Raw genomic sequence first — 72,089 nt, 5'->3', positions numbered from 1 at the left:
AAAACAAAGCAACAAGCCCCAAACACTCAACTCTTGAGAGCTCTGAGGGCAGATGTCTGTGAACAAGGTGTGACCTGAGGGCCTGGTTCCTGCAGAGAGAGGAAGGGGACATTACGGGTGGGGGGTGGAAGTGGTGTGGTGGGGGATCTGGTCTGGGTCCCTCCATTGGGTTTGGAGATGGCTGCCTTCTCTGTTTTTCCACACTGACTTCCTTCTGTGGGCTTCCCAATTTTCCTTTTGTGGGGGTCACCAATTACATTAGTGTGCTCAGCCTGTCGTAACAAAATACCAGCGACGGCATGGCCTAGGTAACAGCCACTTCTTTTCCTACGGTTCTGGAGGCCGAGGAACCCCAGATCAAGGTGGGAAAGTCTCTTCTTGCTTGCAGAGGACCACCTTCTCCCTGTGCCTTCACATGGGAAAGGGAGGATGTCCTGGAATCTCTGGGAGGGTACCAGCACTAGCCATATCAGATTAGGGTTCACAGGCCCTGCTTCCAACTACGATCCCTTTGAGGGCTGAGATTCAAGATGAGAAATATTCAGGGAAATAATTCAGTCCTCGGTTTCAGTCATTCTGGGTGAGGGCACACCCTGATGATTCCACTTTAACTTGACTCTCTTAGTAAAAAAGTGTCTCTGTAGACGGATACATTCTGAGGTATTGGGGGAGTTACAATGTTAAGAGAAAAATTTGGTGAGATACAAAGTCAGTTTGTAATACCCAGTTTCTGGAGACTTACTGAATCCCAGTAGAAAAGAGACTAGGGACACATGTGTTTCCCTTCTTTGGTCCTGCTTGGTTTTCTGGGGATGGGACAGGCAGCGTCTCCTCAGGAGCTCCCCGGGCTGAGCCTTGGCATCCAAAGCTCTTACAGCTCCACTCACTGTCCCCAGAGTCACTATCAGCTGCCATCACTCTCGTGGTCAGTTTTCAATGCCACCACTGCCCAGGCACACAGCCCTCAGAGGGCAAATGCAGAGCAGCGTGGTTGCCCTTCCAGGAATCCTCTGAGATATCAGTACAGAGGCAGCCTGAGAAAGTTCCTGGGAAAGGAACGACTTTTAGGAAGATTCGGGCCTGGAGCCTCCTCAGGGATCAGGGGAGAGAGGGAGGGAGGAGGAGCAGGAGGAGGCAGGGGTGAGAATTAACCCAGCTATCCCTGTTCTCAGCTCGCCATCGCTGCCGTGGAGGTAACCTCTCTTCACATCTTTCTGTCCTAATAGGATTATTCCCCCAAACATCTTAAGCAAGAGAAAGACTGTTTCCTTCTTAATCTTTATTTAGAGTACACAAAGACGGGAACTTTCCTTTCTGGGTTAAGTAGCCTTTACATCTTCTTTGTGCCCATTATTTCCTTGTAGAAACGCTCTGGGTTCCTGTCTTCACCCAGAGCCCCACACACTGTACATACCGTGACTCTGAGCCATGGAAGTGGGGAGGAGGAGGGGGTCGTGGTGTAGGGATAACCTGTTCTTTCATCCTTCCTGCTGGTCTATCATCGGCCGCTCTGTCTCCTGGTATTGTCTCAGGATTCCCTAGGCTTCCTCCCAGTCTCCCATTCCCTGGCTATCCTCACCTATCTTTCAGCATCTTTGTGGAAGGGTTAGGAATCAGAGGAGCTCACTTGTCCTGTGAGCTCAGTGGTGGAAATGGTGGGGGCAAAAGAGAAGCTATGGACCAAGCCTCTGTCATGTGACTTCTGCTCTGGCTACAGGGGCCCTGCTGATGCATAGGCAGAAAGGCCGCATGAGGCTTCACTATCTTCATTTTAAAGCAGAGACTGAGAACTGGAAGGGTCTTTTCAGAACACGGAACTCATCTCCCTACTAGATGTCCCAGTACTGTTCAGAGGCCTGCTGTTATAGTTCAGGAGCAGGACAGTGCTCTCCCGTCTCTGTTAGTTTTTACAGCTTAGCATGCTGGGATATCTCTGAGTAGGGGGTGGGTCTCCCTGGATTAGTTGGGGCCCTCCAGGGAGCCAGAATCAACAGAATATGAAACCTACATATTTTACATATTATATACACAGATGTATATATGACATGTATAATAGCATGAGGAGCTGGCTGGAATGACTCCGAAGGCCAACAAGTCCCACACTGAAGACCGTGGATAGCTGGGAGTATGAGTTCCAGTCCAAAAGCTTGAGAGCCAGGATGAGTTGCTGTTGTGATTTTCAGCTATGAAAAAAAAAAACTGGACGAAGTGTCAGGCAGAGAGATTCTCGGTTCCTTGGGAAACAGCTTCGTTTTTCTGCTGAGTTTGCTCTGCTACACGCTCCCCTGACTGGACAAGGGCCCTCTCACACTGGGAATGTGATCTGCTTTGCTCCAGCTACCAGTTCAAACACGGTTATCCCGATACACGCTGACACCTCTTAGAATAATGTTTGACCAAATAATGTTTGACCAAATACACGGCACTCCCTGGCCCACTCCAGTGCACAGTTAAAATAACCACCCCACTTCCTTTCGGCCATTTCTCATTGGACTGGCCCTCCTTATTTGGTGTTACAGGAGTGGGTTCAGTCCCTTTGTGAACCCAGAGTGTTCAGCGGTCCAGCCATTTATTCCTCAAAAGGGTCCATGACACCCAGCTGGGAGACACTGTTCTTACTGTCTGCCTTCTCCCGTAGTGAAGCTGTCAGCCCCTCTTGCCTCAGCTGGCCATATGGGATGTCTGCCTGCCCAGCTTTCCATGCCACTTGTGTGGCCTGGCTGGATGTGTTTGAGCTGCTCTGGCAAGATATATCAGAGTCAGTTTCTGGCTCTCAGGACAGCGATCCTCCCTTCTCTGTCCTATTCTTCTTGTTCAATCCCAGAGAAGTAGCAGTCGGGGCCCATAGGAACCTGGGACTGACCTGTGAGGAAAGCTCCTCGCTGTCTGTTTCTGCTCCTGGTAGTGTCTTCAGAGATGGAGGTGAAGTGGGTTTCCACTTAGATGCCCAAGGCTCTGTGTGCATCCTGTCCTTTCGGCCACCATAACTCCAGCACAGCTCACCAGTCTCAGCTCTATATAACCACAAAGATGCTGACACCTAAGCGTAGCCTCCTTCACCAACTAGTAATATAGTTCTCAGCTACAGGAGCAAGGACTTGACTCCAGCTCGGGTGTACCCCAGGCTGTGCTAGCTGTGATGTATGGGGTGGAGAGGCTATGTATGGATAAGGGGAAAATAATTTCACCATTAACAGTGTCACCCTTCTCACGTGTACCAAGAGCTCAGCTGGTGGTCACCCTAGGAAGTCACTCTAGGTTGGACACTACTGTGACATCTCCAGGACACAGTTAATGAGGTGGCTGCAGTAGATGACTCCTAAATGCCACATTTGACAGTGCTGGGATCTTTGGAGTGACAACCTTTCAGTAGACAGGAGGATCCCCAGAATGGGTGACTATAAAACTCCTTTCTATTTGCTGCCTGGAGAAATGAGAGGCCCAGGGTCCCTGAGTACCTCACAGTGCCCAACTCCTTCCCCAATGCTGGCCCTTGCTGGGGGGGGGGGCGGGCAGGGTGTGTAGGTACAGCCTTTGCAAAGGGCATGGCAGAAGTGAGGCCGCTTCCTGTTTGTCTGGGCCCCTGCCAGCGCGTTCTGCCGAGACTGGGGAGGGAAGAGCAAACAAGAGGATTTTCAGATGGTCTTTGCAGGCCTTCCACTTTGTTTTCCCTTGGAGGGAGAGGCAGCCACGATTCTAAATCTTGGCCTGGAGGAGCTGGGCAAGAGAAATTGGAGGGGAGGATGGCTTATGTGAGATGAGGAGACTGAAGCCCCGCTAAGCTGATCTGGCGAGCGCTTGATCTGAGCCCTGCTCAGACAAGCTTCAGCTTCTCTGGAGAGAATGCAGCTGACCTTTCTGGAGGCTGTTGCTTCTCTTACAATGGACTTTTCAAAGGAACTGTCATCAGTGTGGTGTGCCGGGAGAGGACCACCCGACACTCTCTGAGTACCTACAGAGACAGGGCCCTTCCTACCTACCTTCCCAGGGCCCCCATTTCACCTCCATGCAGGCTTTCCTAACAGTCTGCCTCCACCCAGGTGGGTAACGGGAACTTCCACCCAACATTCCAGAGGCTCCCGAGACACCCAGACCATGGCACCTGTCATCCGATCCCACTTGGCCGGAACACTCCACACTCTTGCTGGGGATGTGGCTGGCTGCTCAGTATTAGTCATTCCACTTCCTCAGCTGGACAGTAAGCTGCTGCCAGCAGGGACCAGATCATCTCCATCTTTTATATCCCACGTACTCACTCCCAGCAGGGTGAGCATATGGCGAGCCTTAATCACCACATCATGGAACTAGGGAAGGAAGAAAGGAAATGGAGAGGAAATGAGATCTGCCCTCACTTTTTTCTCTACTAGACAGTGGGTCCCCACCCGGGGTAGAACAGCCAGTGGGTGCTGGGGGGGCATGGGTAGCTCCGTGGGTACAGTGTGTGCAAGCATGAGGACCTGAGTTTAGATCCTCGGCATCACGTGGAAGGTGAGCATGGAAGGTGTACCTCTAAGTCAGTGCTTGGGGGGGGATAGAGACAGGCAGACTCTTGGGGCTTACTGGCCAGCCAGTCTAGCTGAAATAGAAGCTCCAGGTTCAAAGAGACCCTGTCTCAAAAAATAAGATGGGGAGTGATTGAGAAAGACATTCAACATCAACCCCTGGCCTCCAAATGCATACACATGGACAGACAGACAGACACACACACACACACACACACACTGATCAGTTGTTCTTGACAGAGGTGAGCAGCACCTTGGCATGGAAAACAGCTCTGGGCTTTGCCTTCTGTGCCTAGGTGCCTACTCCGGGATTCTTTAAAGAGCCCAGCATAGTTCTTTATCTGAGTTTAGGGGAGCTGGGCAGGTCTCGGATTTAGTTATGGAGATTCCAACCGTAGCCATGTCGCTGTGATGAGTAATTTCCCCCGAGAAGTTTCTTTATCTGCAGTCTCAGTGTGCAGCTTCTACGATGGGCAGTTGGCAGACGAGGAACCCGAAGTTCAGAAAGGTTAAATGATGTGAAAAGCAGGATTTGAATCCATATCCCCCCCGGTCTGCAAGCTCAGAGCCTCTTTTCTGCTAAAACGCATCAGGCTGTTTTTGTTTGTTTGTTTGTTTTGTTATTGTTGTTAAAGGTAAGTTAGAGCCAATGGCTGTGGGGCAAGGGAAAGTGGGAGGGGTGTGGAGTGAGGATGTGCTGGTGGAGGTTTTGGACTCTGATATGGCAACACACGCTAAAATCTCATTTGTTTCCCAGGCTGCTTGTGGAGCTTCATCCTTGTCCTGTGTCTTTTATAGTGAGATTCTCTTAGCCAGGGACTGTTTCTTTGCCTGGGAACTGCATAACGATAAGGACTTCCAGGAGTGCCCTGAGCAGGGGTGGGAGAAATCTAGAAACCAGGAAGAGCAAGGGAAGATTGGGCTTTGAGACAGTCACCGAATGATCATTCTGCAAACTTCATTGAGCAGTTCACATGTTCTAGGAGCTGTGCTGAACTCCACTGGGTTGAAAAAATAGGGGGTTCTGATCCCCAAGATCTTGTAGATTGTTGGGGAAGGCAAGATTCCCAATGGATGGGAGTTCCTCATGCAGAAAGATAGGCAGAGGAGGGGGAGGGATGCTGGAGATGATTGGGCAGAGGCACATACCTGGGTTCCTCCCTGGAATCCTCTACCCCGGCATCCCCCCCCCCCCCCCAGGCCTGGCTCTGAGTTTAAGTCAAATAGCTTTGGTCCCCAGTTGCCTCCTGCCTGCCACGTTCCAACTCAATCATTCTTTGAAATTTGGAACTGGAGCTAAAACGCCTTTGCCCTGTAACGGGATTTGCACAGTCTCCACAGCAGCGCCCGCGTCGCTCATCACCTGCTGTTGTAATCTGTACCACTAAGCCTGCAGCTAGAGGCGGAAAAGCTTAACTCGTTTTTCCTGGCACGGGAGCCATATTTCAGGAGGAGAGCTAATCCACAGCCCATCTCCACACACGGAGGCTCTCAGAGGAGGTACCCATGGCAGAGAGGGCAATGGCTCCTTCCTTCCTTCCCAGAGGAGCTCTGAAGATCATGCTCCTCTTACACAGACAGACTGCAGGAATTGTGGTGTCTGGGTCTGAGGGTTAAACTGCTCTGGGGACCTTCTCAAGAGTGTTGGTGGCAGAGACAAGATGGCTAATCTTCCTGGTGATTTCCATACCTAGGCTGAATGGGCCTCCATATCTTCTGCACTGGAAGAGTTGACTCTGTCTAAAGTATTAGACAAGTGTTTTTTGAGCAAGTGTGTGTATATGTGTGGTGTATACCTACCCAGGGATGTTGATTAAACACCTAGAACATTTTCTAAAACCCGAACAACTGCTCATGTTTTGTTGTCTTCTAACATTGTCTTAACTCTTTGTGCTTTGGAAGAATAGAGCCCAGAGTGAGCAGGAGTTTACTGGATGCTTACTGGAGCTCAGGTCTGTTTGAGGCACTGTACTTAAGAGCATGAGGTGGGAGTGGGGGTCCAAACACGTGGGCACTAAGTGGAAAAGCAATCTAAAAGCAGGAATAAAAGTTGCAAATTCCTTAGAGACAGAGGCCAGGCATGTGTGTGCATCCATGCACCCATTCAGTGATTCGTTCAGAATATATTTACTAAGCCTAACGCATGATAGATGCTTTTTATAGTGCTCTTTATCGATGCTGACAGACACTGGAGCTGTCCTTGTACAAGTGGAAGGCACTGGAAGGACTGGGCAGTGAATGGAATTTGGCTTGACCCAAGCATTGCGTTTCTGAGAGGTTGACTGTCTGACGTGCAGTAGGTTGTGAGGAGGTAGGTTCTTCATCTCTGGGAAAGTTTGAGTAGAGGCTTTGTAGGCAGACCTCTCAGAGGCAGAAGAGAGTGTAACATGTCCTACAAACGTCCATTTATCCCTCCCCCCTTTTCCAGTGCACCCTAGTATCCTTCAAGTACCAGCACCCATTTCTTCCTGCCGCAGAACCTTCTCTGTTCACTTCCTGATGACCAGCTGGAAGTCCCGAGGTATGGATGGCAGCCTTCACAGTTGTCTGAAGGGAGCCAGTATGCAAATGTCCCAGTCCCCTCCTCCTTGTTATTGCCTTCCAGAGTTGCCAACAGCGTGAAGCTCTATTTCTCACAGTGGAAATCTCCTCAGTGATCAGCTTCCTTGGTTGTCTTCCTCTCTGCCTTTTTCCTCACCTCCCTCCTGGTACTTCTTGGTTTTACTTCTAGAATGATGACCTAGCACTTGGTCCCTGGCCTCTGCATCTCCTTTTTGAATAACCTGAAGGAAGACAAGGATATCTTACCCTGTGTGGAAGCTGAGACCTCCAAGGGTCCCCTCCTTCCATTTCTACTTGGATAAAGAAACAGTGTCACATTGAGACCAGAACTTCCCTCCTCTGCTGGGGAGCAGAGTGTGGGGCATTTGTCACTCATCTGACATAAGATGCTCAGCTTGTCTTCCTGCCAGGTCAGGAGGTCCCCTGAAAGCATTTGGTGGCAGCTACTTTAGGGATGCATGCCCTAACTTCCATTCCACCAGAGCTCAGGCTTGGGGGACCAGGATGCCTCGTAGACACTTGTGGATTGGCTCTCCTTGATCTTTGGACCTCTCAGTCCGTGCTAGCTCTGGGCAGGGCTGAGCCCTCACATCTACCATTCCCAAGGACCTCTGTTTCACACAGTTGATGAGCCAAAGGTTGGGCGGGCCTAGTCTGAAGGTCTTTTCTGTGTCATCTGGCTAGAAGGCATCGAACTAAACAAGCAACTGGGCCAGGCTAATTGCCTGCCACTCTACAAGGCTAGGACACTGACTTGAGCAGTGTCTACCATACCTCCACAGACAGAGTATGCCGAAACAACACTTCGTTATGGAGGCAGGGAAGGAGGACAGAGACAGCTTTTTCAGTAGGTGTGGTAGACACTGCAATGGCCACCAGGTCCTCATCAGTGAAGAACTTGCTGGCCTGATGCTGGGAAAGCAGTCTGCACTTAGAACCTTTAGGGGACAATTCAGTGGCAGAGAGTCTCCTACCCAACCAAGGCTGAGAACCTTTTGGGATTGCTCACACTCAGTAACAGATTGATACATGAGTTGATACATGCCATCTGGCTAGATTTGGGATGGCTCTAACAGTCTTTTCATAAGGGGCTAGAAAGATGGCTCAGTGGTTACGAGCACTGGCTGCTCTTGCAGAGGATCCAGCTTTTGTAATACTCCTTAGTAAGTACCCTCTTGATAAAATTCAGTTCAGAGGTTGCTCTCAGTGACCCTACCTTGGGACAATGGGACATTGTCTTTGCTGACTCAGTTGAACCTCTGAATCAGTCTGCTAAACCTAAAATTATCCATTTCTAATTTGTACCTTCCAGAAAGTCCTTGGTACCTTAGAGAGTGAAATGGGGTTAGGCCCAGCTCTTTTTCCAATGGTCTCAATAAATTGACTGTGTGTGTGTGCACACGCGCGCACGCGCACATGTTACAGGGATTAGAATACTAGGTAGGCCCTGCAGGTCACACACACATGCCACCACATCCTGGAGTGCACTGATGCCCCTGGTCACCGCATGCAGGCAGCCGCCATATGCAGGCAGACGTCCTTCAGAAGATGTAGCAGTTACAGGCCCCTGAGCAGCAGCGTCTTTCTGTCCCAGGCTCATTCTTACAGCTGGGACTATGATGGGAGCTTGCTTTATTAGATCCCATTATAAATGGATGATTTGCCATCTCTGAAGATAAATGGGAAGCTTAATGCAGAGGTACCCTGTCTGGGGAAACTGGAGAGTTATGGATGTTAGCTTTGTAGCTTTGTGAAAGCACTTTCTTAGGGAAACTGAAATGACCAAGATGAGATTGAATTAGTATGTACTGGTATGAGCTTTTTCTCCCCCTATCCATCTTGATTTTTTTTTTTTTTTTATAAAAAAAGGAATAGATTTGCCTCCTGTGTGAACAGTTTCATAAAATGCAAAGCTGAATTTGGGCTTGGTAATTAGCAGGGTTGCCTCCTGGTGCTAAGGAGGCAGCTGCCCAGTTCAAGTCATCTGTGGAGGGGGTGAAGGAAGCGCCCTCTGCTGGCTTCCCTCCTGGTGGGGTCTGCTTGCTCCCACTCACTGGGCTCCCACTCCCGCCAAGTGCTTCCTTTACAGGGTGATTAGCACCACTTTCCATTCCAGCTGCAGACTCCTGGATTCTGCTTCTCTGAGTCACTCTACCATGCACCCTCTTTATTACCCTGTCCCACTCTGAATTTCTGACTCAGGTTCCCAATTAAGAGGTAAGCTTCTTGCCAGTAGGCAAATCCATCCATTAAAGACTAAATACTTGAGGTGTAAAGATAAGGATGTGGAGACTCCTGTCCTTCAAGAGACGGATCTAATGGAGGAAACACAGATGTAGATAATGCCCAAACCAGTGCTCCATGACGGAGCTATCTGAGATGACAGAGATGTCCCATGTTTGTGGTATATATTGTGGTCCCTCCAGAATAAGAAGGGATGGGTGTCTTAGGATCCTGAGAAATGGCTTCTGAGATTTGAGCCTTGGTGTCATATTTTGTAGAATCACAATGTGCTTCTAGAATCTCTCTAGAATCTAGAACCTCTCTAGAACCAAAAGATCTGCTGGCCTAGTCCCACTTCCTCCTGACATAGAGGAAGGAAGAAAGATCATGGCATGTCCAGGCTCATGGTAAGGGAGAGACAGAATCGGGACTCTAACTCTTCCTTCCTGACTTTTTGACTCCAGCAGACTGTTACAAGCGGTGAGGGAGGGAACAGAAGACTTCTCTTGAAGCCTCCCATTTATGCCATCACAGACTCAAGACCAGGTTTGAGGTCTCATATGTATTTGAAGTTTACAGGGTGAATGTAGAGGGATGCTTATGGGTGATATTACTCAACTACCTAGGACCAGCATACGCCACCATGGTCAGTGTCTGTGCCAAGTGTCTTCATCACCAAATAATTCTAGGAGCAAGGCACAGAGACAGAATGATATGTTCCCCAGTTTACCTGGGACGCCAGATAGTGGGAGCACTGAGAATTCCTGTCCCTCCGAGACTTTACTAGGCATAGGAGTTATCTTCTTGGGTGGTCCTCATGAAACAGTGATTTCCAGCAGGGCTTCTGGATTAATCTTTGAGTCCAAGAACTTTGTAGAGATGGAGAATAAAAAGGGATAGCTTGCCATGAATGGACTTAGCCTCTCCTCTGCTCCACAAATATTTATGAGCACAGATAGCATCTAAAGAAAGCTGTGCATGCATGGCTGGGAGCTGGGAGGCCTGGAAGCAGTTGGCACCAGGTGAATTCATTAGAAATTTAAAGCACAGACTATATAGTTTTCTCTAATATATAAATATAATTCTAAGCACAGAGCCTACCCCAGGTCCCAGAGCACTCTCTGGGGATGCTGAGCTTTGCAAATGGAAGGTTCTTGATCATCTTGGCTTCCTAATGTGTTAAGGTGTGCAATGAGTCCTGTAGTGAGTACCCATCATGACCCTGGCAGAGCCTGGGACTCACCTGGAGAAAGCTCCAGGGTTTTCTCCACTTCAGGTTTTCTCATGTTGGTGAGAGCCTTCTAGCCTTTTATGGAGCCACATAAAACACTCTAAATACCAGTATATTTAAACCTGTGTGTGGTTTCTTTGGATGGCGTCGGTGGCAGCGCGGGGGAGAGGGGGTTGAGAAGTTTTTACTCACCTAAGAAGTTCACCTTCTTTTAAAATTTATACATTTAAATTTATTTTTTATTATTTGCATGTGTGCATTTGTGTAATGTGAGTGTGGGGGCACGTGCATGCCGCAGCATGTGTATGAAGATCAGGACGACTTTGTAGAGTCTGTTCTCTTCTTCCCCCTTTCTGTGACTTCCGGGGCCTGAACTCAGGTCATCAGGCTGGTGTGGCAAGTGCTTTTACCTGCTGAGACATCTCACTGGCCCAAGTGTGTGTCCTCTTAGTGCTGTCTTTAAGGTCTCCTCCTGGCTGTGGCAGGCGCTAAGCTGGAGGAACATTCAGGATGATTTCTGTCCTCTTCCTTCCTCTCCCCATTTGACTGAGGAGAGGCCAAGAGATCTGAAGTCCAGTAAGGACTCATTCAATGTCACACAACTGTGGAGAGGCCAAGAGATCCCAAGTCAGGTAGGGACTCACTCAATGTCACACAACTGTGGAGAGGCCAAGAGATCCCAAGTCAGGTAGGGACTCACTTGATATCACACAGCTAGTCAGCAACAGGGTTGAATTGAGATGTCTAAATCATCTGATCATTTGCTCAGAAGGTTTTTAGTAAATTCTTAGTGGGTATCTAGGAACCATGATAGCCAAAGGGACAACGGAGGACAAGAAGACCCAGTCCCCATCCCCAGCGCCTGCCTTGGAGTGGGAAAGAATAAACAAACAGTCCTACCTATCCTTTCCTACATGTCATGAAGGAAATGGCAGGGGAACCATGTATAAAGTTTGGGTCACAGAATGGCTGGAGAACCAGGGATAGAACTAGGGACCGAGTGTCCCAGGCCAAGGAAACAGCTTTCACAAAAGCCCTGGGGAAACGACGTTTGTTGTCAAGGGCAGCGTGGATGAACCGAGTAAGTGAGAGATACTGGGATGGGCAAGAATGGAGGGGGCAAAGGCAAGGTCAGTGGCAGCCCTCCTAGGTCAACAAAGGACTCTGGGCTTTAGTCTCATTTCCACTATGCAGCCTGAGTGGAATAGCTGAGTTTCCACGGCACCGTGTGGAAGAGGCCAAGGGCTGACGAGCATCCAAAGAAACATGGACTTGGCTCTTCTGAGAAAGGAGCTCTGAAGACATGAGGAAATGTGGTGTGGCTGTTCTGGTGAAGATGGGCTTAGCCCAGGGAAACTGGTGACTTGGCCACCTCAAGAGGCAATGCAAAGAGATCTTGGAGAGGGAGCCCCAGAGTTGGCTGAAGAGGCTGGAAGTGACAAACTGAGGGAGTGGTTTCATTGGCCCCACCTGAGGGCATTCAAGATGGAAGGAACCCACCTTGGGTATAGGTGTGCCAAGCCGATCTGTGGTTAAGCTGGGTTTCTGTGGTTTACCTCCTTGGGTAAGATTCCCATCCCCAAGCGTCCTGGCCAGTAACTCTGCAAGGCAGACAGAGTGTGTGCAGTGTTAACATACTTTTTACCTGGCAGATGGTCACACAGGGGCAAGGTAGCAGGACCAAGCCCAGAGGTGGCATCAGTGGATGTGACAGGAAGGGGAGGTAGGGGAAGGGAATGGGAAGTTGACGCGGATGGAGAGTGTCCACCATTCCTCTCTGGCAAGTTGCCTTCTCTGGCTGTGGCGATGAGGCCATCGGATCAGCCCGCACACCGCTGCAAGTGGTGTGAGTGTGAGTGGCATCACTTTGGAGACGCAGCCGGTGGATCCTGCCCTTTGGGTGACTATCCAGGCAGGACTAACAACTTGGTTGACAGTGTCGTCTCTCAGGGTGGTTCCCATCATTGAATGAGACCATGGAAACAGGCATGGAAAGCAGTCAGCATACTGCCTCAGACACTGGGTGCTCAGGGCACGGAGGGTCTAAAGCTCTGTTTTCTTGACTTGGAAACGGATCCTTGACCTCCCATTATTCAACATCTCCCTGCCCTTTTTCGTTTTTAAATTTTTATTTCATTTTGCTTTAGGTGTATGGGTGTTTTGATTGCTTGTATCTCTGTGCTCCACCTGTGTGTCTACTGCCTATGGAAGCCAGGAGAGGGCGCCACATCTCCTGAAACTAGAGTCACAGATAGTTGTGACCCACCATATTAGTGCTGGGAATTCAATCCAGGTCCTCTGGAAAAACAGCCAGTGCTTAAAAGCCATCTTGCCAGGCCCCATTTTCTGGTCATTTAAGAGACAATAATATCATATAAGAGACTCCAGTTATCTTCTTGGCACTGGCCCAGAGAAGCCACGCAGGTACCTGTCACTTCTGATCTCCAAATCTTCTCTCTTGGTAGAAAAGCTTATCTTAGACCAGCTTCTCCGCAGCACACTGCTGAGCCGAACAGAGGGGGCCTGCATTGGCAGAGCGAGCCCTTCCTTTAAGAAGTCCGGGTAGGTCCAGACCCTGGTAGGGTCTTCTCCAACTGAGTTTAGTCTGCGCTCTGTCATGTAGATCAAATAGTTCCACTTTCTCTGTGTGCTCTGAAGTAAAAAACAAAACAAAATAAAACCAGAAAAGCAACACCTAGAAGAGCCCTAAACATCATATTATCTCAGAGGTCTCTGCTGAGATAATATGACTGATGTTCTGTGAATCGTCTTTCAGCTTCCAAACTCGCCTCTTTTGAGAAATTTGCCCTACAACATCATTCAATGGCATCTCCCCCTCCCCTTCCTGGCCTATCCATTAGTTACAAGCTGCAATGTCCTGGAATTAATTCATTTATTTATGCTTCTTAATATGTGACCTGCGGGTTGTTTCCCATAACAACAATGGCAATGACAACAGCAACTGCCATTTATCATGCATGCAGGTACCTGGTAGACACCTTAAGAAGCAACCTTGGGAGCCTTGGGACTTTGGTGGCTTTAAGCCACTCAACAACTGAGTCAGAATTTGGACACAAGTCTTCCTGGCCTAGCTCAGTCTAAGCCAGTTAAACAGCATACGGTGTTCTCTGTGTGCCCTATCAGACTGTGGGAGCCCCAGAAAGAGCCTGTTTTCTGCATTCACTCCATCTCCCTTTATTTTAAAACTCTGCTCAGTAATAAAAGTCAAGATTATTGTTGGGTATGCCAGACACCTTGGTTGAAGTTGAGAATGTTATGTACAACTCTCCCCAGTCCAGGTTGTAGACAGAGAAGGGCACAATCAATTTCCAACTTCCTTCCTCTCTTCCTTCCTTTACTTTTTAGTTCGTGTGTGTGTGTGTGTGTGTGTGTGTGTGTGTGTGTGTGTGTGTACAGTGTGAATGCACGCATGCCCATGCCGTGTAATGTGTACAGAGGTCAACAGGTCAGAGGACAACCTCAGGTGTTGGCTCTTGGCTTCTCCCCTGGCTTGAGACAGCCTCTTGCTTGATTCCACACCATGTCTGCTGAGCTAACTGGCCTGCAGTTTCCAGGGATTGTCATGTCTCATGCTGTCTTCCCACAGATGTGCTAGAATTACAGATGTTCATGCTACATGTCTGAGTTTACTTGGGTCCTGGGGATTTGAACTTGGGTCCTTAGGCTTGTGTCATGCATGCTTTTACCCACTGAGCTATCTTCCTTGCCCTGACTTCCAGCTTTACCTGACTGTAGATGAGAAGGATCTTACAGACCCTGTGGCCTGGGAATCAGGCCCCAAGTGACTTGTTGCTGGTGTGCTAAAATAAGAAGACCCTCCTATGGAAGGGCACAACTAAAGAGACGTCCAGGAGCCTGTCCCTCAACCAGGGAGCTGGCCTGGGTGCTGGTGCCGACGTTTACTGTAGATGTCTTACATCAATGTCTAGGACTCTCTGTAAGAGGGAGAAACCAGAGTTGGTGACTGATATCTATAGCCTTCGTGGGTTGTGGGAGCCTGGTGTGAGGCTCACACGGCTGAGTGGCACAGGCTGGGGTGCTGGCTTCCCAGATAGACACCCTAGTGAACTAGCATTGTCCAGGGATGTCTCCATCCTCTCCTCTTCTCCTTCTTGGACTCTGTCTTCACGGAAGTCCCTCACTTGGCCTTCCCACTGCCAGGAACTCTATGAAACATTGAAATTGGGGCTGCAAATGAGTTATCTGTGAGTGACCCTGGGGAGCCCCCATCTCTGTCTGCCTCCACCTGAACAGTCAAATCAAATACAAATCTACTTCACTATTACGGGTAAGGTGGTCAGGAGTTTAACTGTATGGTTCATCAGTCATTGCCATATAACCTAGAACTAGTCTGTTAGCACTCACTCAGTAAATATTTCCTGAGCACCTACTGTGTGCCACACACTAGCCTAGATACTGTGTGAGTATGGGATGATGGGACAGTGAGTAGACTAGAAGAGGAAAGTGGCATGGTAGGCCTGGCAGAGCCTTAGAACATCCCTGGGAAGGGCAGCCAAGGCCTCTTTTGGTTGAAACCTGAATGATGATGCATAAAGAAACAACGGAGAAATAGAAAATGTTATGGAGACGTAGGATACAGCAAGTCCAAGGCCTTAAGTTGCAGAGCAAGAGAACCACTGAGAAAGAAGTCTAAGAGGTTTCTGGTTTGCTGCCACACAGGCAGTGAGTTGCAGGGCCTCAAGGTGGAAGCAGAGAGTATATTTAGGTGGCCATTCAAGGGTCCTGGCCAGCAATGACACCACTCTCTGAACCTGTTTCCAAAATGAAGACAAGAGTACCTACCTTCCAGGATGGTGATGAAGAGGGAGTGTAATAAGTAAACGGTATTCAGTACACAGAAACCATTAGCAAGAGCAAAAAATTGACTATCGTGGGCTGTACAAGCCCCACTGTATAAGCCCTTCCGGGAGAATTGAGCCTATGATGGTCAGAACTTTTTCAGTCAGCAACTCTAACGATGGGATGCAGGCTACCCTTCCTGGCTTTCCTATCCTAGGTTGTTAGTGATGAGAAGGGCATCTATGGTGCTCAGCACCCACTGGAAGGTGGTCACCAGACTGGCAGGAGTGGACAGGTGGTCTCTGGAGGAGGGGGACTTCTTCTGTGTGTTACCAAAGCAAGACTGCCAGCAAGTGGGAGAGCCCAAGCATTTTGGATTCCGTGCCTTCCCAAGATGGAGCCGGGAGACATTCCTGCCTCATCTGGCAAGTCTGCTGAGTTGAGAAGGGATAGGAGAAAGGCTTAGCTAACAGGAAAAGCCAGCTGGGATGCAGAAGATGTGGAGTTGCTCTTTGCTTGTCCCCGACTTTCAATCAGCAGGGAGGGGTGCACTGGAAATAGAGGAAGGGAGAAAACAGAGGTGGGTAGAGAGAGTTCTTTCCAAGCTTCCTGTCTGTCCTCGGAGATGAGAGGGTAAGATGATATAGGCTGGGCTTGTGAAAAGGTCTTGGTCAGACACTCTCGGTATGCAGAGACAGCAGCTGGACCCCGAAGCGTATTTCTGCTCAGCGAGCAGGGTCTCTTATCCTGCAGAGATTCACCTCCTCTGAGTAGTGCTGCGACAAGATGAGGGGCTGGAGAGCCCTGATGCCCTGCAGCCACACCTTGGACTCCTCTAGCTGCCTGCCATTGTGGTAAAGGGAAATTTTATGAGCTCTTCATTCCTCAGGTCCCACGGGGCCTTTGCCTTGCTCAGACCATCTCTGATACACACATATATCTTCAAAAGAAAAAGAAAGAGAGAGAAAAGCTATTTTATTTCATTGCCAAACTATCCACTTTAAATACCCTTTTTATTACAGTATCTGCATAGTAATACTAATAATAGATCTTGTTGGCAGTTCTAATGAGGCTGGAGAATATAAGGTTCCCAATAAAGTTAATTGTTGCCTTTAATATTCTCATACATTTATACATGGTAAATCTTTAAAGGAGAAAAAACACTCCATTTCACCCCTGTTAAGCAGCTGGTCACAGACTGGATAGAGACCAAGTATAGCAGCAGTGTGGGCTGGGAGCTCGGCCCAGGAGAACTTGGGTTACCAGCTCCAAACTTCTTCTTTTGAGCAGCAACAGCCTGGACTTTAAGCCAGTAGGAGCCGGCTTCTAGGCTGGCCTCGATGCTTCTCCATTTTATAGCTTAGAGACATGACTGAACCTCTCTTAGCCTCTTTTTTTTTTTTTTTTTTTTTTTTGGTCTAACATGGGATTTATAATATGTGTATGTAACTTAGAGTACACGGCATATTCTCTGTGTTCTTCCCATGGAAATTATTACCATTATTTCTCTCCCCTGAGTGTGTATGCTTAGTGTGGCAGGCGTGTGTGCATAGATGTGCATCTTCACTTTCACTCTTCACTCCCCACCCACTGTACTCTTTAAGGCAGGGTCTCTCCCTGGCCTGGACTCATCGATCTAGGCTGACAGGCCAGCGAGGCTCAGGGTCTGCCTGTCTCTTCCTTGCCATTGCTGTGATTACAAGCACATGCTACGGCACCCAGCTTTTGACATGGGTTCAAACTCCGCTTCCTGTGCGTGTACAGCAAGCACACTCTACTGAGTCATCTCTCCAGCTACATTATCACCATTTTAAACTATTTAAACACAATTAATATTTCATCCACCCACCATGCATTCTCACTGAGGGCGAAATAAATCACAGTGCTACAAAGACTGTATGTGAACGGCAGAGCCGACCCCAGACCTCTCTGTTGGTCAGTTCTTCAAGACTGCACAATGACAAGTGTCAGCCAGGGCTCGTATCCAGGGTTCTGAGTACCCAGGATCTTCTAATGCGCACCAGCTTTTAGGTGACCCCTGACCTCTGCACCTCTACTCCCCAGAAGGTCTCACCAACTTTGCTTTTCTTCTACCTTTTAATGAGACCTGGGTCCCTGCTGCCCGAGTCTAGGCCAACCTTGATTCCAAGCTGAGGTGAGGGAGGGCTTCTTCCCCAGTCTTGGGACAGACAGTCCTGATTCTCCTCTCACCCCTCCCAGTGGCCATTCCTCCTTTTTACTTTTTCTTGGAGGAAAAAAAAAATCACATGAATTTTTCAGTCGCGGAACAAAGAGGAGTGTGTGTTTCACCATTTATTCTGTCTCCAGCTCCGTGTATTTCTGACAGTTCCATTGCACTGCTGACACTTGTGATGTTTTTCCTCCCAGGAGGGGTAGCAGAGGGAGATGTTACCGCTTCCCCCCTCCAGGCCCAGCCTTCCCCGTCTGAGAGAGGGAGTGAGGAACCGAGGGGTCCCAGGTTAGGGACAGCCCCTGTGACCTTGGGTTTCAGCAAAGAGATCGCAAACAAGGCTCTCCCCTCCCCGACCCTTCCCCACCCAACCAGGGTTCTCTTCTACACATCAACGCCTCTCCTACTGGCAAGTGGCAAGAAATACTATGTGACAGGATGGTTGCCATGGCAACTCTCGTTTCCAGTTAAACAACCGGGCACTGATGAAAGGGGTCTCGCTTGCTTTGGTTAAAGGGTTTGTTGAGAAGGGTGTGGGGCTCTTTTCTTCTTTGTCACCTTTCTTAGTCCTTGCCTTTGGTCTCGCGCGCGCGCGTGTGTGTGTGTGTGTGTGTGTGTGTGTGTGTGTGTGGTGTGTGAAAGAGAGAAGCATGAGGTAAGGGCCTTGATGGGCCAGGGCTGCTCAGTTCCTGGAGAAGAGGAAGGGTAGCAATGGGCTGGACCAGAGAGAGGCAGATGGGGCTCTGAGTCTGAGAGAGGAGAATGGACCTTCGGTCCTTGCCTCGGTGCTTTCCTCCCAGACCTACCTGCTCATGTCTGTATTCTCTCAGAGGAAGGAAGGACCTGTTGGGGGAAGAAATGGGTTGGTGGAGGACCCTGTGTCCCAACAGGTGGTTGGGTAATTAAGTGAGCTTTATGCACACAACACTGTTTTGCCCGATGTAATTGCAGTTTCCATATAAATAATTCACGGGAAATTATTAGAGTGAGGACATCGCCCGCCTCTTCATAATTTGCTTAACCGAAATAGGCTCTTTCATCATGCACGTTGATTTGCCTTAAGACCATGCACTCAGCATCCTTCATAGGCCCGCTCCTCTGAAAACGAGAATGCAGAATTTAATTAAGTTATGCAAATCGGGCGTCCCCTGCCTGGGGAGAGGCAGAGTGTTTGCCCACATGGCTGTGGGGTGGCACAGAGATGGGAAGGTGGGGCCCAGGTGTGCCCCAGGGGGTGGGTCGCTGTTTGGGGAGGAGCCAGAGTGCTCCCTCCCCATAATAAGAGCAGCATAGGATGGGAGAACGGTTTGGGTCTGGACTCCATGGGTGGGGCAGAGCAGGCCCCAGGAATTGGACCTCCTGACTGACTGATGTGTTACTTTGGAGAAATTCTTAACCTGAGGGAACCGTCAGGAGCCTTCCATGTGAAATGAGGGTAGTAAAGGCACTGAGCTGGGGCTCAGGGGCGAGATCCATTTGAGCACTGTGTACCATGCTGAATACAGTAGGGAATCCCCAGCCATCCTGTGATTACTATTACCTCCATTATGATTGTTGTTACTGTTCTTATGTAACAACACTGAGTTTCTCTGATTCAGATTTTCATTGCTTTTCACAGAAATGTCTAGCTGAGGCCATCCTGTCTTCCTCCCTCAAGGAGAGTCAAACTTAGAGCTTTCTCCATAGATAAACCCATGATTTGAGGGAAAAATATTAATTAGAGGAGAACACCTCGCATTTTGAAGCAGAGTTCACATCCCAGGTCCTTTGTTTGAATACAGTTAGGAGCGAGCCTTTATGAACTGTGAGGGTCTCTTGGGTAGATAGAGTAGGCAAAGTTTTCTTGACTCGAGTGGAGGAGGGGGGTAGGAGGAACTCCCCTCTAGGGTTGGGGGCGGGGTTAGGAGGAACTTCCTGGACAAGCACTGGACAAATGCCTGTTTTGTGGGTTATGCTCTACAAAAAGTGTCGACTCTGTCAGTGACTCTAGCCCATCTGCCTTAGCCTCCTCTGTCTACCCTCCCTTTGCCTTCTTTTACTATGGCCCTTCCTCCCTCTCCTTTCTTTCTTTCTTTCTTTCTTTCTTTCTTTCTTTCTTTCTTTCTTTCTTTCTTTCTTTCTTTCTTTCTTGCTTTCTTGCTTTCTTGCTTTCTTGCTTTCTTGCTTTCTTGCTTTCTCTCTCTCTCTCTCTCTCTCTCTCTCTCTCTCTCTCTCTCTCTCTCTTTCTTTCTTTCTTTCTTGCCATCTACTAGATTACTCTCCTATTTCCTGGGACAAAGTATCTGCCCATCAGCACTTGGGGGAAACAGAATGTGTTTTAACTTAGGTTCACAGCAGGGGTGGCGTTAAGGACTGTGGCTTCTGTCTGTGGCAGGAGGTTGGGGTAACTTGCTCATATCCTGTCAATCAGTAAGTAGAGGGCTCGCTCTGGCTGGAACAGGAGCCAGGTTGTGACCTATAAACTTGGCCCCTATCACCCTGCTACATCTGCCAACTGGGCGCCATGCTGAAAGTTTCCATAACATTAGAAAACAGCGCCACCTGCTGGGGGCCAAGTGTTCAGGCATACAATTCTATGGGGGATAGTTCCTATTCCAACAATAACAATGGCCATGAAATCCAATAAGACATCTACATTGAAAAATAAGGAACTGATGTCTTTAAAAGCCTTTTTCCCCCCTTGAGGGGACTGACATTATTTCAAGGGAATAAGAATGCTTATTTTCTAAATACCAAAGCCTTGGTAACCCATAGAGGTACTCTACAGACCAGCCATGAAGTCAGAGGTATTCCCCAATCTCTGCTAGATAGGTGATCCTTATTCTCTACTAGGCAGCAATGGATTCTCTGCAAAGAAGTTCAGTTTGAGAATTTGTCTAATGGCAGGTTTCATATATCTCTCTGTCTTCCCCTCTCCTTCCCTCCTACCCTTTGTCTATAAGTCTATGAATCTCTCCCTCTGTCTATTTCTCTGTCTCTGTCTCTCTATGTTACTTTCTCCTTATCTCTTCCTCCCTCCTTATGTCTCTCAACCATTATCACAGAACCAGTCGCTTCATTCATTAAACAAATCTCTATTGATCACCTGCTGTATATAAGATACCATGCAAAGCATTTGGGTTTACCTTGGCAAACAAAACAGACTCAGTTCCTTCCCTAATTGAAATTGTAGGTGCCAGTCATAGAGCAAAAGGTTGCATCTCTAAGTATATAGCTCCATATTCAATGAAGACTGTGAGGGAAAGATGAAGGGGGACAGGAGAATGATGGGGGGGTGTTTAAATGGCAGGTATTCTCTCAGCAGGACCAGGAGTGAGCTCACTGAAAGGCGATGGAAAGGGTATTCTGAGCAGTGGGAGTGAGTGGACAAAGCTTGAGGTCAGGAAGAGGACTGATGTCTTTGAGCAGCTGGGAGCTGACAGAGGCTGGAGTGACTGAGAGGACACTGTCAACTTCATCCAGTGACTGGGCACATCCAAAGTCTTGACAAATATCAGGATATCTCAGGGCCCAGCCAAGTGGGCACATAAAATTCAACATCACCCTCGCTAAAGAGACAGGACAAGGATGATACAATACTGTGAGATTAGTGACAAGCAGGTGCCATTGTCTCTCTCCACCCCTTAGGCTCATGGGACTGGGAGGGAACAGTAACCAGCTAGTGAGGGTCAGGAGATGGGGGTCTCAGGACAATGAAAAGCCACCTTGAGCAGAGATACACCTAAAGCTCACAGAAGTTGCCTTTCAGTACCAAGACCTGTGTCCTAACGAAGTTTTCAGTCCATCCCAGAATAGGGGAAGAGTAGGACTTCCCACAGGGGACTCGGAGAGAACTGGGGACCTACTGTCAGAGATGTTTGCTTCAGCTCCACTAATTGTTCATTACTGAATTAGCAGCTGATACCCAGTATCCTCACCTACAGTGGGATGTGCTGCGTGTTCCTGCTGGGGCCTCCAGAGTGGCTGTTCACATTTCTCTGGGTTCTAGGAGGCTGACCTTTACGGGCTGTATCTTACTCAGCTTTTAATTCCTGCAACAAAGTCCTGAGAAAAATCAACTTAAAAGGATGAAAAGTTTATTTTGGCCTGTGGGTTTTCAGCTCATGGTCACCTACAGTTGCTTGGGGCTTGTGGAGCCACAATACATGAAGGAAGCAAAGCGTGTGGTTGGGGGAGGACTGTTCACTTCCTGGTGGCAGAAAAGCCCAGGTTCTCGATTATCATCCTCTCAAAGGCAGGCATCCAACGATTCAGCTTCCTTTCAGCTCTTCAAGGTTCTAGTGATCCTCAACAGCACCAACACCCAGAGACCAAGCCTTTCACACACGGCATTTGGAGGACACTGTAGATCCACACTACAATAGACTACATTCACAGGATAAAACATCTAAGAGTAGATCTTTTCCCTTCTGGCTTGGCTGAAGTGAAGAATCAAGACGGCTTGGGAAAGCAGAAAGGTTAAGGTATACATTTCTCCTGTTCCCTCTTTGCTAGGCAGTGGGTGCACCTCTCTAAAAGACCATGCTCCATTTTCCACTGTGCTAATAGATCCTGAGGCCGGATTCTGGTCACTATTACCTCTCAGTCCCATCAGCCTAAAGGGTGGGGAGAGGCAATGCCACCCGGCTGTCACTAATCCCAGAGTTCTGTGTCACCTTTGTCATGTCCCCTTAGCCCTGCCCATGTGTTTGAAAAGAGTTCCCTCAGTGAGCATGATGATTAATTTTATATGTCAACTTGCCTGGGCTATGAGGTACTCTGATATTTGTCCAGACAGTCTGGTGTGTCCTGTCTCTCGATGAGGTTAGCGTTTGAATTAGTATGCAGTACAAGACTATTCTCCCTAATGAGTCATGCACTATCCAACCAAGAGATCTGCATAGATGAAAACTGACAAGGAAGAGGAAACACGTGACCATCTTGAGTTGCAACATGAACCCTCTACCATCTTGAGTTGACATGAGTCTTCTACCCTTAGGCTGGAACTTACACCTTTAGTTTTCTGGTTCTTTGGCTCACCAACTTCAGGTCTTGTGAGCCATGCAGCTCAGGGCAGAGAGACAGAAAGGGGGTGTGATGCTTCCTATTGATGGCCAACTTGACAGCATCTAGAATCACCTGGAGGTGATCTCCAGGCATGCCTCTGAGGGAGTGTCCAGATTAGGTTAACTGAGGAGAGATGGCCCACCCTAAATGTGGACGGTACCATTCCATGGGAAGGGTGCAAGCTTAACACCAATATTCACTTCCCCCTGCTTCCTGACTGCAGAGGCCGTGTGACCAACTGCCTCATATCCTGCCACCCTGACCTCCCCGCCATGATAGACTTTGCCAACTGTGAACCAGAATCAGCACCACCTCCCTTCTGTTGCTTTTGTCAAGTATTTTCTCACAGCCCTGAGAAAAGTAGTTAACACAGGCACCCAGGACAAGATACAGCCCCCAATGACATGCCCTCAGGAATCTTCTTTCTCTAACTAGGCCTGGAAGTTTCCATCACCTCCCAATGCTATCACATCATGAGTCCATCAAGGGAAAAATCCATTGATTAGGTCACCCCCCCACACACACACACACAACACACACACACCCTTAATACAAGTACCTCTCAATGACTGGATCTACCAACTGGGAACCCAGCCTTCAGTACCTGACTTTTGGGAGGGGAGGGGAGGTGTGCATCTCATATTCAAACCGTAACATCTCGGAACCTCTTAGCTTCAATAATTGTGTGAGCCAATCTCCTCCTTGTCCCTACCCCTGACTTTTCTCCCACACACCAGCCTGGATTGGAAAATTAGTATCAGGAAAAGGGAAGAGATGAAACAATTATCTCCATTACGGCTCCTGTACCTCTTCACAAATCCCTTTACCTTTCACTTCATTAAAACTTAATTGACATACAATAAACTGAACATATTTAAAGTGTACCATACGATGAGTTTTGACATATGTGTGTTCAAGATAATGAGCATATCCATCATCTCCCAAAGTTTCTTTGTGCCTGCCCCCTTTGAAATCTCTGGCTCCTGCTCCCCGCCCCCAATCCCTAGGCAACCAGATCTGCTTTCTGTCACCACAAGCTCATTTGCATTTCCTACAATTATAGAAATGGAAGCATACAGTATGCGTTCTGTTTGCTTGCCTTCTTTCACTCAGCATAATTATTTTGAGCTCCATCTGTGTCGTAGTATGTATCGATAGTTCACTCCTTTTCATTTCTGACGGTATTTTGTTACATGAATAGCCCATGGTTTGTTTATCCATTCACCAGTCGATGGACACGTGGGAAGCCTCCAGTCTCTTCCTCTTCCAATCCATGTTGCTAAGAGCATTTGGGTGGAAGTCTCGGCCTGGCTGTGTACTTCCCCTCTTCCTGGGTAAACTCCTAAGAGAGGAATGGTTGGACCACATTCTAGGTGGTTGTTTAACTTGTTGAAAAGATGCCATATTGCCTTCTAAATCTGCTGCACCATTTTACATTACCCAGCAGTGTATGTGAATTCCAATTGGTTCACGCTCTTGGCAGGTGCGTGGTATGTTCAGGCTGCTTAACTTGAGCCATTCCAAGAGATGCACACCAGAATCTCATGGTAGTTTTCATTTGCATTTCCCTAATGAACAGTGATGTTGAATATCTGTCCTAGGTTTCTTTTTTATGATATATCTTCTACAGGGAAGTCAGATTTTTTAAAAACTCAATTGAAAATTAAGTTGTTTATGCCTCTTATTATTGTTTGTTAGGGCTATATACACATTAGAGATATAAATCTTTCATGAACTATGATTTAGGAGTATTTTGAACTGGAGAGATGGATGAGTGTATGAAGTGTTTGCCATGAGTGTGAGAACTTTATTTCACAACCTCAGAATCCACATAATGCCAAGTGCATTAGCACACATGGCTGTAATTCTTGCACTCTTACAGAGAGGTGGAAGGTGGAGATGGGAGAATCCCTGGAAAATCACAGGCCAGCTAGCCTGGAGTACAAAGTGAGAAAAAAAGGGGAGGCAGGGAGATCCTGTCCCAAACAAGGTGGGAGACAAGAACTGAGTCCCAAGGTTGTTCTCCGACTTATACTTGCGGGCTGTGGCATACAAATGTTTGAATTCACACACACAAATGCACAAACATACACACACATGTCCAAAGACAACTAATAGTAGCAACAGTGATATTTTCCTGGCCTTTGGCTTGTTCTTTCAGTCTCTTAACTATCTTTGAAGAGCATAGATTTTAAGTGTTGGTGAAATTTACCAATTTGTTCTTTAATATTATTGTATCTAAGAAAGACTTTCCTTTCCCATAAGGGTCATATCACATTTCTTGATTATGTCAGTCGGCCATGTGGAATGATTGGTCTATCCTATCAAAGTCTGTGAAGCACAGTCTATGAGGTTTGCATAACAACAAAAAGAAATGGTCTAATGGAGGTGATTTATTTTTCAGAGCTTAAGCTTTGGCTGTGATCATGGATTTGTCATTATTCTGTGTAGTTCTGCCTTTCCTGTATGCCATTTAAAACTTTGCTATCAGGTACATAGATATTAGGGATTGTGTCTTGCTGAATTAGTTCCCCGCCTTTTACTATGAAAAAACAGTAAAAATATCCCTGACAATATTTTTTTGTGTGTGTACTGAAGCCTGCTTTCTCTGACATAATGTAATCATCACAACATTCTTTCTTTTTAGTAGCTTTATTGGGCTTTGTTATACAGGATAAGTTCCAGAAGTTTAAAATTTTATCTCTAAGTGTTACTAGGGTTTGTATAGAAAGTGCTTCCACAAAAGGCTCATGTGTTGAAGGCCTATCTCCTGATGCAAGCAGTGTTCAGAGGTATGGTGATATTTTATTTGTACTGAAATGTGATTTTATTTGTATGACAATATATAAAGTTTCCTGGGGGTCAGAGCTAATAGCAAGCCATAGCAGAAATCCGGCAGTGGTAGCACACGCCCTTAATCTCGATCACATGACAGGCAGATCTCTGTGTGTTCAAGGATACCACCAGCATGGAGACACACGCCTTTAATCTCAATACCAACCATAGAAGACCTGGAGGTCTGTATAGATGGGCAGTGACAAGGAGGTCATGTGGTTGGGTTTACAACCAATGAGAAGGCAGAAAAGAAAGTCTATAAGAAGACAAACACACAGGAAGTAGGGCTCTGGCTGAGGAGAACAGCAGCAGCAGTGAAGGGTAAGGTTTTTAGCTCTTAGCTATTGCTCTGACCTCTTGGGCTTTCATCTCTGCATTGGCTCTGTGTTTCTTATTTAACAAGACAGTTACATCTACACAGAGGTATGACTTTGCAGACGTGATTGAATCATAAAAGCCTTGCCTTCATCCAGGGGTAATCCATTGACAAGTTCATAATTTGGTGACATTATTGGGAAGTTATGGGAACATAGGAGGAGAGGCATATAGGTCACTGTGGGTATGCCTGTGACGGACATATCTTGCTCCATGCCCCTTCCTGTTGGTCTTTCTCTGCTCCCTGGCCACCATGAGGTGAACAGCTGTACTCCAGCATTCCTTCCTATAAGGAAGGGCTGATACTTCTGAAATAGTGAGCTAAAATTAATCTTTCCTCCTCTCTACCATCTCTGTCAGATGTTTTCCACAGCGATGAAAAGTCTGACCAATAGAGTTCTGTGTGCTCTCTAAATAGTTTTTTTTTTTTTAATATGATGTACAGAATCACTCAAAATTTGTGCTTTTACACATGGCCATCCAGTTGTGAGACTTTTACTTTAAATTATTGAATTCTCTCTACTGAATAGTCTCTACAGAGTTGTCAAAATGACTCTATTTCTGCACTCTGTCTCGTATTGATCCATTTAGTAAGCATTTATATCCAGACTTCACCATTTCATCACTGTAGCTTTGTAACTCTAAAGTGAAGGTGGTGTTGGCCCTCGAGCTTTGCCCTCTCCGAAGTTCTTTTTTCTGCTTCAGAGTTTGTTTGTTTATTTATATTTTCACCAAATTTTAAAAATCAATCTCTCAACTTCAACTAAGCAGCATGAAGCAGCCATATGTAGTAGTGCAGGCCTTTAATCCTAAAACTAAAAGGTAAAGAAGGATGATTGCTAGTTTTATACAGTGTCAAAACCTGAATCTGGAATGTTGATCCGCATGATGTTGGATCTAAAATCAATATTCTTTTTTTTTTAAAGGTTTATTTATTTTTTTGTGTATACAATGTTCTGTCTGCACATATCCCTGCAGGCCAGAAGAGGGTAACAGATCTCATTACAGATGGTTGTGAGCCACCATGTGGTTGCTGGTAATTGAACTCAGGACCTCTGGAAGAGCAGCCAGTACTCTGAACCTCTGAGCCATCTCTCCAGCCCTAAAATCAATATTCTTATAACATAGAATCTTCCAAGTCATGAACAGGGTACCTATTACTCTTTATTAGGTTGTTTAAATCCTTCTCCCAACAATATTTCAGGCTCTTTGGTGCATGTGTCTTTCAAATATTTCATACCTTTGATACCATCATAAATGATAGTTTTTATAATTTCTACTTTGGATTACATATTTTAATGCTTAAAAACATTGAAATTTGGGCTGGAGAGATGGCTCAGAGGTTAAGAGCACTGGCTGCTCTTCCAAGAGGTTCTGAGTTCAATTCCCAGCTACCACATGGTGGCTCACAACCATCAATAATGAGATCTGTTGCTCTCTTCTGGCATGCAGGCAGAACACTGTATACATAATAAATAAATCTTTAAAAAAAATTGAAATTTTTCATGTGTCCTTCAACTTTGGTCAACCTATTTGTTAGTTCTGACAGCTTTTTAGAGATGCTACTCTACTTCTAATCCAAGAATCACCGTGCTGTCTTTGAATAAAGATAATTGTTTTTAATCTTTTCCAATCCCAATTTCTCTTCTAATTTTTCTTACTGCTAGAACTCACAGTACAACGTCAATCAGAAGAGCATACTCTGTGCTGTTTTACAGTGTATGTGAGGACAAATCATGAATTTTTTTGTACATAAATACACTTTGTTGGGTTAAGGAAAATTCTCTTTTATCCATACTTTGGTGTAAAGTCTTGTTTCAAATGAATGCTGGGTTTTGCCAAATACTTTATCAGCATCTATTGAGAATATGTAGGCTTTATTTTTAAAATTTTTTTCATGCATTACATTACAGCGGTAAATTCTGAATATTAAACTAACCTTGCATTCCCAGATTAAATCTCTCTTGCTCATAATTACCTTTTATCATAGAAGGTTCAAGTTGTGCTAATTTTGCATAGAAATTTTTCAGCAATAATATTGGTCTGTAATTTTCTAGTAATGACTGCTGTTTTTTTAAAAGACATGGATAACAATTGTCCCACAAAATGAGTTGTGAATATTTCCTTGCTTTTGATTTTCCAGAAGAGAATGTAAAAATTGATACTGTTTTCATAAAAATATTCAGTAGAAATTATGAATGACCCCTTCTAATCTTGGAGGTTTTGTTTTTGTTTGGTTATTGTAACAAGGTCTCACTACATAGCCCAGGCCATCTGTAAACTCCCTATATAGCCCAGGCTAGCCTTGAGATCATGATCCTCCTGCCTTAACCTCCTAAGTCTTGGGGTTGTAAGTCTGTGACACCAGGCTGAGCTCAAAGTTTTGTTCAGAAGATTTTTCACTTTAACTGCAATTTCTTTAAGAGATTGATGTCTATATTCTTTTTTATTGAGAATTGATGATTTTAATCATCCTATTTATCATTTTCTAAGTTGTTGTATTTATTGGCATAGTTATTTATGATGATCCCTTGCACTTTAATGTGGGATCCATAGAGCTGTGATGTCTCTCATCATTTACCCTTGTGGTTTCTATCTTCTTTCTGTTTCTGATCAGCTTGGTTAAAGATTTAAGTTATCAATTTTATCGATAATCTCAAAGAACCACATTTTGGCTTTATTGATTTTTTTTATTGTTTTTCTTTGCTATTGATTTCTGTTCTGGTATTTATGACTAACTTTTCTTCTTCTGATTGCCTTGGTTTCATTTATGTTTTAACTCTTTTAAGGTGGAAGTTGAGTTCTTTGATTTAATAATTTCTTTTCCTTTTTTTTCTAGTGGAGGCTTTTAGTACAAAATATCTTCGTCTCTACCAAGTGCTGCATTTGTGGGTTCCCACAATTTTAATTAAGTCATGTCATGTTTTTATCTACCTAAGAGTACTTTATAATTTCATTTTGAGTCCTCTGGGATCCATAGGTTATTTGTTTAGTGAGTGTTTGGGTATTTTTCAGAGATACCTCTATTAATTTCTGATTTAACTTAGTTAATTAGAGCATTTTGATGACTTGAACTCTTTTATATGAACTGACTTTCTTGTGACACAAAATATACTCCCTCTTATGAAATGGTCTTTCTACCTTTGAAACAAGTTTCTCTATGCTATGCAGAATATTGCTGGGCAGAGTGATCAGTGGTGTTCTTTGGATCGATTTGTTTGATAGTGCAATTCAGATATTCTTTATATTTCCTGCCTACTGCAAAAGAAGTATAGCCAGCTACTAGACCGCATTATTCCAGCCAGTAACAGGTCATATACACGACCTGGGTCCCATAAAAATGTAATGGAGCTGAGAAGTATGTAGCCATCATAGTGTAATTTGTTATTCACACACTGGTGGTGATTCTGGTAACAGCAAACCTACTGTGCTGACAAGCACATACAAGTCCAGCAAATACAGTTATTTATAGTGTATTCTAGTAATGAGAATAAATGATAAATTGCTGGCTTGTATGTTTACTCTATTATACCTTTTACCATTATTTTAGAGTGTATGCTTTCTATTTGTAGAAACATTTACTCGAAATAACATATTGCCACATGGGTTGCAGTCTCATCAGCCACCTTCTCAGCATCTCTTGATTGTACCAAGTAACCACATGGAGTGATTGGCATATACTACCTAGGTTTTATAAGCAGACTCCATATTTGTGCAATGACAGAGTTGTCTATTACATTTCTAATGTCTACACATCCCAAAGCATCTCACAAGTGTATCTTATTCTTGATTTGTCTTTCCCTCCGGATACTTGATTTTGCTTTAAGCCATTTAAAACTTTGTTATCAGCTGTATAAACACTTACGAATTTATGTCCTTTTAGCAAATCTACTCTCCTTTCATTATAAAGCAAGTTTTTTTTTTTAATCTGTGATATTTTTGTGCTGAAAGCTACTTTGTCTGATAGAATAACCACTCCAGCCTTCTTTCTTTTTTGTAGCATCATGGAGAAAGATTGCACAGTATAAATTCACCCACTTCACATGTGAAATTCCATGGGTTGTAGTGTAAGAGTTGAAAAGAGATCACTGTGGTTTAATCCTAGAACATTTTTATCACCACCAAAGGAAACCCACGCTTATCAACGGCCACCCTCTTCTCTTCTCCCCCACCTTCATTCACAAGCTATCATTTTCACTTTTTACCAATTTTATAGTTGTGTTTATTCTAGAAATTTCCTGAAAGTGGAATCATATATTATGTGTTCTTTGTGTTTGGGGGCCTTAAAACGATTTCAATTACACATTCTTTGAATGTAACTACAATTATCTACAAAATTCATAGACATTTTAACAACTATGACAGAGAGAGTCTACATCACCTTTAACCAGCTTCATCCTCTATCTTGCAAAATTTGAGTATGCTATCACAACAAGGATTTCTGCACAGATAGGTAAAGCCACAGAACATTTTCATCACCATTAAGATACCTTGTGGTGCCTTTTTACATATTCCTCTTATCCTCATCTTCTCAGCCTTTGGCAACTCTGGTGGTTTGAATAGGTATGGCCACCATCGACTCATGTGTTTGAATGCTTGGTACCTCGGGAGTGGCACTATTAGGAGGTGTGGCCTCGTTGGAGTAGGTCTGGCCTTGTTGGAGGAAGTGTGTCATTGTGGGGTGGGCTTTGAGGTTTCACATATGCTCAAGCCACACCCAGTATGGGACACAGTTTCCTTCTGCTGCCCGTGGATCAAGATGCAGAACTCTCAGCTGTCTCTCCAGCACCATGTCTGCCTGCATGCTGCCATGTTTCCTACCATGATGATAATGGATTAATCCTCTGAACTGTAAGTCAACCCCATTTAAATGTTTTCCTTTATAAGAGTTGCCACGGTCATGGTGTCTCTTTACAGCAATAAAACCCTAACTAAGACAGCAACCAAAAATCTAGCCTGCTTTTCTAAAAATTTATTCTTTTAAAAATGCGAATGTGAATGAGATTTGCTTTTTGCAATCTAACACAGTTGTCTGGAAATAAATGAGGCTGTTGAACATGGAAATAGTTTTGTATCTTTTCCTTACAGAGTAGCATTCCACAGTATGGATGTTCCATGGTAGCCTCAATATTCATACAGTACACATCTCAGTCAGTTACCCTTTCAGTTATTATGAGTGTGATTGCTGTAAACATTCATGAGCCAGCCTTCATGTGCACATAAGTCTCCATTCTTATTGGACATGTCTTTAGTAGTCCAATAGTTCAGTTGTATGGTAACAACAGGCCAGTTTTCCACAAAACTACCAAACAGTTTTCCAGAGTGTCTTTGTCATGTGACATGTGTAGCAGTAATGTCTACATGGTCCGGCTTCTACAAACCTTCAGTTGTGTTTACATTGTCACTATTCTTTTAATTTTAGCTTTTCTGATGGGTGTGCCGTGATATTTCACTGTGATTTAATTTGCATTTTCCTAAAGGGTAATGATGATGGACGTTTTCTCATGTTCTTGGTTTAACCATCTGTCTATCCTCGTTGGTGAAATGCCTCTTCATGTTTGTCCATTTTCTAATTGGATTTCTTAACTGAATTTTGAGACTTCTTCCCATGCTCTGGATGGAGACCTTTGCTGTCCACACAGTTTGAAAACACAATTTCTCACTCCACAGCTTGTCTTCTCAACACTCTCACAAGGTCTGTGACAGAGACAGAAATCTTTGTTTTAACAAAATCTAATTTATCATTTTCCTCCTTTTAATGGGACTTTGATTTCAAGTCTAAGAACTCAATGGCTAACTCTAGATTTTCTGCCTTTTCTAGATTGTTTTGTTTTTTTGAGACAGGGTTTCACACTTTATGGCTAGCCTGGAGCTCACTATATAGCCCGGCTGGCCTCTGCCTTGCATCAATCCCACCTCAGTTTCCCATGTGTTGGGATTCTAAGCCACACCTGGTTTCGAATGTTTTTTTTTTTTTTTTTTAAATATAGATACAGTTTTAAATTTGACATTTAAGACTGTAATCTATTTCAATTACTTTCTGTTCAAAGTGTGAGGTTTAGGTTGACTTCTTTTTGTTTGCATATAGATGTCCAATGGCTTCAACACCGTCTGTTGAAGAGGCGATTTTTCCTCCATTGAATTGCTTTCGCACCTTTGTCAGAAGTCAATTCAGCATATTTGTGTGGCTTTGTTTCTGGTTTCTCTATTCTGTTCCATTTATCTATCTATCTGCCAATACCACACTGTCTCAATTATTGTAACTATATTAGTCTAGAAATCAAGCAAGCAGTTCCTTCCACTCTGCTCTTTTTCAAAATTCTTAGCTACTTTCATTCCTATATCTTGTCATATAAAGTTTAGAACTTCTATTTCTATAAAACATATGTTTGGGCATTCAATACCATTACTGCTAAAATTCTCTATTAATTTGGGGTGATTAGCATTGCTTACTTAGTCCTGCTGAATTTTCTAGCCCATGAACACTGGTGGCTAGCTGTTTGCATCTTACAGATTTATCAATATTGAGTAGCCTTTAGCATATAAGTACCATATGTGTTGTCTTTTTATTTAACAGCTAAATATTTCCTTTTTAATATTGAGTTTAATTAGTATTGTATTTTAGCATTATGGCACATACCTGTAAAGCCCAGTGTTCAGGAGACAGAGACAAGAGAGTGCTGAACATTTGAGGACTATGTAGCAAATTCCAGGTCATCCAGGGTTACATAGCAAGATCCTCTTTTGAAACAGAACAAAACAAAACAACATAACCCAACAACATGACATTGTATTGCAAATTTTGATTTTCTTGAATTCACTGCTAGCATATACAAATATCATTGATTTGTATACACATATCACATGCTCTCTAATCTTACTAACTGTACTTATTGGTGCAGGTAGTTTTCTTGTCCTGACCACCTGCTCCCACATAACCATTCAGAGGCTTAATATTACTTATAAATGCCCCACTGATAGCTCAGGCTTGTTACTAGCTAAGGCTTACACTTAAATTAACCCATATTTCTTACTTACCCTCTGTCATGAAGCTCATGGCTTGTTACCTCATTTTCTACGTGTCTTGCTCCCTTGGTGGCTGGTTGGCATCCGCTCTGACTCTGCCCTTCTTCATCCCAGTATCCTCAGTTTGATTGTCCCACCTAAATTTATCCTGCCTTGCTATAGGCCAATCATCTTCTTTATTAACCAATTAGAGTAATACATATTCACAGTGTACAGAAGGATTATTCTACAGAATATTGGTTCTAGAAGTCCCTGGTAGGGGGTTGAGATTTCATTTTGCGTACAAATAGGGATAGTTTTATTTCTTGCTTTCTGAATCACACATGGTTAATTCCTTTTCTTGCCTCATCATGCACACATATGTATCCAAACTGGTAATACTGAGAGGAGGCTTGCAAAAAAGCACACTAAGTAGCTGAGAATTTCAATGTTCTACTCACAGAAATTGATGTAATATATTGCTAATAATATATCAAAATAAAGAAAAATATTATAGGTCTGTATGTATTTAAAAGCATAAGGAGATATTATAATAGTTCTACATCCATAAATTCACAACTTTAATTTGGTAAATGCCTAGGCAAAGTGACTACCACGGAACACTCAGTATAAAAGACACCATTTGAGCACCTAACTATCAAGAAAACAAAATTTGCAATAAAACCTTTCAAGTTAGAGAAGTCTACCAAACACATGGAAAATTAGTATCAATTCTGTGTACTCTTGTCTAGAACATAGAAGAGGAGAGAATCTCTTACATTAACTTTATGAAATGGCTCTGATAGTACACCAGGCAAAGACAACAAAACCAAGTTACAACCTCATATCGCATAAGGATATAGACACAAAAACTTAAAAATATACATTATCAAGTCAATTTTGCAATATACGAAACCTATTATGACCTTATGACCAAGTGAGGTTTATCTCAAGGATCTTAAATTTGTTTGATATTCAGAAATTATTCAATTTACCACATTAACAATTTCAGAAAGAAAACTCATAAATCACATTCATCAATGCAGACAAAGCTTAATGTTAATTCACAGCAGAGACTACAAAAATCTTTAGTGAAATCTTAGTAGAGAACTTTCCTAATTATATAAAGAATAAAAAGAACTAAGGATCTACAGCTAACCATAGCATCATTCTGGAGTGACAAGTAATGCCTTGTTCAACAATGCTCACTAAAAACAGTGCTTAAGTTCTAGCCAGTGTAATAAGACAAGAAAAGGAGTTAAACCATGTGTAACTTGGAAAGGAGCAAAGAAAACCATCCCTCTTTGCACACACAAAAATGACTGTTTATGCAGATATCCCAAGCCCTCTTGGTTACCAGAGACTTCTAGAACCAATAAGTACAGTTAGTAAGATTATAGAGCATGTGGCAAATATACACAGATCAACGATATTTGCATATGTTAGTGAGAAATTAAAGGAAATAAAAATTTATAACACAATACAGTGTTGTTGGGTTATGTCATTTTGTTTTGTTCTATTTTGAAAGAGGATTTTGCTATGTAACCCTGGTTGACCTGAAATTTGCTATGTAAATGTATATAGAGCAAATTCCATATATATGAAATATATCACACACATACACAATCATTAACTCTATTGTTTGGTCATATTCTTAGCATTGTTAAGAGTCTTCTAAGTAGATTAATCCTAATATCACTACATAATGCTCTTTTCTTTCTCCAATAATATTTTTTGTTCTGGTGTGTAACATTTGTGGTATAATTTTGCTCATATATAATTTTTCATCTTCTTGCTTTCAACTGCTTTATATTATTAAAGTGAGTTGTTTGAAGGCAGCATGTAGTTAAGTCATGTGTTTAAATCCTCTTTTTAATTTGTAGTTTTGTATCATTTATAATTAATGTGATTATTGCTATATCAAGGATTAATCTATTGTTTGATTTTTGCTTGCTGTCTAATCTTTTTTTTTTTTTTTTTTTGTAGAGGTTTGTGTATGATGTTTTGTGTGCCATGACACACATGTGGAGGTCAGAAGATAACTCTGTGGAGTCGGTTTTCTCCTTCCACATTTATGTGGATTCCAGGGACTGAATTCAGGTTGCCAGGCTTGTGAGCCAAGGGCCAAGTGTCTTTACTCATGAGCCATCTCACCAGCACCCCCCCATCTCATTTTCCCCCCACTGTGTTGTTTTCTTAATTTCAGTCAGAATTTAAAATAAACCTACTTTGATTTATTAATGTTTTGAGTGTATTAGTTTGTCTAGCTTTTCTAGTAAATTCTACATATCATACTTTGTGTACACAGCATGTTACATTCTACTAAGAAGACCACATCCTACCAGTTTCCTCAACATAGAGGTTACCTCTGTCTACATTTCTTTACCTTCTTTGATTTGTAAAGACATCTCCCACTTGCTTTTAGAAAAACAGCAGGCAAGGGTACCATTGCTACTTCAATTGTTACACAGAGCTCAGGACCCTGAACAGAAAGGACACTGTCAGCATTTGCCTGGAACCTGTTTCCTGTGTTCTTCCTGGAGTTCCAAATTCTCTTCCTTCGATCACCCCTCTTCTAGTGTGAGACTCCGTTAGCCATTCTTTTAGGTTAGATATCTGGCAATGTATTTTCATTCAGAGAACATCTATTTCCTTCTTATCTGTGATAGACTGTTTTGTCAGATATGGAGTCTCAGGCAACAGATTTTTAGGGTTCGGCACTTGAAAAATACTGTGTGACTTCCTATGGATCTCCATGGCTTCTGCTGAGAATTTTGCTGTAATTGGAGCTATTTCTCCATCATAAATAAGACATTGTTATTGTTCTTTTCTGTCTGCAACCTTCAGTTCAGTCACTACACGTGGTGGTGTAGGTGTGATTGGATTTATCTTGTTTGGGATTTTGTAGCAGTTCCAGTGTGTAGGTTTATGTTCTTGGACAAGTTTGCAAAGTTTTCAGTCATTATTCCTTGGAGTGTTTATTCTTGCTCTCCTTCACTATTTCATGAAGCCTTGTAATATGAAAATGAGATATTTCATTATATTTTCACAGGTTTCTGTTTCTTTTCTGTGATCTATAGTCTTGATTTTTCTTAATGATTCAGATTTGTCCTACCTTCTGAGATGAAACTTTGTTACTGATTATATTAAGATTTCTAATAAATTATGTCATCTTACATGCATGGATGTTTTGTCTCCATTTATGTCCATGCAACATATGTGTGCCAGGTGTCTGCAGAGGCCAGAAGAGGCCACCGTCTACCCTGGACCTGGAGTTATAGACAGCTGTAAATCACAACGTTGGTGCTGGGAATTGAACCCTGGTCCTCTGGAAGAGCAGCTAGTGCTCTTTACTGCTCTGTCATCTCTCCAGCTCCTGTGTTAAGATCTTACAACACCTTCACTTGTCTTTGTTTACTTTTAAGAAATGTTATAGCAACAATGCTAACAATAGAACATTTTCATTTCTCTCTCACGTTTTTTATTTTAGAAGACAGGGACTCAGGTAGTCCAGGATGACCTTGAACTAACTGTGTGGCTGAAGATGATCTCGGACTCCAAATTCCTGTTTCTACCTCTCAAGTGCTGGGATCACAGGCAAGTGCCACCACACTGGGTGTGTTTGGTGCTGAGGACTGAACCCAGGACTTTGTGTACACTAAGCCAGCACTCTCCAGCTGAGCCTCATCCTAGCCTCTCCTTGCTCTTTCTGTGCTATTATTTTTATATGTTACCTTGTCTTTCTGTCCTGCACTGCATTTAGTCATCTACTTAATAAAGATATTTCAATGATTAAGATCACATGGTTATCTATACAGCTATCTTTTCCATATTTTCTTCATTTCTTTACACAGATTCATTTATCCTCTGGTGTCTGGAAGATATCCCTCCCAACTGATAGAAGTCCTTCAGTATTTCTTAGAGTGTGGACTTGCTAATAGTTAACTACCCCAGCTTTTAAGATGTCTGAACATCTTTGCATTGTCTTTGTTCTTAAGTTATTTTCACTGGGTACAAAGTTCTCCTTGACTATTTTTCCTTTAAGTATTTGACTTTATGATACTCCAGTGAAAGTCCCCAGTAAAATACCCCAATTAAAATGCCTCAGTGAAAGCAACTTCAGGAGAAAGGGTTTATTTTGGCCTACAGTTCATGGGCCAGGCATCACAGTGAGAAATTCATGGTGGCAGCAGGTCCCATTTCCTCCAGTCAGAAGGCACACTCATCTGAGTGCTGCTCAGTTCATTCTTCCTTTTTCTTCAGTCGAGGACAGCAGCCTAGGGAATGGGGCTACCCATGGTAAGAGTGGTCCTTCCCACCTTACAGCCTAATCTAGCTAACCCCACAGGATGCTTGGAAAGTTGTCTCCTTGGTGATTCTGGATCCTGTCAAGCAACCATCAAAGCTAACCATCACACCTTTGTTCTAAGCAGATTTTTACTGCCATCCTTGTTTTTATTCCTTTGTGTATTATCTATCTTGCTTAGGTGCTATTAGGATTTTTCTTTTTATCTTTTTAATTTCCTGTTTTGAATAGTTTAATGTTGGTATGCCTTATGGCTCATGTCATGATTCTTATGCTTGGGGTTCTCAGAGCTTCTAAGATATGTCAACTTATCATTTCTATCAAATAGATAAGTTCTGGCCATTATTCAAATGCATTTTCTACCTCTCCTCCCTTGTAGACTTTAATTGGCTGTATATTAGAGTGTTTGAGGGCACCTTATACCTTACTTATAATGTGTTCATTTTAACTGTTCTCTTTTCTTTGATTCATTTTGCTGTCTTTCTCTCTTTCTTTTCTGTTTTCAGATTCACTGATCTTTTCTTCTGCCATGTTTAATCTGCCATTAGTCCTACCTTGTATAGCTGTCATTTCACTTAATATAGTTTTCATCTCTAGAATTTCAAATTATTTCTTTTTTTGTATACTCTACATCTTGGTTTGTTTTTCAGTACCTAAAATACAGTCACAACAACTGGATTGGTATCATATGTGGATATGATACTTGTGTCAGTTCTGAATTGATTTCAATTGGTAAGATTCATCTCCCATCAGATTACCTTTTTCTACTTTCAATGTTTGGGACTTTTCTAGTGGATGCCAGAATTGTGAGTTTTTCTTATTGAGTATAGGATATTGTTTAATCCATTCCATGTTACTTCACCAACAAATAACAAATAACAAACCACAGTGCATAGTTATTGCTATAAATGCAATGATCAGCATTCCCCTGGTGTACTGACTAAGATGGATACCTAAGATGATGTGCATGGGTCTGGTTTAGACTGGGTGATCAGGAAAGTTCTTTCTGGAAAGACGGCATTTAGTCTGAGTCCTAAAGACTGAATGGAGTCAGCTATAGTAAGTTCGCTTCTCTTTCTGGTCAGGCAGAAGCTTCAAACCCCATCTCCTGCCCAAAACAGTGGGATGAGAAAGACAGGATGCCGGAGGCTAACAGAGAAAGAGGGAGCTTGCTTTGGAAGAGGGTCTGTGAAGGTTAGCATCCGCGAAGGATTTTCTGGCTGGGAGCTGGGTGAGAAACACTTTGTTAGTCCAGCACTTCGGCGGGGACATGGAAGACAGCTCAGGGAGTTGTCAGTGCCACCCTTGGCCTGCGGGGAGGAGTGAGGCTTGGTGAGGGAGTGACTTGTCACTAGCTCTTCAGATACGTTTGTGCCACAGGGACTGTACCTTGGGGTTGTGATCTCACCTTGGCACTGCCCTTGCCAACTAAGATCAAATTCAGATTGTTGGGTTGAGGTTCTGTGTCCAACCACCTGGTCAGTGTCTTAAATGTCCTTGAGTGTAACTATCTTTGGAAGCAGATCTAAACTCAGCTGGACTTCTTTTAGCCCAGGATAAAGAATGCGGAACTGTAGTGGGTGTAGGGTAAAAGGGCCAGGGAACGCGAAACACACCCTGGGCCTGAAACCGGAGCCAAAAGGTTTAAAAGGGTCAGTGAAAGGAACACACGTTGGCCCTGAAACCAGAGTCAAAGAAATACATGCTGCCCCTAACTCAGCACAAAAACCAACCAATCCCTGAGCGTGAAATCCAGCCAATCGCTGAGCTTGTCCAAACTCAGGGATTGAAATCCATCCAATTCCCACCCTGAAAATCTTCACCCTGGAAAAACTCCACCTCTAAGGAGCTCTATATAAGCCCTGTCCCTGTTCAGTTGGGAGCTGCCTTTTTTCCAGCCTGGCAGAAGCAGCCACTCTCTTGGATTCCTCCCTTCCAATAAATCTCTTGAATGGGGTTTGGATGAAGACCTTCTTTCACCAGAGTGGAATGGAGCAGAGAAATAACAGAAGTAACCACTTTCTCAGGAGCCAGAGTAGATCCGAGCTGAGCAGAATTGTAACACTGTCACTGGGGAAACCTTCCCATGCTGGGGCAGAGTTATTACATTGAGGAAACCTTTCCCTGGAGCAGAACTGTTAAGCGGCTGCTCTTACAGTGACTTTATGGTATTCCTTGGCTCCCGACTGCCAGGATACCTTTCCATCTGCACTGCAATGCTTACCGTGGGGCCATCTCACACATGTGATATTGGAAGAGAGGCAGGCCACTAACACCACTGCACCATGGAAGAGCATGGCTACAGACTTCCTGTAGTCAATATTTGTCCTATGTATGACTTCAGCCCAGCCAGGGAGTGGATCATTGGGGTAAGAGCTGGTTTAGAACTTCATGGTTTCCTTGGCATTTGCTTCTGCCCACATGGACCCAGTGGTCTGGGAGCTACCCAGAGAACGCAATGTCACCGGTATGAAAGAAACATCTGTATCCCTCGACACAGGAGGCCCAGTGGATTGAAAAGGGAATGGGATGGTAAACACAGAGTGTCTGAATCTATCTGCTGCCCTTTTGACCACAGGAGCCTCGTATGCTATAGGTGAATTCACTAGTTCAGCCACTGCCTTTGGTACCCAGGATGTGTCTGACGCATTCAGTTGCCTTACTTGATGTCTATAAACTGGCTACACACGAGGCAACAGCACTTGGGGACAGCCTGGTGACGTAGTGAAATATGGGCCCAGGCCCACTGTGGCCATTGCCGTTCTCATAGCATCTATGAGCCACCGAGTGACGGAAGGGATCGGGAACTCATAACCATACAAGCTAGCACAGAGACCGAAAGAGCAAGGGGGAGGAGGGACCCCAAGGAAACAAAGATGTGCCAGGTTGACAATCTACTTGGTGAGAGAATACATACAGGAAAAATGATGGAATCACGGCAGGAAATAGGAATGAAGCCACACAGAGATTTTTCAGGGGAAGTAGAGAAAGATCTGGTATAGGACGTTGGAAGTACCTAGAGTTAAGGAAGGCTTCACTGGGGAGGGAACATGTCTATGAGAAAAGAAGTCAGTGACAGGCTTCTCTGAGGGGTGGTTGTAAGGCACATTCTGGAAGGAAATGCCCTGTGCAAGCAGGTCATGGCTGGGGGTGGGGTGTCCCTGTATCATGTCGGGCTACTGTGTGAGAGAGGAAGGGCCCGCAGGAGGAGGGGCCCGCAGGAGGAGGGGCCCGCAGGAGGAGGGGCCCGCAGGAGGAGGGGCCCGCAGGAGGAGGGGCCCGCAGGAGGAGGGGTCTGCAGGAGGAGGGGCCCGCAGGAGGAGGGGCCCGCAGGAGGAGGGGTCTGCAGGAGGAGGGGCCCGCAGGAGGAGGGGCCCGCAGGAGGAGGGGTCTGCAGGAGGAGAGGTCTGCAGGAAGAGAGGCCCGCAGGAGGAGGGGTCTGCAGGAGGAGGGGCCCGCAGGAGGAGGGGCCCACAGGAGGAGGGGCCCGCAGGAGGAGGGGTCTGCAGGAAGAGAGGCCCGCAGGAGGAGGGGTCTGCAGGAGGAGGGGCCCGCAGGAGGAGGGGCCCACAGGAGGAGGGGCCCGCAGGAGGAGGGGTCTGCAGGAAGAGAGGCCCACAGCAAAGGGCAGAGAGGAAGTGCAACAGTTTGTTCCAGGAAAGGCGCAAAGCTACACAGAGAAACCCTATCTCGAAAAACCAAAAAAAAAAAAAAAAAAAAAAAAAAAAAACAAAACAAAACAAAACAGTTTGTATCTGAAACATTCTCTAAGACTTATCACAGTGGTTTGTGGAGGAATCTTTCGGAGGTGGGGCCTAGTGAGCGTGTTCTGGGGTGATTTAGAGCGTACCCCTGAAGGAGTTGATGGGACCTGTTCTCCTCCGCAACCCCCCACCGTGATTGGCTCCCTGAAGTGAATGGCTTTTCTTTGCCCTATACTCACACGGTCTTGTGTCCTGATCTTTAGCCCAGAGCAACGGGATGGAAGTTCAAATTAGCCCTTTGTCTTTATAGCTTGATTATTTCTGATGTTCGTTACAGTTGCAGAAAAAACTAACCCAGGGAATAACTGGCTTCCCTGAAACCCAGAGCCAATCCCAGGCCCAGCCCTATCCCTGAAATGCTACCCGTGTCTCAAGTACAAATGATATCACTCCTGGCTAGGCACTGTCCTCCTGAAACACTTTTTTTTTCCCCTTGTAGCTTCTCTTTCGCAGAGGCTGGGCCCTCTGTCCTTCCCGCAGCCTTGTCTTCTGCTCTCTCACCTACCCACAATCCACTGCTCCATTGCGTGGGTCTGTAGCTGCCCTCCAGAAGATGGTGAGACTTCCTGTTAGGGATCCACTGTTGCCTCACCTTTCACCCCGACCCCAGCCTGTCCCTGCTCCCTTTCTTTGTCTTTCCGAATAATCCTACTTCTTCTTTGACACCTAATTCAAATGACCACTTCTTCCAGGAAGCCAACCCTGGCTTCCTCAGTATGAAGCAGCCTCTACTTCCCTTTTGTCCCTGTGGGATTTGCAGTCCACATATCTTTTCACACTTAACATGTCGCTCTTGGGTTTTATTGTACAGCCGTGGGGGTGGGGGAAGGAGGTTGCTGAACTAGTGAGATCCGGCTGCAGGGCCTGTTGGACCTTCAACATGTCACTTAATCCTTTTGTGCTGTAATCTTCGTTTTCATAAAAGCGTTGCAAGAGGGTTAATGTAGTTGAATTCTATTGTGAGGATTAGAGCAACCCGGTATGTGAGGCAGGGATAATAAACAGAGCTCATTAGGTGCTCACCGGACTCATGCGGTTTCCACAACCGCCTCTCTGGCATGGGATTCCAGACACTATGAAGGGTCAACTACCATCTTCTGATGCCTGGGGGACTCAGGCTGACCTCGTTGAGTGTCCAGGCCTGTGTGGCCTTGCACTAACCAGTGCCCTGTGCCTGTTTCCCCCGACCCATGACAGGTGTGCGCTCTGACCTCACTGGGAACTGTTACTTTGTGGTTCAGGACCACTGATTATTACTGAGCTTCTTAGCGCTCTCAGTCCCTGAGACTCAGTCCCATCTTTCCAAGACTCTTAAGCAGGTCCTCAAGGACAACCCTCCTCCCTGGGATTTGTTCCCCTTTTCTTGGTCACAAAGAGCCCTACTTTTTTAATGAGCTGTTAAGGAACTGCCAATTATGCATATAAATGAAGAGGCTGGAAACCATTATGAGTCCAGAAACTAGCTGAAGGGAGCAGCCTCCCCTCAGGCTCCTGGGGTTGCCTTGTCATTCCCGGGAAAGCTGGTATGGCAGAAACCAAGCACCTCCAGTAGCCGGTTCTTCCTTCCTTCCTCTCTCGTGGCTCTGTCTGCCTGAAGTTTGTCCTTCACTGTGCTGAATAGTTTTATGTCACCTTGACTCACGCTGGTGTCATCTGAGCAGAGGGAACCTCAACTGAGAAAATGCCTCCATAGATCCTATTGTAGGCAAACCTGTAGGGCATTTTCTTAGTTGGCAATTGATGGGGGGGGGGGAGTGCAGCCTGCTGTGGGTGGTGCCACCCCTGGGCTGGTGGTCCTGGGTTCTATAAGAGAGCAGGTTGAGCAAGCCATGGGAAGCAAGCCAGTATGCAGCACCTCTCCATGGCTTCTGCATCAGCTCCTGCTTCCAAGTTCCTGCCCTGTTTGAGTTCCTGTCCTGACTTCATTTGATGATGAACAGTGATATGGAAGTGTAAGCCGAATAAACTCTTTCCTCCCCAACTTGTTTTTTGGTCATGGTGTTTTGTCGTAGCAGCAGAACATTAACTAAGACACTCATGTCAGGTAAAAGTGTTTAATATGTAACTTTATGAAATGTCTGAGCTATTTCAGACACAAAATACATTTGCAGCTACCCAACACGTATAACACATTTTTCTAGAAAATTCTTCTTGTTAACTTTTATTTGACTATGTATATGTCTCCCATGGAAATCTAGGGCAAAATTTGCTCAATAAACTTTTAGTTAATTTAACTAAGAAGAAAGAAGGGGAGGAGGAAGAGGAGGAAGACAAAGAAGAGGAGAACTGGAGACCACTGAATTGGGCCCAACAGGGACAAGAGGCAGGAGGCAGGTGGCAGGTGGTTGTCCTGGGGCAGTTTATCTTCCTGACCAAACTTTCACCACAGTTTCTCTTTGTTAAAAGCCCCACCTTTCCCACTTCCTAGGGACCACTTTTTTTTTTTTTTAATTCTAAAGTACACAAAAATGTTTCTGTAAAATATTTGACCAAGATGCCATTAGGAGTACAGGTTTGTATATCAGGCCACTTAGAGGCCAACGCTGTCTCTCTTGTTCGGTACAGCAATGTAACGTTGTCACACTGCTGTGTCCTCGTTTGCACAGGCAGATGGTGAGGACAGGAAATGCCTTCTCCTAAGATCGAGGTAGAGGGTCCTGCAACAAAGACAGATTAACAAGAGAAAAACCTACCAATTTGTTTAGTGGATGCTTCATAGACATGGAGTCTTCAGAAATGAAGACCTGAAGATATAAAGAAACTTATTTGCATGCTAAGTTTGGTGGGGAAGTGCCGAAGTATGATTGGACAGGGGGAGTGTCCCAATGACACACCTGTTACCCTTAGGAGAGGGCCAGGAGGTGAGGTGTTTGTCCTTCTACAGTCCTTTGACAGAGCACTATACATTCTAAAGAGAGGGAGGTCCCCCTTAAGATGTTGCTGAAAACCCTTCTTAGAGTTCTAGAAATCAGATGGCCTTTATAAAACCCTCCTAAACTTTCAGTTCCATTGACTGAAATAGAGCAGGTACATTCAACATGAGGCTTAATTTACCTAGAAGTTGAAGAGGCTCTAAAGGAACATGTTCCCTTCAGGAGTTAGAAGTTCATTGTCATATTCCAGAACAGAATCAACAGGAACAGTAAAAAGGGATTTATATCCTAATGATGAAGACACCCTCACATCATAGGGCCTTCCTGCCTGGGTTCCCCTTTCCTACTCGGCAAACGCTCTTTGCATAGATCTATGAGCAGAGAGTCCCTCTTTTGTCCCATGATTGCTGAACCTTGAATGACCTGATGATTCCTTTCCATGAGGTCTGGTCTCAGGAGTAGTGGCCTCGGAGTGGTGGGAAGCCTGGATCTAACAGTGTTAAACTTAGCCAGCCCTGCCAGAGGCTTTCTGCATCTCTTTGTCTTAGCAGATGAAGACTCTTCCCTTTAATATTTGGTGGACATGAAGGTTTACTGTTTACTTGGAGGTCAGATAATTTTCTAGGCTTTATCTGTCCCTCAGTGGAGAAAGATGGGGGTGGGTGGGTGGGAAGTCAAGGGAAAATTCTTGCTGTTGTTTTTACAGACACTTAATGTAGCATGTTCTGAACCCTGCCACAGATCATCATAGCACTGCTTGGAGATGGATCTGGAAAGCTGAAAATGTACAACGTATGTAAACTCCAATAATGGTATCCAAACTCCAATAAGCCCTTAATCAATAACGATGGCTCTCTAAGATAAAGTAGGACCTCATGGTGGGCAAATATGCTCCTTTACCAAGGCTCATGAAGAGTCTGTGAGGAAAGAGAGGCCTATCATTCCCATTTGGCCAGTAAAGAAACTGAGGCAAAGAGAAATTAGCTTGAGGTCACAAGCAGAGATGGGAGTCTCACTTTCATTATCTGAGTCTGGCACTCCTGTCCTTTCCATTAGCTGTGCTGACTGCTAAGCCTTATTGTGTTCCTTCTCCCAAGGGATTTGCATTTTAATGGTGGCCAGAGGTTCTATGTTAATGTACAAAACTATGAATATCTAATTGTAGAATCTTAAAATACCACCTCGGGGGTGGGGGTAAGTGGGCAGGGTCAGGTATTGAGTAGGGAAAGGGGGGGTTGTTTTTTTTTTTTTTTAGTAGCAAGGAGAGAAAGAAAAAAGTGTACTGCTTTTGAAATTGTGTTACACAAGCAGAAAGTCTTTCTTCTAGTCTGATTTGGAAGGAAGAAATCTCACCCAGGAAAAGGGGAGGCAGGCACAGAGAGGTTAAAAGGCTCTGTTGGCTTTTAGGAAGAGAAGCGTTACTACCGGGTCTTTGGGACTTGGAAAGGATTTGGATGGTTGAGGCCCGGGGAGAGGCTCTGAAGACAATTCTCAGCTGGAACTGAGGGAGACACTTCAAGGATGATGCTCTTGCTGATGCCTCTAATCAAATGCAAGGAATGGGTCCAATTACAGAGGAGAACTTAATCAATTCTCCCATCCTGAAGCACTAGGCTAGCACTGGCCTTAGACAAGAGGCTCACATGATGTCACCAAGTCCCATTTCATCTCCATTTCAACTCTCCTCAGGCTTCATCTTGAGGCTACTCAGAATACCACCAAGCAGAGCTAGTATATGCCCTCCATTGCTACTGGAAACTTAGAGGTCCCCCTCATCGGGGAACTTTGAATCTCCTATCAGAGTAATGGACTCAGAAGAAAGCTCAAGTACAGGCAGGAAATCATAAACCTCAGCAACTTCCTGGGAGAGGGAGATGCAAAAGAAAAAGAGAAAGCTATGCCTTTTGGGTTAGGCACGGAGGTTAGGCAAACAGCCATATGGCAAAAAGGAGGTAACCTCAGAGAAAGAGCCAAAGTCCAAAGTACCAAAGAAAACATAGACCCTGGAGGCCACCCAAAAGAGACAGAAAAGATGAAGAAGGGAAAAGGAAAAGTTACACCTTTCTGAGCAAGGACTCAGAAAGACAGACAGTACCTACAGAGCCTCGTGTAGCTCCACAGCAACTTTACAAAGAGCAGGGACTTGAGAAGCAAAAGTGCATCATCTTATTAGGGGAATAATTATTCCTCCCATCTGTTTAGCACAGTGTTAGGTGAATACACCTTCCTGAGTAGTGGTTTATTGCCAGATGATTGACAGGTTCAACTAGATTCAACGTTTTCTGTAGCTTGGAATGTTAGGTTTACCCAGGCCAGAGGTAGATTCCATTCTCTTGACCAGAAGGAAATAGCTTTCTCTTAGTGGGCCTCCACCAATGCTACCATAGCACTGTTAGTCCTGGTGAGTATCCCTGCTCATATCACCAGTGCTGGATCAGGAGGCCAGAAACTAGTTTTGGAAAATAGAGGAAGAAATTAATTCAATGCAGGGAGTTAAACTTACACAGCCCAAAAGGGATGAGGTAGCAAATTCCAGGAAGGCAGAAGCTGGTCTCCAGGAAATCTAGAAGGTAGGGACCTGAGAGATCTGCCACCCAGGGTCTCAGGTGCTTGGAACATCCAGGCGAGCAGATTTAGAGGAAGTCCAGATGCCTGCAAAGCTGCATGTGGCTATGTCTATGTCCCTACCTCTGCGTCTGCTACCTCTTGTTGGTAGACTCTTTCAAAAGCACAGGCAGACCAAGCTCCTGACTTTCTGCCTGTGTGTCAGCAAAGGACTGAGAAGGATGGAACAATGTCACCGATCAACAAAGTCCCTCTCTCATTGTTTTGTTTTTTTTTTTTTCTCCAGAGTTGCTTCTGTTGACTCTCTGGATTGGGTGACTCTACCTGGACAAAGTCTTGGATTGAGGTGTGACATGCTTCAGGGAAGGGGAGTGTTCAATGAAGTCACAAGGCATCCTGAAATAACAGAGTGGGGCAACGTATGGACTGGGGATTGGGAGGTATGAATCATGAACAGCAATTGTTACTTAAGTATGAAGAAAATGGAGCCAGAAAAGCTTACATTATAGTTTCTCTCTGGATAGATAACTAAAAGATGAACTTTAGAACCAAACGATCACTGGTTTAAATACCTATATGTTTTGAACTAACGTCTTAAACTTCTTGGAGCTTCGCTTCACCCTGAGAATAGCAATTTGATATGAAGTGTAGTTAAGGATTGAGCAATGAAAGCCTCCCTGTTATCTGGTGCAGAACCTGTGCACACAATGTCACTATGTTCCCCTTCCCCTTTCCACTTAGTGACTGGTTCAATAAACAGCAACTGGAAACTGACTGGCTCTGTCATCAGCAAGCTGTTAGTATTCTTAAGGGGAGTCTGCCAGAGATGACCACTCAGACACAGATCATAGACAACTGAAAGTCTTTATTCTAGTTGCTGGGACTACAACTCAAGTATTCGGGGACCCCACCGTCAGCCTGAGTGTCCAGCGCATGGGGGTTTTGAAGGCAAAAACAGTGTCCTGGTATCTCCTTCAGTAGCTGCAAGGGGTGCTTTGCAGAAGCAAGCAGTTTAGCAGAACTTGGGCAATATTCTGTGGGATTTTCCATCAAAGAGATCAAATTCTAGTTAAATTTGAAGTGGGCTCAGCAAGAATAAAGCTGGAGGAAACTCTTCATTGTCTTGCCCTGTCACAGTATCAAAGATGAATATGATAACTTCTTGATCTTTATACGCTCAGAGTCCAGGGAGCAAGGCAGTCATAAATAGAGTCACCCTCAGAATTCATGGCTCTGCTAGTTACTTTCATATTACTAAGGTCCAAATATCCCCCAAAGAATCATTTGAATGAGGAGGAACATGATTCTTGGTACGAGAGGAATCAGAGACATCAGTCCATTATGGCTGAAGGGTGTGGCTGAACAGAGTGGTTCACATGGTGATGGAGAGAGAGAAAGAGAAGGGGGTGAGCACAGAGGCTGCTGCTCAGCTAAATCTGTCCCTTTCCCCCCTCTTACTCTATCCAGATCCCCATGTCATGGTGCCATCCCCTCAGCTAATCCTCCTGAAGGTGCTTCTCCATTTGCTAGGCGACTCTAAATCTGGTCAACTTGACCATGAAGATTAGCCATCACCACAGAGGACTGGTTACAGGACCATTTGTGAATGCTGAATCCAGTCAATTTGACAATGAAGATTAGCCCTCATCATGGAGGAGGTTGCAGGACCATTCCCAGATGCTGAATCCATGGAAATCAACTCCCTTGAATTAGACCTTCATGTCACCATGGCACAATATGTGATAGAAACCACACAAGGAAGGAAACATTTATGTCACTCTTGGTGTCAGAGCTTTCAATGCATTGTGGCAGGAAGGATGCAGCAGACAGGAAGTAGAAAGGAGTAGTAACAGGAAGGAGCTGTGACCTACTTCCTCCAACTAGGTAGGCCCCACTTTCAACCATTTTATCACTTTCCAAAATAGAGCTACCCTTTGGGGACTAAGATTCAACATAAGCCTGTAGAGGGCATTTCATATTCAAGCCATCCTTTTTCTAAAATGGTATAGCAGGCATATATAACCGACATATATCCTCTTGAATGGTTTGATCTCTAAATTATTTATGGTACCTAATATAATTAAATAGTATGTAGATGGCTGATGTGTTGTATTATTTAGGGACTCATGCAAGAAAAAAAAAGTCTGTGCTGTTCAACGCAGATGCACTTTTTCAGATATTTCTCAACTGCAGCTGGTTGAAATGTGTATGGAAATCCACAGATACAAGGGCTGACTGCCCCCCCCCAAAGCACGTGAAGTGCTATGAAGCATTATATAACATAAATGCAATGAAAATGTATTGAATACTATTTCGTTACATATTTGATATCAGCAGTGCATGCAATTAAGGCATCTTTGGCAAGCTAGCTTCAAGTTCCTATCATTCTCTACAGCCCTCCTTGTCCCCATGGTGAGTCACAGCTGCCCACTACACAACCCAGTTTAGTGCTGGCCTTTCATTGCCTTCTCCATACCACATGGATCGTGGATTGGCCATAAGACATAAAGGGATGGGAATTCCTGCTAGCTTGAAAATCGGCCCTAGCGTAACCAAACACATGTGTTGATCTCCCAGGCTCCTGTTCTCTGCTTGTCTCTCTCTCAGGTGGGACTGTGCCTTTCTTTGGTGGCTGGTAGGCTATGGAGTGACAGGGTTGTTAGCCTTGGCTCTTCACTGCAAGAAACTTTCCACAACCTGTGAGGAACATGTTCTGAGTGTCTCTGCAGTTCAGCCCACAAGGGGTTAAACGCCTGAGGAAAAGGTTCCTGCCTAGTCCATCTCTTCACTGCACAATGGCAAAGTGCTTTCTCTGCAGTGACCTTTGATCTAATTGCACATTTGCCATCATTCAATTGGGCCCACCATTCTGTGCCCAGTAGGGAAATGACAGGAGACTGAAGGGCCTTGAAAATTCAGTCCTTAGCTTTGTGGCTTTTTGCCTCAAATGCCACCCAGTCCCCTGCAGGAGGAGCACGCTGTGGTGACTCCAACATCCAAATACTCTAATACCAAGAGTGCCAGGGGATCAGAGCTGTGGCAAGGAGGGGGTGGGGACAGAAGACAGCGCGGAACCCCTGAGGACCGGGTTCCATTGTCCAGCTGCCATAGACGTGGCATTGAGAAGGACATTAGCATCCAAACTGTGACTGGGTGGAAGCAGATACTGGGCTGCCTTCTCCAAAGGCCTCCCGCAGGGTCCCAGAGGGAAACTGGGGCAGGCCCAAGAAGAGGAAGTAGTGTGGGATGAAGGACAGAAGAAGGTGCTGGTTGCCAAGCTCCAGTCTGAAGGGACCAGGGCATGCGGAAGGAAGGTTTCCACATGGTCCACACAGGCTGAGCTCAGAGACAGAACTGAGGACATACAATCACCAGTGCTTGCCTTCACCTGGGGCTCCAAGGTGGCCCTTGGACCCCTGCTGAGGCCACTGGGTTACCTTGAAGTGTGGCCTTCCCACCTCTGCTCTACTCTCAGCCCTCCCTGCTGTCATAGATCTTTCCAGAAATGTAAGTGGAGCCCCCGGCCTTCTCTCCAGTCCTTCAACACCCTTCAAAGCCATGCTGAATAGTCTCAGACCCTTTGTTGTAGCTTTTCAGCCTTTCAGGAGCCTCTACCTGTCTGTCACTCAGTCTCCTTTCTTGTGACGTCACTCCAAGAACCTTGGTCTGCTGCTATCACACTGACTCCTCCATTTACTGAACATAGCAGACCCTGTCCAGCTTCTGTGCATGTGACCTTCTCTGCATCTGGCCATCTTTTTTGCTCTTGGGCATTTTATCTGCATGATGCCTCTCAGGAGCCATCCTGATCTCACTGAACATTTCTGGATCTTTGTACTTCTTGACTTAAAGTCTCACGGTAGACATACTGCTCAAGACCGGAGTCCAGATTCTAGCTCTGCTGATGTGGTATTGAATCGCCTTGGATAATTGGCTTGACCGGTCTGAGATTTCCATTCTGACCATCCCAATGCAGAGCAGCTCACAAAGATTAAATGGGAGATGTCTCCCATGTGTGACAGTAGTCCTGCAGGCTTGCAAGCTGCTCAAGGTTAGCGATGACACAAAGGGGTGGGTAAGACGATTCAGCTCGCAAAATGCTTGCCATGCAAGCTTGAGGATCTGAGTTCCATTCCCAGCACACATGTCATATTAAAAAACACAAACAAACTGGGGGTGGTAGTGTGTGCTGGGTAGGATGAGGCAGGAGGATTCCTGAGGCACACTGGCCAGCCAGTCTAGCCTAAGCGCTCAGCCCCAGGTTCCGGTGAGACTCTATCTTAAAGAAGCCAAGTAGAAGGCTCCTGAGGTCAACACCTGAAGTTGACCTCTGGCTTCCACACACTCAAGAATACACACAAGTGCACCACCCCCACATACACACACATACACATACAATTATATGAAAATCCTTATGTCCTCTCTGTGCCCAGCTCTCAGCTGGACTTAAAGCAAGTGCCTGATGCAGGAGCAGAGGCCCTTGCCGGAGGTAAGTGGCAATGAACCCCATGGCATTGTTCACCAGGGAAGGATAGGGAAGGGTAGAGAAAGGTAGGGAAGGGTTGGGAAGGGTAGGGAGAGGTAGGGAAAAGTAGGAAAGGGTAGGAAAGGGCAGGCAGTAGAGAAGCAGGCAGCATCTGGAGGCCTCTTGCCCACCGTCACTCATTTGCCTAGCTGAGCTCAGCAGCCCTGCCACAGAGGATATAGGGCTCCAGGCCCGGAGGCTTGTTCCAAACTGGCCCAGCTATTCTTGGGAGCTTTTTATGTCATAAAGAGAGTCCCCTAACTGGCCCGTTGACCTTTCCCCAGGCTTCCCGAAGGCTGAGTTCTCATCTGGTGCACAGTATAAGAGCCACCTCCCTAGAGAAAGCAGAAAGAGCAGACAAGAGGGACCGGTGATAACAGCCCCCACTTGGTGAGATTGATAGCGTTCTGGGTGTTCTGCTGAGCATTTTGGATACATTTCCGGATTTAATCTTTGTGCCTTCAGCACAGCTGTGGGTTAGGATGGTAAGAATGGCAGTTCAGAACCATCAAGGCACTTACTTAAAACCACACAGCTAGGTACCAACAGAACCAGGGTATGGACCCATGCTTTGTCTGACTACGGAAGTCCTTACAGTATTTCCCATTCTTGGGGTGGGGTAGGTCAACTGCAGGGTTGTTGCTTCTCAGAGACAAGGACATATTCCCCCAGAAGTTGGTTCCTGGGCTCTGGGTGGGCATGGCAGCTGGTTTGCGAGGACTCCTCTTGGGGTGGGGTCAGGGAGAGGGCGGTGATTTATTCTGCTGATTACGCCATATGTTCCCTTTGTGGCCAAGCTGGTGACAGAAACATGAACGCCATTAGAGAGTATCGTTATGGGAGGACGGACTGCATCATCTCCAGCTGGAGCTAAAGTCGGGAGAGATACATCAGGGCCTGTTGGGATCACTCCCTGGAGGCAGGCAGCAAAGACTCAGCCCAGCAATCTTCCTCTTCATGCACTCAGGTGGAGCCACAGGTGGAGCCAGCAAGTTGGAAGCTTGGCTACCAGGGCAAGACTGATCTCCCCGTGGGGGAGTCCCATGTGCAAAGTGTCTGCCTGTATGAGTTTCTGTCCTGCCTCTTTCTAAGAAAATATGGATATGGCAGGATTGCGTTGTAATCACCACATCTAATTACAAAAAGGGAGTAAATCACCGAACAAAATTAGTTTTCAGAGTCTTAATTATCATCAGAAAGAGTAATTAATAAGCAAAACAGGAAATGACCAAGCCAAGTTCCCTAGTCTGCAAAGATGTGTTTTCCTTTCAGCACTCGGGAGGATGGGGAATGGGAGGGATGGGACAGATGGGGTGGGGGCACAGTACCAAAGCTTCCAGAGCCCCAGTGGGCATTAAAAATGAATATCCCAGGGCTCCATGGATCTCAGATGTTCACATTCCTTTCAAACTTGGTTTGCAAAGTTTCTAGGTCATTCCTTGCAGGCCCTTCCTTTCCCAGGCCTGGTGGCCAGAGGAAGGCAGATGAATTAGAATAAACATACAGGCCAGTTCCCTTCTCTATCCTTCCGAGTAACAGGCTCTGGGCCAGAAACTCTCAAACCAATTGATGATAACAAGCTGAAGTTCAATGCCATTGGCTGTCTGCTGAGACCGCCCTGGCTTTTCTTATGTCTGTTCATCAGCTTGTTTTTTTTTTTTCTTTCTTTCTTTCTTTTTTTTATTTATTCATTTTAGTAGTAGCATCATATAAATAAAACACCATTACAAAAATGTCGCAGAAAGTTCAAAACTATTCATTATCCATTTCGTACAGATTAAAATTGCCATCAAGGCTGTTTGGATTTGTCTCGCGTTCCTTTCCTTCTAATGAGCCGGATAGAGAAGGCAAAGGATGCTAATGCGTCCTTACATCTCTATCATATCTCGGCTTTTACTATATAAAGCATCAAGGTCGCATTCTGGGGAAATGTCTTTTTACCAAAGGTGCTATAATAATAATGAAGAAGCAATTTGTTTCAGCAAACTGCCTGCAGTAATGAGGCTTAATTATAACCATGTTATTAATACCGCTGCTTAAGGTAATTCACTTCTGAGCGGGGTGCAGAACAGTAAACTATAATTTAAACAAGAATCGAGACCTAATTTAAATCATCGGATCTACTGCGGAAAAAGGCAAACAGAATGACTATAATCCGCACGTTGATTTAAATCTTGCCCCCCCCATGCCATTTCCAGGAGACCTGGGTGACTCTCAGAGGGGTAAGAAGCCCCAGCATGGGTCTCGGTTCTCCCACTCTTCCAGGAGGCTTTGTGGGTGACACAGCTCTGCTGACCTGTAGCCAGACACCTGTTGGCTCTTACCTCCTCCTCTCCGTAGGCAGGTGAGGTTGACAGGGTAGAAGGAAGGTTGTAGTGGGTAGCCATTCCAGCTTTGATCTGGAAGTTCCAACCTCCATTGAGGCTTCCGTAACTGCCACGCCTACAAGGTGGGGCCGAGAGAGGACCCTAAAGACATGAGATCCGGATGCGCCAGCTCTCTTGGTTCCCAGACCCTGGACGCTGGAGGTAGACCCAGCAGAGTTCTCCAGAGAACACCACCGGACTGCACTACACCATTCCCAGACCTTGTTACCTATCCCTTCACTTGTGAGTTACCCCCACAAAATAAACCTCCCTTTTAACTACATGGAGTGGCCTTAGTAATTTCACCAATAGGAGGTCCTCATCATCTCAAGGACATTTTCAAGACGATGTTGAACTCACTGTGTTTCTTTCCCCCATAACTTAGGATGAAAACATGGGGTTTGTGATGGCAGACAAATCACTGGACTCTGACTTTTTAAAACGTAGTTTTAATTTATTCTTTGAGAATTTTGTACATATATACAATGCATTCTGATCATATCTACCTCCCATTCCCCCCACTCCTTCCCTTCCAACTTCTGATCACCCCTGTGTTCTTCCACGTTCGTAACTTCTTTTTTAAAAATAACCCAGAGTCCAGTTAGTGCCTCCTGGTATGGGCACAGGTGGAGGGCATATGCTGAACATGATCAGCTTACCAGGGACCACACCCTTGAGGAAGACTGACTCTTCTTAACCCCTAGCTGTCATCAATTGCCAATTATTCCTCAGTTAGACTAGCCATGAGGCCTTGTGACTACCTCCCCTGCCTGTGCTGGAATGTTGATCTTGGCTTGATCTTGGGCAGGTCTTGCTTGGCTTTCAATTTCTACAAAAGCCCACACTCAAGATATAAAGGGAGGTGATCTGTTGCCCAAGAACACACAGTGGACTACAGAATAGAAACCAGCACCCTTAGTCTATTGGTCTGGTGTCCTGGCAGTGATATTAGCTTAACTGGTAGGTCTAAGCCTCCCTCTGCCATTCTAACAGGACACCTCAGACACTAGCCCAAAGACTGCAAAATGTAGCTGTTCCCCAGGGTATCTTGAGATGTTTGTTCGACAATGTCAAGTTCATGAGTCCTGTGCCCCACACCTAGATTCTGATATCAGTGTGGCTTTGGGTTGTGGGGACTTGTGTATTTATCAAGAACTTTGAATACCAAGCATGATGTTCATTTCACTTCTTGTGGTATCAGTATGCAATATACAAGGAATGCATGCACGTGTGTGCCCATGTGCACATGTGTTTCCTTGACTACCTTTCGAGTTATATTTGTTCATTCATCTGCTTAACATTTATGTGCATCAATTATGTGCATAGCACTTTATATTGCTGCTCTATTTTCAATGACTTTCCCCCTTCTTGATTCAGGACTGTAGTTCATGTTAGCCTAAATGAAAAAAAAAAGTAGGAAATTGAGAAAAGAGGTGTGTGATTTCTATTGAAAGACCATGTGGACTACCATGTTTTATAACTGTGCTCCAGAGAGGTTAGATACTACAAGGAAAGGAGGTGTCTTTTCTAAGAGTCAATGTTAGCTAGGATTTAGGAATCTTAGGCTGAGTTAATGAGGTGATTATGAATCTCTGCTACTGACAATTTACAAAATATGAGAGACTTCTAGATCAGAGCAATGAAGGTGCTATTTACAGCCTTGATTCCAGAACCATAGGACATCTGCACCTGTGGAGGGTCTTTGACCAGCACCTAATCCTGCCTGTCCATTCTTCACCTAACCACCTAATCAGTCCCCGAACTAAGCCACTGCCCTTGGAGCTAGAAGAACACAGGAGGTGCTGGGCTAGGTGTCCCACCCGACCTCTCCCAAGGCCCATGCACGCAGGGAGATTCTGCAGCCAAGCTGAGGGTAGAACTCCCTAGATCCAAATCTGGGTATCCTAGAGGGAAAGTCCTCTATCATCGGGACCTCTAAGTTCCAGAGGACTTTTTGAAAAAGCATGTGAAATGGGAAGGGGGAAGTGAGTTTTCCAAATGGTTCAAAATACCACAAAAATCTTCAAGATTTTCATCTTTATTATTTTTATTTTAAATTTGACAAACATGCAATAATTAGAAGCCTTAGTTTATCCAAACAAATGTCAACCTCTTCCTCAACACTCCCAGGCCTGCCTCAGTTTCTCTCCCACATCATCCCCACATACTCTTCTGGCTCGGCTCCACCCGAGAAGCCTGTGCATCCCTCTCTCCTTCTCCTACCACTGCGGTTTCTTTTTCTTTCACTTGTTCCTTTCCAAGACAATTCCCTCCTGGGTTTCCCTACTGGTAAGAGTTCTGCAGAGCCAAATGACACCAAATGATGTCTCCAGATGGTGGTAATGATTGGGTTCTGGCTGAACTGAGGTAAGAAGGCACAGAGCTATGAGACAGAGCCTAGCCTTAGCTGTTCTGGGAGCAACCCTCCTCCCTCACACATTGCATCTTCTATGCAATTGCACACATACATGCATGCATGCATGCATGCACATGTAATGCAACTCGAGTTCACACCCACAATGAAAACACAGACACGAATGCTGGTCCACAGAAGCAAAGACATACCCACAGAGCTCCATTCAGCCATAACCCTCATATCCTTCCCTGTAGTCGGAAGATTTCCTGTGCCCCCAGTGGTCAGGACAAATCTCTCCCATCCGAGTCCCCCAAGTAAACACACAGAGGTTTATATCAATTATAACTGCATGGCCATGGCTCAAGCCTTTTTTCTAGCTAGCTCTTATATCTTAAATTAGCCCATAACTATTAATCTATGTATCACCACGTGTTCTGTGGCTTTACCTGCATCCCACTACATGTTGCTCCTTGGGTGGCTCACTGCCCCCCACCACTTCTTCCTGTCTCTCTCTTTGAATTTCCTGCCTACCTCTAAGTTGCCTTGCCATAGGCCAAATGGCTTTATTTATCAACCAATCAGAGCAACACATAGTCACAGCATACAGAAAGACATTCCCCCATGACTCCCCCAATTAACCCTTCGTAATTTTCCAAAGTGCTGGGTTCACTCCCACCAGTGTTGGCCGCAGGTGTCTGGGGATGCTGTCCGTTTCAATCTTGAAGACACTGTGAACCTGTCCAGATAAAATGTCTGGAGGAGAGTCAGCAGCAGTGGAGTTGGGGAGAAGGAGGATGTGGCATGTGGAGCGGTTCTCTTAGGAGAGATAGAACTTCTTGCCTCATTCCATCTCCTTGCAACCTCCTGCAGGCTGCTTCATCTCGAGCTGTGTGAGCTCAGAGGAGGCGTCCAATTTGATGAACAATACCTATAAAGCCATTCACAGTAGGACCCGCTGTGACACAGTGTCCTACTGACCTGGCCAAACAGTGTACTGGTTCTGTCCCCCTGCAAATCTTCCATGAAGACACTCCCAATGTAGTCTCCCCTCACCATCCATCTCCAAGCAATGTCCTTGGAGCCCAGACTCATGCCTCTTAGAGCAGAGTCTATGGTTGTGACTTTAGGATTTTGGAGGAACTGAGCCACCTCATGCAAGGGTTTGAGAGGAGAAGGTGGTGGGCAGTGTCCCCAGAGAAAGTTAGGATGTGAGAAGACAGTTACACCAAAGCTCCTTTTAGAGCTGGTGTCTGGAGGCTGGACCTCCTGTAGATACTGTAGATACCCATGACTTATCAGGGCTCATTTAAAAGCCTTGGAAATTGGGAATCCCTTTAAGACACCCTGCTGAGTAGTGTCACCTCTATAGGTCAGTGGGGCAATCACCCAGTATCTAGTTAAACCAGCCTCCCCTTGGGCCAGAGTTCCTGGAAGAGTCTTTGTGGGTGGAAAGTACCATTCAGTCTTGCCGGGTCACCATTCTGATGATAAAAGTATCTTTCATCTCATTCTTTTCAAAGCACTTTCACACGATTAACCTATTGATTGATTGAGTCATTGTACACGTTTATTGAACACACGAGATGCTTCTGATCTTGATAGAACAAGGCAGGATCTAGATAAATACCTGCACTCATGGCGAGTGTCCACAAAGACCAGGCCATGCTGATGGCTGCCCTGAGCAGTGAGGTGGGTTTTACAGAGAGAAAGGAGGGCATCCTTCAAGAGAATCCCCGCCCTGACTCCCTGAAGGCCAGACAGCAAACTCATCGAACTGCTTTCTCAGAGAGGCCAAGTGACTTGCTGACTCTCCTGGCATTAGCGGCAGATTCAGAACACACCTCCTCATTCAAGTCAGATGTGCCTTCCTTCTGTGTTCCCAAAATGCTGCTCTCTAGAAAGTTCTTCCTATGGTCAGATCTCTTCTTTCCTTCCTCTTCTCTGAGTGGAGAAACAGTCACATCCCGATATTTCTTTCTGGGCCCACATGTACATCACTTCAGAGACAAGAAAGGAAAAAAAAAAAGATATCTGTCTCCTCTACTTCCCAAAGAAGGTCAGCAATCCCGAGCAGCTGTCTGCACGTCACAGTTGCATGCAGCCTCTGCCAGGACGTTTATTTTCCCCAAGGGAGCCCTGGCTGTGTGCATTGGCACTGTGCACTGTGGCAGGGACAATTCTATCTTCCTCCTCAGAACTGGGACTGCAGATTACTGCGTGGGCCCATGCCCCATACCAGGGCCAGGGTATGGGAGGGTCTGCTTTTGCCTTTCTGTCTTTCTGTCTGTTTGTCTGTCTGTCTGAGGATGCTGGAGAACTGGGTGTGTTTCTGTATGAGAATTTATCAGAGTAACAAGACCGAGACCGACTTGATGAAACTTTTTAATAACTGTAAGGACCACCCCCCTTCCCTAGTATGATTGAAAACCTGCTAAAGGAGGGTGAGGGTGGCCATGTGCAGGGGCCTCCTGGAAGTGGAGGGCTACCGGGCTGAGAGGAGATGTCTCTGTGGGTAGCAGCCTCTCCTCAGAGCACAGGCGATCTCACAAGTTACTCCTCCTCTTATTTTTCCTTGAAGGTCAAGGGCCCTAAATTGTAGCAGTATCTGGACAGCATGGTGCTGAAGGGCAGGTGGGCAGAGACTGGAGGTGGGGCGCTTATGTCTGGGATTTAAGACAAGGCACTCTTGGGGCCTCCACTCACAGGTCTGGGGAAGCGAGGCTTGGGAAAAGCTGGAAGGCTGGGAAGGATGTACTCTTTTGAGTTAGAAAGTGGAAGAGCCACCCATCTGCCGGATCCCAGGGGAGCATTAGGTGGTTCTAAGTCACCTAGGAAATGTGCAGACTTGGAATCCTGTCCCTTTAAAGCCTTTCCCACCAGGTTCCACAGCCCACATGGAATGGATGCTACAGCTCTCTGAGGAACCAGAGCCATAAATGATGAGTGTCTCCCCTGAACTCATCTCCCTGCGCCTGGTGCTTAAAGTGAATTGAGACGAAGATCTGATAAATGAATAAACCTGTAAATGGAATAAAAAACCTTATGAACCTGAAGGAGAAATAGGAGTCCCAGGTCTGTTAAGTCTAAATTGAATAAATCTGATCAACTCCCTGACAATTTCTGCCAACGCTCTTGAACAAGGAGGAGAAGAGGGGTGAGCCGGGAGGGGCTGAGAAGGGAGCTTGTGTGATGGGAGAGGAAGGCAGGAACTGGCTCCTTCAGTTAGCTATCACTGGGGCCAACAGAGGGGAAGGGCCAGGCACCCCCACTTTCACTGCTGGACTAATAAATAGGTAGCAGTAGATCTTTGCAAGTCCAGATGCTACTCTGTGTCTGCCTGAGGATACCTCAGGGGAGCAATCAGGGATTTGCGCAAAGTGGGTGAGGCCACTGTCTCTCTCTGGAGTCCTCTGTGGTGCCTAGCAGGCATGGGAGGGAGGGGAAAGCTTGGACAGTGTGGGACCCTTGCCTCACCATTGACCTGTGACACTTTCTCTCTCCTGTGCTAGGCAAATTACTTATTGTGATAGTAGAACTGAGCTACAGAGTTCTTCAACACTCATCCCAGTGAGTGGTGTTGGTGAACCTAAGCCCATGATCCCTTCTCCTCTGCTTCTGGGACAGGGTGGGGTGGGAGCTCCTGACTGTCTCCACCAACACAGAGCAGAGTGGTAGCATTGATGCTGCGTGACTTTCAAAGCTGAGTCAGAAAAATATCAGCTTCTGTCTGATGTTCACAGACAGTGTCTCTGGGGGAAGTAGTCACCATGAAGGACATAAAGCCCTCCCTGAGCTGCTCTGCTGGAAGTGTTCCTGCACAGATGAACTCCCAGCTACCAGGCAGCATCAGCAGCTAGCTGTCGGAGTGCACCCCCAAGCCTGGGTGAACCTCCAGGTGACTGCCACCCAACCCACCTCTGACTGCAACACCCACTGGGAGTTGCCTTACCCAGTCACTCCTGAATTCCCGCCCTATAACATCTAAGCAGTATGCAGGTATTGCTGAAAACTACCAAGGTTTAGAGTGATTTGTTAGACTGAGCCCAAACACATCGTTTGTGGAGTCCTTTTCTAAAATGAGGGGGTAGACTAGACTAGCTTTTAAAGTATAGTTTGAAAATTATGTGTAGAATTAATGAACTTTTACTCCAATTTTTTATTGTTGTAAAACACACATAACATGAAGTTTACCAATTTACCCATTTTTAAGTGTAGATTTCAGTGTAGAATCCACCTCCATTATTCTTTTCATTATGTGTCATTGAACCTATCTATATTAAGCAACAATTCTTGCTTCCCTATGCCCCCTGCTCACTGTTACCCCGATTTTACCTCAGGATCCATCCATGTTGTATCATATGTCAAATGTTCTTCCTTTTGAAGGCTAAGTGATATTCCACTGAAAGGACATACCACATTCTGCTTATCCACTCATTCATCCATTGGTGGTCATTTTGGTGGATTCTGTGCTTTCTACATTGTGAATAATGCTGGGATGAACTTGTGTTCATTAGTACCCCTTTAAGATTCTGCCTTTAATTCTTGCTGACATGCACCCGGCAGTGTAGTTGATAGTTTCTACGGTAACACAGTTTTAGAATCTCTGAGGAAGCACCATGGTATTTTCCACAGCAGCTGTGCCATTTTGTATTTCTACAGTGCACCAGACTTCTGGGCTCTTCACACCTTCACCAACACTTATTTTCTGACTTTTTCCTTGTGGGTAGAAAGTGACATCTATTTTAGACTTAATTTGCATTTTCCTAATGACTAGTGATGCTGAACAGTTTTTTTCAGAACTGTTTTCTTTGAAAAGCAGAATTCAAATGGCACAAAAGAGTAAAAAAAAAAAAAAAAAAAAAAAAGCCCAGAAATTAAATAATTTCCTTCCCTACTCTGGAATTCGTCCCAACAGTGAAAGATAATTACCTCCAACAAACGATTGGATCTTCTAAAAAGGTTTCCCGTGACTAGGATGTATACAGATCCCCTTATAAAACTACACACGGGATTAGATGGCGCTTAATTATTTCATGGCTTGTTGTTTTGACCAACCTGTGTGGATTGGAATAATTTACCTATCAATATACACCTGAGTACCTCATCCTTTTTCATATCTCTATAGTATGGTAGGGTGTGGCTGTGGGAACAGCCCCTTCCCCAGGCAGTCACTCTCCACGAGGATTTAAACTATCTCTGGATTGGTTGGTTGGTTGGAATTTGCTCTATTGGTACAAATTGGCCATGCTTGTGTATTTATTCATATTAACTTTTATACAAGAATATTTGCAAGTCAAGTTGGCAGTGATGTTTCTGGGTCAAAGGATACATGTGTTTAAAATTGCGAAAATCCTTGCTCAAGTTGCCTTTTAAAGGCACACATTTAAAGCAGGCTGACACCGAGGAAGCCAGCCTTCTGCCACACTTAGGATCCTTCGAGTTTCATCAATCTGCTAGAAGAAAAATGTGTCCTAGTTTACATTTTTATGCCTTTTCTTACGAACTTGAACATTTTTATCTGTGTTGTGATGGTTTTTTTGATTCCCTGTTCTTTGAATAGCTAATTCATGTCCTCTGTCGACTATACTCAGTCATTCATCTCTTTTTAATCCCATTTGTAAAAGCTTTCTTATTTTAAGAAATTTACTATTTTTATGTTACAAATATTTCCTTATTAAACATATCTTTTGACATTTCAGTTTTTTTGTGTGTAGACTATTTTGTTTCTTTAACATCAGATTTATTAGTCTTTTTATAAAATGGGTTTTGAGGTCTGCTATGCTTTCAGATGCCTTCTCTTCTCTAGGATTATAAAACAAAGTGAATGTGTTTATATGTGTTTCCTTCCAGGGAATACTATTTGACAGTTTAAAAACTTTGATATGTTTGGATTCTATTTTTGGTATAAGGAGTGAGATAAGGACTCAGGGTTACTTTCTCTCAAATGGTTAGACCTAAGCTCTCCAGTAGAAATATAAACTGAACCACATATGTGATTGAAAATATTCTATTAACCACATTTTAAAAAGTAAAAAGAAACAGGTGGAAGTAATTATAACAACATATATTATTTAACTCACTCTATCTAAAATATCATTTCATCATGTAATTGGTATGAAAATTATTAATGAGTTAGTCTACTTTTTTTCATACCGAGTCTTTAAAATCTGGTGTGTACTTGGGACATTCTGTACTTTGTGTACCCAGTGGTGCATGAAGCCCAGAACCACCATCCTGGAGAACTCAGAGTTGAAGCAGTCACCCTAGTAACATGGTCAACTCTTTCTTCCCTCCACCAACTTTAAATACCACCCATGTCGTGGGCTAGCTTATGTTTTGTATAGGGATGTTCCCAACCTACACAGTACTTTCCCATTGAGCTGTTTCTTCCTTCCCATGTGGATCATGGGCTATTTTAACTATGTTGCCCTGACCTCTTTTTACTACCTTAGAGATCCCCCCCCATTCTCTTTGTTTAGTGTATCTGTAAGCTCTTGCAATTTAGCTCTGGCTTTAGATAGACCTTTCTATCTGTTCTGGAAGGGGTCCCACAGAGGCTCAGCTGTGTAAGCACTTGGTCCCCAGCTGGTGGTCCTGGAGCCTTTGGGATGTGTGGTTTAGCTGGCAGAAGTGGGTGGCTGGGAGGAGGTGTTGCTGCAGTGTGAACAAGCCCCACGTTCACACTGCTGCAGTGCCATGCCTTTCCCTTCCTGATGGACTGTGTCCTCTGAAACTGTAAGCCCAAACAAGCCCTCACCCCCTTCAACTGTTTCCGCCACGCTGGCTAAAGTAACAAATTCAGCATCTAGTATTAGACACCACCTAATACTGCACTCTGTTACTGCATCATAGCATGTCACCCTGTGTGTAGATCACACACTGCTAGCACACAGGCTGTGCTACAATATGGTGTAGGGTTGTGTAATACGATACTGAATTTAGCATGGGATCAACACTATCATCTGGTGACATGAAATAGCAATGCAGCTGTGTTATGGCACTGGCGTGGGTCACAATGCACCTGGGTCCAGAAGACCCTTAATTGCCTCTAATGCCTTTCCACTCTCAATTTCAATGGCTCCCTTTGCTGCCTAGAGAAGGGAAGGGCTGCCTAGGGCAGTTTTGTTCGGTGACTGGGGAGGTGGGCCCTTCTGAGCTGTGTGTGCAGTGAGTGTTCCACCAGCTGAGGCCTGGCAGGTGTGGGATCTGTGAGCGTGAGATGAGGAAAGGGTTTGGGGAACATCCGGAGGTGACAGTTTACTGTGTCCATCGCAAGATTGGCTGAGGTTTCGGGAGTAGGAGTAGGAACCTCAGTGGTTCCTGAAGAACTCACAATTGTCTTGGAAGACGGAGAAGAGCGAGTTTGAGGAAGGAAAGAGAGGAGTCAAGGGCTGGGGAGGCAGTGGGGTAGAAAAGGTGGAGTGCCACGAGGCGACATGGGGGGTAGGGAAGGGGAGAGGGAGGGAGGGAGGGGGAGAGGGAGGGAGGGAGGGGAGAGGGAGGGAGGGAGAGAGAGAGAAAGACAGAGAGGGGGGGAGAGAGAGAAAGACAAAGAGAGACAGAGGGAGACAGAGAGGGGGAGAGAGATTGAGAGAGAGAGAAAGACACAAAGAGAGAGACAGACAGAGAGAGAGAGAGAGAGAGAGAGAGAGAGAGAGAGAGAGAGAGAGAGAGAGAGAGAGAGAGAGACGAAGAGGAGCAGGCTGAGGAGTCTGGAGCATTCTAAAGTTCTCTGACCCGGAACCCCTTGTTGCAGCATCCAGTGATCACAGTGGAGCGTGGATTGGTGGCTGGGCTGTCCTCAGGGGGAAAGAATGAATGGAGTGGGGAGAAGTTCCTCTAGAGGTGCCTGGGGAGTTGGCATGGAGCCCAGAACAAAGGCTGGCGCTTCCCAACTTTTCACTGTGCTGTGATTGGGTGCAAAGATTTTTTCTTTATCCTCAGGGCTGGCCTGTCCCTAGCAGGAGAGAGACAAAGGTAAGGGGTCATGATACCATCCCACCAAGAAGTAGAGCCGAGACCTATAGAGGCACTGTGTCCCACAATGTCCTTCAGGGCCACTGTGTGTCTTTGGGCAGGGGGGGGGTGGGTGCATGCACTATCCTTGGGTAACCCTCTTAACTCTCAGAGTCGTCTCTTCTACTGTGATCCTCTCAAGAAAGACAGATGGACCACCATGCTCAGCAGGCCAGTGGCAGGCAGGGGCCTGGTTCAATACCTATTTCTCACTCCCAGCCTGGCAGCCCCAGTCAGGATTTCTTTTTTCCTTGTTCACTCAGTGTCTGGAGAAACAGAAGAAGGAATGTCAGGTGTTGACTGGGAGCTACTAGATCTTCAAGGAGTCACAGGGTCACACTGAGCCAGAAACAAAGGGGGAAACCCACCCACCTTCACAGCTTCCTTGAGATGTGCAGCCTGTCTCTCCGGACCACTTGTTCTTCATCACAGCTGCGACAAAATGCTATTTTCCTTTCCGCGGTGTGCACAGGTGCCAATCCAAATGAATATTACTCACACACCTCTGTCCAAACACTGTGCAGTCTTCAAAGGTTGATTAAACCTCACGTTGCCGCCTATTCCTTCTGCACTCAGATGCCAGGTGAAGCCCTCCCTGCTAAGACCTCACCCCTGTGTCCCCATCTTTCCACGCACCCCACCTTTCTCACCGAAGGACCCAGGGTTCCCAGGGGAAGAGGGTGTGGCGGCTCCCGGGGAGGGAAGAGGGAATGGCAGGGAGCCAGCCTTGGACTTATCTTTGTTCAGAACTCGGAAAGCAGAGGGCAGAGGGCACCTTGTGTTCAGTGGGGTCTGGTGAACAGGGCACTCAAGGGTGGGGAGAGCAAGGGATTTGACTTTGATTACCCAGCAAAAATCCATTTCCTGCTCCTAATGACTGGCTGGTGTGCACTGGAAATCACGGCCTCCCTGGTCCTCTGGCCCCTGTCATTAGTCCCCAGTGGAGCGGCGTCTCACTGGAAAGCACACCTGCTGAAATGAGACGTGGTGTGCAACTCCAGGGACCTCAGTCCCTGTGTGTTCTGTCAGTGGTGACTCGGGTACCAAAGGTGGCCTGGGATCTCTAAAAAGCCTGAGACCTTTGTAGTGCCATGGATGTTCAATAGTCATGCTGGTGCTGGAGATGGAAGCCTGCGGGGTCCCCAGCCACCCCCTCTTCTTTTGGTAACAGTATCCTAACTTTCTCTGAAGAGTTACACTTTCCTTATCGCATCCAACGTTTTCTGGGTGCTTCACCTCCATCCTCCCAATACCACCTTCCAGGGCAAGCATGTGACCAAACCTTAAGCAATCAAAAGACATCATAGGGGAAAGACAGTTGCAATTCCTCCACAGGAAAAAGAGCTATAGTGTTCAGAGAGCTGGAGAGATGGCTGAGTGATTAAGAGTGCTTGCTGCTCTTGTAGGGGACCAGAGTTTTGTTCCCAGTACCCAAATCAGGTAGCGCGCACACACAACTGCTTGAAACTACAGCTCTAGGGCATCCAGTGCCTCCCTGTGGCATCTACTGGCACTGCATTCATGCACGCACACCAATAGAATGAAGTATTTTTTAAAATATAATTGTCAGACTATGAGATGTCAGTAAAGTATGCCCTGAGAAAAGTGTTTTTTAAAAATTCTTAAAAAAGATATTTATTTATACTTCTTATTTTATTTGTATGAGTGTTCTACCTGCATGTATATGGACCTCATGCATTAATTGCTCACAGTGGGCAAAAGAGGGCATCAGATCCCTCTGGAACTGGAGCTACAAACAGTGTGCGTCACTATATGGGTACTGGGAACTGAACCTGGGTCCTTCCTAAGGACTGCTCTTAACCATTCTCCCTAGGAAATCTCTTCCAGGTACCACTGAGGCCAAGTGTATACAATCTATATTTTCCAACATCTCTAGTCTGGAGTATACATGTCCAACAGAAAGGAATTTTTTGCCCAAAGATATACACAAAATTACTTAAGGGCACTTTGCTCATGATTGCCAACATTGAGCATGGCCTATGTGTTCATCAACACTGGTTTGAGCTCTATTCATGTAATGGTATTAATGGAATATACACAGCAGTGAAAGAATAAAACTCTGTTATATACATTAAGTTGGCTGTGTGAGAGCAAGATTCCACTGATGTGAAGTCAAGACAGGGAGGGCAGATCTATGCTGACAGAAGTCAGCACAGTGGCTTATTATCCGTGGGAGAGTCAGAGGAATTTGGGGGTCAGGGGTGAGACAGGGTTTCCCTGTGTATCCCTGGCTGTCCTGAAACTAGTGCTATAGACTAGACTGCCCTTGAACCAGGAGGTCTGCCTGCCTCTACCTTCTTTTTTTTTGGGGGGGGGGTCAAAGCAGGGTTTCTCTGTGTAGCTTTGCACCTTTCATGGAACTCACTCTGTAACCCAGGCTGGCCTCGAACTCACAAAGATCCGCCTTCCTCTGCCTGCCGAGTGCTGGGATTATGGGCGTGTGACATCACCGCCCGGCCTGCCTCTACCTTCTTAGTGCTAGGATTAAAGGAGTGTGCCACCACACTCAGGATGTCTTAAGGGCTATAGACATTATACATCTTGGGGTGCTAGTTTTTTTGTGGAGTTTTTTACACTTTATCCTGGAGATCTTTCATTTCACTGACTAAATTATAGCACAATCTATAAAGTGGGTAATAAAGAAGGAGGCTGCTTCTTGAGAATTGCATCTGAGATCCTGGCTCAGGCCATGCCTGCAGGTAAACACATCTTCATAGACAGTTACTCAGACACAGTATGGCAGCACCATCCTGTAACCACATTTCATGCTCCCCAAACTCCACTTCTAGAAGAGGCCACACAGGCTTAGTTTCTGGCTCAACCATGTGTAAATGTGAGTATAAGTGTGTGTGTGTGTGTGTGTGTGTGTGTGTGTGTGAGAGAGAGAGAGAGAGAGAGAGAGAGAGAGAGAGAGAGAGAGAGAGAGAGAGAGAGAGATGGGGGAAATGGGGCTGGGGTACATGTGAGGTTTAGGGTTCCCAACTTGGCTGGCTGGCACAGCCAACTCTATCAGGTTATATAGCACCAAGAAGGTGCTCCAGAGCCTTGGGTGCTGGTCCCTTGAGTCCTTAAGCAGGGGCTAAGATGAATAATGAATGCCTGAGACACACCTGAATTTCTCAGCTCAAATTTGTTAGAATCAAATGTGAATGAAAGTTTTCCTAGGGATTGCATAACACACAGTACGCAGCCAGCAACGTTGGGAGGTGTTCTCAGTCACCCTGAGATGCAGGAATCCCTTTTGCTCCCAGGGCTCCTGATGCAAAGGGACTGGGGTCTTGTGACCAGGGCTTGCGTAGGTCAGTTTCTCACAGGGTCAGGCTTGGGAACAGTCCCCATTGTGGCCTTGTCACAGAGGACAGATTCTCAAGGAGGAACAAAGGGGCCTGGGAATCAGGCCAGGGTGGAAAGCGCCCTTTTTGGGGTTCTTTAGCGCTTGTTAATTGGTCACCTCGTTAGCAGCCCATCTGTGGCAAGTGAGTGGTGATGGGGTGGTGGGAAGGACGGCCCTGGCCAACAGGGGCCTCATGGACCGGTAATAAGGACGCAGCAATTATAGGAATTTCTAGAGCCAGTTCCCTTCAGGAGCATGCCAGGCTGTTGCATTGTCCTATGGAGAAGCGGAAAAGGTCAGAGGAGGAGAAAGAAAGAGCCCTTCACCATTAAGAAGCTATTGAGGGAGGGAAACAGATAAAAGGAGGCTCCATGGAGGTGCGAGACTAGAGAAAGAGTGACATTTGGACGCCCCTCCGATGAGAGGCACTAGATAACAACAATGAAATCACTAGGCGGAAGAAGGGAAGTGGGTCTGAGGGTCAGGACTGTGCTTCCACAGAGCTTGGGCCTGGGGGTGGGGGTGGGGTAAGTCTTGTGCAAACAGGCTGAGAACAAACCTCCCTGGTCTCAGTTTCTCCACACTGTCTGAATCTGATGCTCTATGGGTCCCTCCAGGCTGTGAAGGTCTATGAAAGGTAGAGAGCTGAGGTCCATGCTAAATGCTTCTATTTTGCTCTGGATCTGTGACCTAAATGTTCCTCTGTGCAGCCAGCCCCTTACACTAAAGTGAAGTCCTGTGCCCAGGTCTGAGCAATGAGCTGCGATAAGTTACAGCATCATTTCTAGGCCCAAACATACAACAGCTCCGGCTGTGTCTCTTCCACGCTGGGATGAACTGTGAAGCATAGGTCCTTGAGAGGTTTGTGGGGAGAAGAAGCCTCTGTTGAGCATCTGGGGTGTTTGTAGGCACACAAATTCTCCTTTGCCTATAAGGAATGAAGCTTTAGGCTTGTTCACGGCTTAAGCATAGACTGTTCTGTCCTGAAGAGAAGCAGACATTGGGGTCCTTGACCTCCCAGTTTGCAGAGGATGAGTTGTTGGAGCTACAGCTTTGACAAGCAGCAGTCCCAGCCTGGACCCTGTGTCTGAAGCAAGTGTGGTCTTCACAGGGCCCCAGGCTGTGTGGGAACCAAGAAGCTTTCTTCATATCTATGGATACCTGCTCACAGATCCTGTGCACTGAGATGAAAGGGTGTCTGTCTCCTTGATCAGATGAACCCAAGGAACTAAGAGAAACAGCAATCTGTGAGATCAGCCTGTAGATCAGCTCTCCAGACTTGAGCCCCAGGGATGGAGTTTGGAGATTTTTCTGATCCAGGTGTGGGGCCTGCCCTCCCTGGTTGAGGCCTGCAAGGGATAGGTGAGACTGTAAACCAAGCATTGTTCCACCTCCAATGCCTCAGAGCCTGCCTGAGCTTGACCAAAATGACTGGGTGGAAGATTTCCTCTGCACTTCTTGGCCCATCCCTGGAAGTGCAGGTATGAGGTCAGTGTAGCCTCAAGTTTTCTCAGGTCCTGCCCAGCCTCAATTTCCTCTGTTCCCCTGGTCCTGCCTGGCCCCTGCAGTCCCTTAGCCACTTATAAAATAATCATTCAGAAGCCTAATATTAGTTATCAACTGTATGGCCTATGGCAGGCTTCTTGCTAGCTAGCTCTTATAGTGTAACTCAACCCCTAACTATTAATCTGTGTCTCACCACGTGCTCTGTGGCTTTACCTGCATCCCATTACATGTTGCTCCTAGGATGGCAGTCTAGCGTCTCTCCTATTTAACATTTCTCTTTCCTGTCTTTCTGCTTGGATTTCCCTCCTGCCTCTAAGCTGCCTTGCCATAGGCTAAAGCAGCTTATTTATTAACCAATGGGAACAACATATATTCACAGTGTACAGAAAGATATCCCCCAGCATTTCCCCTTTTCTATCTAATTAAAAAGGAAGGTTTTAGCTTTAATGTAGTAAAACTACATATAACAGTTATCAAGCAAGAATTACAGTTATAATATCTAGTCTATTTGTATTTGACAAAATTAAAGAAAATACTTTATCATTTATCCTAAATTTGTGAATCTAAAGTTTTATATCTAATTTATCTTTTATCATAACCAAGGAAAATTATAATTATAACTATCTAGTCTTTAACTACATCAAAGACCCCAGAAGGATACAATATTATCTAAGTAAACAGGAAGAGAATTGTAAACAACTTCCAACAATCTAGAATGACAGAGACAGCTGGCTACCTGGACAGTCACCCAAAGTTCCTCTGCAATGTTGGGGCATCCATCTTCAGCCCACAGGTCTAGAGTCTCTCTATTGTTTCTCCCTGTGTCCTGCATAATGTCTGTCAGTCTCCTCTTTGAAGCGGGAACCTGAAGGACTATCTTGCCTTGTTTTGGCAAAATTTAGCAGCCATTTTTCCATGGGTCCTGAATGTCCAGTCGATACAACATTTTGTGAAGCACTCCAGGCAAGAACAGTTTCTTGCCCAAACGGCTAACTTTTGCCATAAGGAAAACAAACTCCATATGGAGTGTCTTTGATGTCCATCATCTTCTTTGAAGTAAATCAGTGCTGCCAGGAGCAGATGACAACTATGGCCCAGATGATCCAATATCCAAAATCAGCTTCAAAGCAATTGACTGAGATGATCCATCCTCACGGACTACTACAGCCAAGATTTAACTATAATTCTTAATTTTCTCAGGATCCCCAAAGATTAATAATGCCCCCAATCAACAGGGTAAGATGGTCTTTAAAAACTCCTGCTTCTGAAAATGGTCTGCCAGATATTCCAGGACTATAGACAAATTGGATGCCCCGACAATGCTGAGAAACTTCAGGTGACAGGTCCAGGCTGCCAGCTATCTCTGTCTATTCACTCTGGAAGTTGCTTACATGCATTTCTCATTTTCCCAGGTATTATTATATTCCTTCTCAGGTCTTTTATGGGATTGAAGACTAACAGTTACAGTTACAATCTTCTTGTATCTTAGCTAGAACATACTAAGTACTAGATTCAGATTCTTCAGGATAGGACAGCTTTTGGAATAATCTCTTTAACGTGCCATTTACCTATGTTCTGGGCATCTCTGGATTTTAGTATGTGTCTTTTGTTTGATGTTGTTCTTGTTGGTTGTAGTTCCATTTTACTTAGGTCATTACCTATTATTTCTCCTGGACAATACTTGATAATCATTGCTAGTGTATATAGTTTTGTGTTAGGTTAGAACTTTCTTATTTAGACAAGAGGTGGAGATGTAGTGGATAGCTGTTTGAGCCATACCCTGAAGCACCACTCCTAATGAGTTATACCTGTCTATGACCTTGAGGTACATGCTCCTGGGGTGTGGCTGCTTGGGGACCCTTAAGACCTGGGATGCATGTATGCAGCTCTCTCTTGGCTACCTCGTGGTTTGGATGCTAAGATCTCAGACCAAGCCTTCAGCATGGGACATCGCTCAGTTTTCCCAGATGGAACCTATGATAACTCTCCCATGGTTGTGAGCCAAACCCCAAATAAATTCCTTTGATCATTAAGCTGATTCTGTGGGTTGCTAGCAATTTAATCCCAATATGTCAGTCTCCCATGAACCCACTCTCCTCCCAGAGAAGAAGACTGACATAATAAACTCAAGCTCTGTCCAGATAACTTTGGGACCCAATGTATGAAGAGGTGTGTGTGTGTGTGTGTGTGTGTGTGTGTGTGTGTGTGTGTGAGAGAGAGAGAGAGAGAGAGAGAGAGAGAGAGAGAGAGAGAGAGAGAGAGAGAGACTTTCTTCTGCTATTTCCTTTAATTGCATTTCAGAAAACATGTCATTGCTTCCCAGGAGACTGCAGATGGGAAAGAGAGGAAAAGGGGGTAGAGTGGGTGTGTTTCTTCAGGGACTCGTGGGTGAGACATTGCACCAGCCTACTTTCTCTCTGCCTTCAGCCTTCCTGCCCATCCTCAGATCGCCTTCCTCCACTACTCTCCTGACAACTGAGTCTGTTCCCAGGCTCAGAGCACAGTTCCAGGGTCTTAGTTTCTTGTTTCCGTCACTCCCCTCCACCTTCATCACCCAAAGCAGCAGGTATTCATTATTTAAACAACCTGTGCCTCTGAAGTCTTATTTATCTAACATCTTTCCACAGCATATGTCAAAATTTACAGTAAGTGCATTCATCCCATAATAAACATTTGGCTTTGCTGGTCTACCAGAGGCAGGGCTAATTAGGGAGAGCAATTCCCTTGTTATTGGAAGGGAGGTCAGTACAGCAATTAGCATCCTCACGTAGCTTTCATAATTGTGACTTGGAGGCTAGGCCCTCTGGTGCCAGGTAGGGAAGAGAGAAGTTGGCAGGAAGGAAAGGAGAGCCTTCCCCAGTAAGTTCTGGAAACCCAGAGCTGAGCTGTGAAGATAGCATTCTGGGTTCTCTTAGCTCGGCATGCATCTGAGCTCTCTGCTGGTGAGCTCTCTCAATCACAGCCTGTCCCCCAGGATGTTCTGCCCCCACCTCTGTCCACCCAGCCTTCTCTGTAAGCATACCAAAGAGCATATCCACTAGAAAGTTCTATCACTGCCTCGATGTTAGAGCATGCAAGGCAATGGACACTTTGAGATCACAGGGTTGACTTGTCAGTCCTTGGCTTCATTGTCTTTATTATTTCTACCAAATGGGTTTTTTTTTTTTTTAATGTGTGGTAGAAGTCATTCTATAACCTCCCCTTTGCTGGAGAAAGAGGAACAGGGTGTGACGATCTGGACTGGAGTTCTTTAGGATCCATGACTAGCCATAAGCATGTCTCAAGTACTACACACCACTCTGGAGCAGTGTAAACATGGATCTAAAAGCAGTCCAAGGAGCAGGTATACGGGAACATGTAGGGAGCCAGGCTAAGACTCAAAACGTTATGATAAGAGGGAGCAGGTGGGAGCAATGAAGAAGAAGAAGGAGGAGGAGGAGGAGGAGGAGGAGGAGGAGGAGAAGGAGAAGAAGAAGAAGAAGAAGAAGAAGAAGAAGAAGAAGAAGAAGAAGAAGAAGAAGAAGAAGAAGAAGAAGAAGAAGAAGAGTGCTGTCCAGAGCCCCAAGATACTCACACTCAATATCCACTAGAAGGACTCACAGAACGGAGACTCGTGGTTACAGCTTACAGAAGGCCACTCACGAGAATCAGCAGGGAGGTGGATGC

General features: G+C 45.4%; 1 long non-coding RNA gene across 1 annotated transcript; it reads left to right on the top strand.

Annotated features, from left to right (window-relative positions):
- The first annotated feature begins 44,441 nt into the window (after nt 1-44,441).
- Nucleotides 44,442-47,069, top strand: LOC119088415. The gene is made up of 2 exons (XR_005092086.1): nt 44,442-44,526; nt 46,586-47,069. It is a non-coding gene; the product is annotated as an uncharacterized LOC119088415 (long non-coding RNA).
- The last annotated feature ends 25,020 nt before the right edge of the window (nt 47,070-72,089 follow it).

This window comes from Peromyscus leucopus, chromosome 7 (genome assembly GCF_004664715.2).
Source record: "Peromyscus leucopus breed LL Stock chromosome 7, UCI_PerLeu_2.1, whole genome shotgun sequence".
In the NCBI taxonomy this organism is placed as follows: Eukaryota; Metazoa; Chordata; class Mammalia; order Rodentia; family Cricetidae; genus Peromyscus; species Peromyscus leucopus.
This window is presented reverse-complemented; position numbering and strand designations above follow the sequence as displayed.